At 33.6% G+C, this 72,089-nt stretch overlaps 4 protein-coding genes, 1 long non-coding RNA gene and 1 pseudogene across 8 annotated transcripts; all 6 read right to left on the bottom strand.

Annotated features, from left to right (window-relative positions):
• Positions 1-4,343: 4,343 nt before the first annotated feature.
• Positions 4,344-6,030, bottom strand: LOC145044931 (protein TOPLESS-RELATED PROTEIN 2-like). The gene is made up of 6 exons (XM_078993286.1): positions 5,950-6,030; positions 5,202-5,311; positions 4,924-5,107; positions 4,709-4,837; positions 4,546-4,635; positions 4,344-4,440 (listed from the first exon to the last, which is right to left on the bottom strand). Exons 1-6 carry the CDS (start codon positions 5,962-5,964, stop codon positions 4,378-4,380), a joined length of 591 nt encoding a protein of 196 aa, XP_078849412.1. The 5' UTR covers positions 5,965-6,030; the 3' UTR covers positions 4,344-4,377.
• A 542-nt stretch (positions 6,031-6,572) lies between these two features.
• On the bottom strand, positions 6,573-7,577 carry LOC145045741 (receptor-like protein kinase HERK 1 pseudogene; annotated as a pseudogene).
• A 19,024-nt stretch (positions 7,578-26,601) lies between these two features.
• Positions 26,602-33,321, bottom strand: LOC145048788 (DNA (cytosine-5)-methyltransferase CMT2-like). 2 transcript variants are annotated; one of them, XM_078997396.1, is made up of 21 exons: positions 32,056-33,321; positions 31,786-31,820; positions 31,576-31,678; positions 31,022-31,126; positions 30,804-30,923; positions 30,631-30,712; positions 30,302-30,516; positions 30,145-30,210; positions 29,682-29,924; positions 29,413-29,471; positions 29,245-29,311; positions 28,820-29,149; positions 28,622-28,690; positions 28,439-28,525; positions 28,247-28,334; positions 28,026-28,123; positions 27,836-27,940; positions 27,527-27,570; positions 27,355-27,424; positions 27,011-27,114; positions 26,602-26,887 (listed from the first exon to the last, which is right to left on the bottom strand). In XM_078997396.1, the coding sequence occupies exons 1-21, from the start codon at positions 32,980-32,982 to the stop codon at positions 26,716-26,718; spliced, it is 3,189 nt and encodes a 1,062-aa protein (XP_078853522.1). In that variant the 5' UTR covers positions 32,983-33,321; the 3' UTR covers positions 26,602-26,715. The 2 variants fall into 2 exon arrangements, with proteins under 2 accessions (XP_078853522.1, XP_078853521.1); XM_078997395.1 differs by having other exon boundaries at positions 28,026-28,147; positions 32,056-33,320.
• A 3,829-nt stretch (positions 33,322-37,150) lies between these two features.
• On the bottom strand, positions 37,151-38,877 carry LOC144997410 (protein HIGH ARSENIC CONTENT 1, mitochondrial-like). The gene is made up of 6 exons (XM_078957318.1): positions 38,794-38,877; positions 38,626-38,706; positions 38,110-38,183; positions 37,841-37,911; positions 37,673-37,726; positions 37,151-37,510 (listed from the first exon to the last, which is right to left on the bottom strand). The coding sequence occupies exons 1-6, from the start codon at positions 38,808-38,810 to the stop codon at positions 37,394-37,396; spliced, it is 414 nt and encodes a 137-aa protein (XP_078813444.1). The 5' UTR covers positions 38,811-38,877; the 3' UTR covers positions 37,151-37,393.
• Positions 38,878-39,606: 729 nt separating this feature from the next.
• LOC144997660 (uncharacterized) lies at positions 39,607-40,635 on the bottom strand. Its single transcript, XR_013659894.1, has 2 exons — positions 40,510-40,635; positions 39,607-40,029 (listed from the first exon to the last, which is right to left on the bottom strand). It is a non-coding gene; the product is annotated as an uncharacterized LOC144997660 (long non-coding RNA).
• A 575-nt stretch (positions 40,636-41,210) lies between these two features.
• On the bottom strand, positions 41,211-46,181 carry LOC145048945 (cyclin-T1-3-like). 3 transcript variants are annotated; one of them, XM_078997598.1, is made up of 9 exons: positions 46,023-46,181; positions 45,828-45,916; positions 45,633-45,721; positions 44,805-45,113; positions 43,880-43,961; positions 43,653-43,787; positions 43,395-43,570; positions 43,123-43,274; positions 41,211-42,050 (listed from the first exon to the last, which is right to left on the bottom strand). In XM_078997598.1, exons 4-9 carry the CDS (start codon positions 45,032-45,034, stop codon positions 41,380-41,382), a joined length of 1,446 nt encoding a protein of 481 aa, XP_078853724.1. In that variant the 5' UTR covers positions 45,035-45,113; positions 45,633-45,721; positions 45,828-45,916; positions 46,023-46,181; the 3' UTR covers positions 41,211-41,379. The 3 variants fall into 3 exon arrangements, with proteins under 3 accessions (XP_078853724.1, XP_078853723.1, XP_078853722.1); XM_078997597.1 differs by lacking the exon at positions 45,633-45,721 and having other exon boundaries at positions 45,743-45,916; XM_078997596.1 differs by lacking the exons at positions 45,633-45,721; positions 45,828-45,916 and having other exon boundaries at positions 46,023-46,180.
• Positions 46,182-72,089: the final 25,908 nt, after the last annotated feature.

The following is a 72,089-nucleotide window of genomic DNA, read 5'->3' as shown; positions in this document are numbered from 1 at the left end:
GGTTCTGAGAACATATTAGATTCGATTATTATTGTGTTTCACTTTGCATGTTTTGACTTCCAAAATAGCTAGGTTATTCTTTTCGAATGACTAAGTTATTTAAACACTCCACAGTCATTCATATGTTGGAAGTAGGTATGAATCAAGACTGTCATGAATCGGGTTTGTAGATGGCTAAATGGGTTTAGTCATAGCAATGGTTGCTACAACATTCATGAGTGCTCATAAGTTATGAGTATTGGAATAAACCCACGCTCACTTGTATCACTTCATGGAATTTATCTCGAGTGATCGTGAGACGGTAATATCATATAAATCTTCAAACCTAGAGATATGAGTTGTTACCTATGAGTTGGTTGTGCATTGATTGCACGTAAACGCATCAGTAACTTGATGTTATAAAACGTGCCTTTGTGTACAATTCAACAAGTAGTAGAACAAGCATATGAGTCGAAGTTTATCTGTTCCTTCTAGAAATAGAAGCGATATATGGGCCCCTCGATGATTTTGTTGTGACCTATGTACCGGCCGGTCAGAACTGAATTGATGTGTTCGATTGAGTTCTTTGTCAAACAAATCGAAAATCGGGAAACAAACTGCTGGACAATAAGTACGACGTTGTTCCATGTATTTGTTCAGCTGATATCATGAGAACAGAGGATTATATGATCCCTTATCTAATGGACAAGTCATTGACAAGGTCAGAGTTCATCTACAAGGTCAGAGTTCGACAGAAGCTTTTGAGAGCTACGATTGCCAGTTGGTTCCTGAAGTCATACGCAATAATAGTTTTAGACTTATCCAAGTGGGAGATTGTTGGATTAATGTCTAAGTCCATAACTATAATTGGTAAGACTTGACCCGACCCGGCATGGTCCATTTGGGTTGCATACCATCATGCACTTGGATAGACTATAATGAGAGAAATAAGACACTTATGGTTATTAATATATTATAAGTTCTAGTATATTAATAATAAGAATAATAAGATTATTTAATTAGTATTGATCAAGAATTAATCTAGGATTAATTAAGTGATCAAAAGAAGACTGATTAAATATATGGGTTGATTGTGTAAATCATCCATACTTATATAGCGGGCTAATGCTCCATGGATAATCAAGTTGGGCTAAAACCCATAGGATGGTCCATGGATGCTCCATGGTGTATTTGAACCCATGGATCCAAGGAAATGGAAAGCCATGACAATTAAGGATTTACCCTAATTGTAACACTATATAATGATATTATTCTTGACAAAAATCGGCCACTAGAATCACATTAGAAAGTGAAGAAGAGGGCTAGCCGATTTCATGAAGTGTAGAACTCTCTCAAGTTATTCTAAGTGTTTTGATGATTGTGATTCCATTTGAGGCTTCCACACTATTGGGGCTAGGCACTCAAGCTTCATGAAGACTTTCTACATCAAAGAGGTATGTATTCTATCTTGTTACACTCATTGTTTTGTATGCTAGATTAGTATAATACCTTGGATATTCTTATTTGCATGTATAATAGAGAAAATATAGATCCAAGGTATTTAGGGTTGCATGTACACTTAGGAGTGTTAGAATGCTCAAAACCCAACAGATATTTCTACCTAAATTAATACCTCTAATATTCCATAAAAGAATGAAGCAAACGTGGTGGATAATATCACTCATTAATCTTGCAGCATGTATGAGTAAAATTAGAGCTTATTTATCCTCCTCAGTTAATCCTGTCAATAGTGGACAAAGAAGAAAGATTTATATTAAAAAATAAGTTATATTGTAGTGAAAATGAAGGTAAAGTAAGAATACGACCTATGCAGTAAGTCAGATATGAGCATGAGCATAACGATTGAGCTTTTTTTTTAGACCCAAACTCCTTGCTTACACATTGCACTAGTACCTTTTGTATAAGTATGTCAAAAAGTTAACCATATTTCCCCTCTAAACTGTATGAAACATACTTAGGATCTTCTTTAGCAAGTACCTACTTATACTCCTCAATGGAGATATACTTAACAATAGAAACTTCTGATTCCTGAAAGAAAAAAAATGACCACATGCTTAGATTTTAATAACAACTTTATAAAGTTTTGGTTCCCAAATTAGAAAAAATGATCGGATTATCCATCACATCACCTTAAAAGTAAAATGCTCCAAAGGATTTGGGGATACTGATGTTATAAGGTAAACATCGTCAAATTCATTATTAATGTAACTTATTTATGTCTTACAAATCAAAGGCATTCATCAAAAACACTACCTTTACAAGTTTGATGTACAAGAGAAGGTGCCAAATTCAGATCAAATAAGTTGAAACCCATGTCATCATCACTCTATTCCTTTCATTCTTCTTGCCTTAATATCATTTACCAAAAATCCAAGTCACATAAAAATATATATTAATATACTTGACATCCTACAACTAATATATATCCATATAATGATCAATTAAGAAGTTTGCAATGAATGATTTGGTTTATATGCCATCTATATGTATGATTTAAAAACAGTTAAATTAAAAAATTAGCAACATGGTTTCAATTATTAGTAAATTACAACATCTTACTTTCAATCACTCGTTTAAATAAATGTGAAGAAATATCATAAAATGGTTTCTTTAACCTAGTAAAAATGGGCCCATCGTCAAATCATCAATTATTTTATATATTCTTTTAATCATCTATAAATAAAAAACACACTATTAAAGGGTTTCTAAGGTATCCGATGTTGCTCCCCCTCTATGAGCTTGAAGGTTCAAATCTCGCAGTGGACATAGGTGAAATTAAAAAGTAAAGTAGATTTATCTTTTTAAAATAATAATAATAAATAATAAATAAAAATAAACCCACTAAAAGTTTTTAAAATACACAATATTAAATATAATTATTATGAATATATATAATTATAAACTTTGAACGTAAAATAATTTATGTAGATATCTTTGTAAATTTAATAAATAAATTAAATGGTTAATATATGAATAGATTTATAAATCTACAATAAAGTTATTTAAAAACATGAGATCTAGTCATATAACCATACTCTAGAAGAAGGCATATAAATATTCATTATAATAGTACAATATATCAGTTAAAAATGGGCTACCAATTAAACATTAGATATGGAACAATAAGAGCTTTCTCAATTCACACAAAAATACACATCCCTCTAATAAACTTCTAATGCCAAGATAACTAAAGAAAACTTCCATTAGTTTTTGTTTCCTTTTACTTAATGAGAAAAGACCTAATCTAAACAAATATATAAGGTTGTTGACTTATTTCTTTTATACTTAATACATAAAGATTGTTAATATGTTTCATGGATTGAGACAGCTCATTCAGTCCAAAAAATAAATAGTATTTGTTACTACAATACTTGACGTGAGACAGATAGAATTCATCTATTCACCATTTTACGCATACAATTTGACTTTGCAAGGGATTAACAAACAAACAAACGATCATGTAATTTGTAAAATTTTATATAATTTATTAAATTACAACAATGAAAACATGTCAGATAGTCACATAAAGAAATCATTGATGTTTTTTTTTTTTTCTAAAGCTGAGAAGAAAATTCCTCAAGTGGGGGCACATGGAAAGCAAAACCAGGGGTAAAGTCATGAGTGCCTCATCTCCACTTAATTTCTGGAAAACCATTCCAAGTGCATACCCTAAAGTTTTTGAAACCGAAACAGCCACAACGTTTTCCACCTGACAATACATGAAAACAGTTAATTTGGTTGGATGGAATGGAATCAAGCATTCCATTCCAGATTCCATCATACCAAAAACCATCTAATTGTTATTACTTGAATGTAACTTGCATACCTTTCTTTAACATTGCCACAAAATCTATAATGATCAGGAAACCGTTGTCCCCCTAGCAACTTGGAAGGAAAATTTTCCTTCCGTTTTCTTTAATTTCCTTGCATTATAAAACTCAGGAACACCAATTTTTTATATTTTCTTCTCACTTCCATCTATTTCCCTTCTTTTCATTCGTTAAGTTGAACTCGGGAACAGGATGTAAATTCAATCAAAACCTAAACATCAAAGTTCAAACCTTTTTCTCATTCCTAGTAAGGGAAATTAGACGGAACAAAATTACCTCATCAACCCTAACATTATAAATTTGAATAGTAGAATCATCCTTCTCTATATAGCATTGATATTTTCCCACTCACACATGAGATTTAACTTGAGCAATGAGCATATAAGACTTCGTTACTCACTTTTCCCAAAATGAAATGTTATAATCAATTATCTACAATTCTAGAGAACACTAATATTACAAATACAATTCAAAATATTTAAATCATATAAAATCTAGAAAACTTACATTTACAACTTATCTTAAAAACCGAAAGACATGCTTCAACTTAGACGATGCTTCTTGATTTCTTCTTCCAGTTCCATGCACCAGTAATGTCCCACATACATAGCTGTAATACACTCAAACATACAAATGTGGAATTATAAAAAAGCAGTAAAGGAAACTATTATCTTACAACAAGCAGAAAATTAAGTGTACATCATCTACAACTTGCCTGAGCATCAGCTCCGGATGAAACCAGTGAAGTCCATGAAAAGGAAAGCCCCGTAATTTGTTTCATGTGACCTCTGAGTTCTCTTTTGACCTAATAAAACCATCATGGATATGATAAGAAGATACACTTGCTACAAGACAATCTGATAAGTTGTAAAGGTTACCTGAAAAAACTCTAGGCTGTAAATTTGTATAACTGAATCTTCCCTTCCTATAGCAATGATGTTGTTGTCACGAGGATGGAAAGCCAAGCAGGTGGCTGCAGGCGGAGGGGGCATGAAACTTATCATAGTCTGAAGTTTAAAAAAATCGATCAACTATTTGAAATTGACACATTCCCTATTGATATTTTTAACTTTGAGCTCAAAAGATACATTACATGGAAAGTTGTCATTTGGAACATGGAGAGTTTCCTACCAGAGGCAGACACTAAGAAGCCATCATGCTTTGGCAAAGCAATGCATGCTGCTGACTCTTCATCAGGTTTATTCCCACTTACGTCATTACACATGACAGCTCCCTTTGTTGGTTGCCAGACTTTTGGGGCGATAGATGCAGTTTGACTTAATCGTGTATAATTAAGGAGCAATCAAAAGTCATATTTAAATGTTGAAATATGTTAATCAGAAATGTTCATCAATTATTACTCCAACAAACCTTCCCAGATGGATTGCGTTTATATGTTTCCATTTCCAGACCTTATGAATGCCACTTGAAGAAAGTGCTAGTAAATCTAACCCAGAATTTGTATAGATCAACTGCACAACCTGAAGCAGCAGCCCATTTGTAGATTAAATAAAGTATCACCATACCTGGCAATAATTACTGATAAAGCTAGATTGACATAAATGGCAATGTTGGACTTTTTACCCATTTCAACGAATTTAATTGATTACTAATAGGGATTACACCCCTTATGAACTTAACCTACTTTGCAATGATAATTAGTTGGGAAAATGACTTAAAAGCCCAACGAAGTTTCCAAACCATTCAAAAAACCACAATTATGTTTTGTCTGTTCAAAAAAACTCAACAAACTTAACTTTTTGTCTAAAAAGTCCAACAAAGTTCCAAACCGTTCAGAAAATTCCAATTTTGTTTTGTTTAACTTCGTTGGGTTTCTTTTGAACAGTCAAAACATGATTGGGGTATTTTAAACGTTTTGGAAACTTCGTTGGTCTAACAAGTCATTGTTCTGATACGGTAATAAGCCACGTCATCTGTTTCTCTTATTCGACTTTCAGGAAAGTGTAACTTAATTGGGCTTTTTAGACAAAATGTTAAGTTTGTTGGGTTTTTTTGAACAGACAAAACATGATTGAGGTTTTTTGAACGGTTTGAAAACTTCGTTGGGCTTTTAAGTCATTTTCCCATAATTAGCCAAACATGGCTATTTGAAACAAACCTTGTGGGAATCCATTGGCAAGCGTAGAGCTTTGATGTGAAAGGAATCAACTATATCAGGGAGCTCCCAGCTTTCTTTATTAGCCTGCAATGTACACATATATAGTCAATTGAAGTTATGGATCCAGTACTATTAATACAACTAATAATCAATTGCATTATGGTCTTATACCAATTATCACATAAGGAGAACAATGACCATTATGTTATATGTGAAGTTATCAATATGAAACACTTTATCAATTTAGTTGATGATTTCTTCATATAAATCAGCAAGCGGTTTTGCAATAATGCAAAATCAAAAACTATGGTCAATTCTTAAGAGATTGGCTAGTTAATTTTCTTTTGTAACATAAGAAATGTTATTATAAAACACCAACAAATTAAAAGATATAGCATGCATATATCATGTATCTAATACAAGAAACTATACCATTAGTTGAAGAAACAGCTTACATGCATACATACTATTTCAAAACCATATTCCCAAATTTCTGAAAATAATAATCTTATTATTAGTTGTTGGAAAAAAATTTAAACAGATAAATGTATTATTTTATACCACATTTCTATGTTGAACACATATTTTCTTGTTTTCATTTTTCTTTAAACTTAAAAAGTATTCTAGTAGTGAACCTTACAGCAGATGAAATACCTCACTTGAACTTTCTATTAGAGTAACACAATTAGATCAATATAATCAATAAAAAATATATTTAGTACATAACTTACTTGATATCCAAGAGCAGTATAAAGCATTCTCACAACATCATTTACTGATGGACATTCTTCACGGTCTCTCTTCAAGCATCGATAAGCTATTGTTATAAAAGCCCACAACGAATTTAGGGTTATTTCATCCCTTATATTACCAAAAATAATTGTATCTACTTTGTTTAGTTCGTAACATTCTCGTGCCAATCCTGGTAAAGGGCGATCATCCTTGTTGCTAATACACAACCTTCCACACAACACTTCAAACAACACCACACCTAATGAGTATACATCAGACTCTTTTGTTAAAAACCCGGTTTCCGCATATAGTGGATCACAATATCCAACCGTGCCTACAACTGAGGTGTAAAGAAATGTGAAGTTATTAGTGGGAGCAAATTTGGAAAGGCCAAAATCAGAGATTTTGGCGTTCCAATTTTCGTCTAATAGGATGTTGGAACTTTTAACATCACGGTGCAATACTCTAAGTTGGGTTTCAGAACCATGAAGGTATGCTAATCCACGAGCCATCCCAATGCATATCTTTAACCGTTGTGTCCAATTTAGATCATTGTTGTTGAGATGAAAGTCTAGACTTCTATTAGATAGGTACTCATACACAAGGATTTTCTCATTACTCTCATCACAAAATCCCAAAAGATGGACCAAGTTTTCATGTTTGTAAAGAGAAAGCATTGTGATTTCCTTCCAAAACTCTGGGTTTCCTTGCCCAAATGCACGGTCTAAGCGCTTAGAAACAACCATGGACTGCCCCTCAGAATGGAGGATTTCTCCCTTATACACCTTCCCAAATCCTCCTCTTCCGATACAATTCTCAAGAGCAAAGTTGTTGGTGGCGGATTTTATGGATTCTAACGTTATTTTGAGGTGTTCAACCTCTCTTATATTAGACATCGATTTGGAGATAAATAGGAAAGATAATCAACAGCTCCAAAGACAAGAGCTTGAAGTAGCTGATAATGGATCAATTTTATGGCTTACAAGGCAAGAAATATCTGAAACAAGTTTACAAGTAGAGGTCAATGATCTCTCACACACAATAGATCAAACACCAGTCAATGAGCAATTGCAACAGAAATTGTGCATGTGGAGCAATTTGAAACCATTACAATTCAAATCAACTTGGTGTGTGGTTTGACTTTTGCATTTGAGATATGACAACAAAAATTAGTCTGAACTTTTATGTAACAAGAAATATATCGGCTCCGCCTAGTCACGCCTTGTTGTTGCCGTTGTAGCGAAATTCGCCGTTGCCGCGTTGACTTAGAAAGAGAGACCATTCACTGAGAACGAAAGAAAGAGACCTGCTATAGAATTGACAGTTGTTGCCGTTTTATTTCTTCCTTTTTTTTTTTTGGGTTTTGACTTTTTTTGCTTTAACTTATTCTTATTATAATTTATACAAAATTTCACAAATGGTCCAAATGTTTTTCGGATTTCCTAATATAATCGTTATGAAACTTTCTTTTGCATGGATAGTCTATTTGGAACAAATATTGCACGTAAACAGTCTTTATCATGGATGTCCGTTAGATAGATCCGTTAAATTGAATTTTTTTTTGATAAGAGTCATTCTATCATTTTATGAAATTTGTCTAAGGACCAATTGTGAAATATTACAATGTTAGTCTATCATTTTCTTTTTACATTTTCGGCCCTCTTTATTACTTTTATTTTTTAACTCAAATTTCTTTAAAAAAAATCCTTATTTTTTTCACTACTTTGTTATTATATATTTTTTAAAAGTTAGAATTTTAGAAATTAATTGTTTTACATGAAATCTTTTTGTGAAATATATTTATTTTTACATGAAATGTAACATTTATATAAATAAAAATGAAAACTTATAAATTGTAATCATCACGAAAATATATATTATTTAAAATATAAATATTTTTGTTTTCTATTTTCCATCTAAAAAAACTGAAGTATAAAAACAACGTTTAATTACTTTTAAATTTTTACATGATGTAATTTTTAAAATTTATCTTCATTTATCTTCTACAAATATATTTATTTTTATAAAAAAAATATGATGTGTTTATTTAACAAATATGTAATTATAAAAATAATAGTATGATGCTACTTTATTTAAAAATATAAGTATGCAATTTTGAGTTAAAATAATTAACATATGAATAATAAAAAATTAATTCCGTTTAATTCATTTTATTTAATGTGTTTTGTAACGGATTTATTTTTATATTAATTTCGTTTAACTTATTTTATAAAAATATATAAAATATTTTCTTATCTTCCATTAAATAAAATGAATTAAATGAAATTAATATCATATATATTTTGAAATGTTTATGTCTAATTAAGAAATATATTCAAATTTTGATCAAACTAAACATTCTTTTTAATTAAAAATTAAAATTTTGTATCGAACCAATATAAAATTTACCGTCCATATATAATAAAATCAAAACCGAAATTTATTTTATCTTTAACTCAAAATATCATACTTATATTTTTATTTAATTAGCAGTATGCTATTATTTCTATAATAATATATTTTTTTAAATTAACACAGCATATATTCATAAAAATAAATATATTTGTATAACATAAATAAAGATAAATCTTAAAAATTAAATCATGTAAAAATTTAAAATTAATAAAATAATGGTTTTATAGTTTAAATTGTTTTAGATAAAAATAGAAACCGGAAATATTTAATTTTGCATTTTAGTTGAATATTTTAGATAATGTTTAGTCAACAAAAAATATTTATATATTAAATAAAATATATTTGCATGATGATTAAAATTTATAAGTTTTATTTTTTATTTATAAAAATATTACATTTCGTATAAAAGTAAATTTATTTCATAAAAATAAATATATTTCATAAAAAGATTTCATGTAAAACAATGTTGTAAAAAAAACTAATTTCTAAAATTCTAAGAGTAAATTACACGAATGGTCCCTATGGTTTGGGGTAATTTGCACGTTTGGTCCCTAACTTATTTTTTTAACTCGGAAGGTCCCTACTGTTTGTTTTTGTTACGCACTTGGTCCCTACTGTTTGTTTTTGTTACACGTTTGGTCCCTATCTTAGCTAAAAAGACTTGTATTTAAATAAGTAAAAATGGTAGGGTAGGTAAGATAGGGTGAAGAGTGTGAGATTGGGGGTGTGTTTATTTAAATAAATCAAAAAAATCAAGGGTAAAATAGTCTTTTTAGGTAAGTCAGGGACCAAGCGCGTAACAAAAACAAAAAGTAGGGACCTTCCGAGTTAAAAAAATAAGTTAGGGACTAAACATGTAAATTATCGTAAACCATAGGGACTATTCGTGTAATTTACTCAAATTCTAACTTTTAAAAAATATATAACAATAAAGCTATGAAAAAATTAAGAAAATTTTTTAAAAGAAATTTGAATTAAAAAATAAAAGTCAAAAGTAGAGCCAGAAATATAAAAAGAAAAAAAAATAGGAGACTAAATTTTAATATTTCATAAATGGTTCTTTTGTAAAATTTCACAAATGCTACTTAGTCAAGTTTCACATAATTGCAGAAATGACCTTTATCACAAAAAAAAAAAAAAAAATCAATTTAACAGATCCATCTGACGGACATCAACAATAAAGACTTTTTACATGCAAGATTTGCTTTAGTTGGACTATCATGCAAAAATATATATATATATATATATATATATATATATATATATATATATATATATATATATATATATATATATATATATATATATATATATATATATATATATAAAAGAACGATATTAGGGAAAACCCGAGAAACATTAGGACCCATTGTAATCTTTTAGTATTCTCTATTTTTGAAAAAGAATATTATTTCATCATGATTTTATATCAAGAAAAATGTTACAAAAGTCATTAAGTTTGTAATTTTTTTAACGGTTTTACTCCAACGTCATTGTTTTGTGTGAATCAAATTAAGAAGTTTTTTTTTCACTTTTTGCACTTATCAATATCACCTTCATTTTTAGTATGTCATTCTCTACTTAGGATCTGAGAAACTGAGAACAAAGGGGTTGGTTAGATCGACTCGAACTCTCCATACGACCCCATACCCATAATCAAGGCCAAAGCCATTACAAAAAAGTTGCATCCATTTTAGTGTATAGATTGTTGCATATTAAAATGTTGGAAGATAATATGTAAAATGTTGGAAGCCTTTAAATATCAATATTATTATTATTATTATTATTATTATTATTATTATTATTATTATTATTATTATTATTTGAAATCATCAACATCATTATTAATATTTTTATATAACATGTATAAATATATTTTGAAAGGCATAAATATGTTTTTAAATATATCAATATGTTTGTATATGGTTAAAAACATATTTATACATTAGGTAGATGTAAAAATATGTTTTTAAATATATAATATGTTTGTAAAGATATAAATATATTTTTAAAATGTATAAATATGTTTTAAATGTCTACATATGTTGATATACCTTTACGAGTGTACTTACACATTTAATATGTATGTATATGTTTACAAAGGCATAAATACTTTTTTTTTTGTATAAATATATTTTTAAAGGTATAAAAACATATTTATAACTTTAATATATATATATATATATATATATATATATATATATAGAGAGAGAGAGAGAGAGAGAGAGAAAGAAAGAAAGAAATAAAGAGAGAAAGTTATGTTCAAATGTTTAAACTAAGTATTGTGTTATTGTTTTAGATAAATCAAATCATTTAATAAATAAGATAAAGGTATTATAGTAATCTTGTTATTAGTTAATTATGGTAAAATAGATATATAATTGGATATTAGTTGTATTCCTAGATTCAAAACCCTAAATTGAAGCCAGTATTGTTTTTTCCTTCTTCACTTCTCAAATCTGATCGATACCTCCCAAAATTGCACCTCCTCTTCTTCGCGTCTCCTCCTTCCGGTCGATAGAAGCCAAATGATTGCAGCTCCCTTCTCTATTCTCCAATCGATCGATGAAATTAACAGCTCTTTAATCTTGTTGATTGATCAGGCGTAATGGTCTCCCTTTTCCTCCTCTATTTCTGATTCGAATAGAGGAGCCGGAGACGATGACTCTAAAATCTCTGGTAGATGGAAAGACGAAGGATAACCTATTTTCTCGACTTCAACATCTGATGCAACTCCTGGATCGATTTATCCCGTCCTACAGGTTGCGTAATAATTATATTATTTCTTCTCCTCCTCCATATGAATCATCGTTCACCATGACAGAAAACTTATTCTGCGAATGTTGAATCGTTCAGGTCTGACGAGGAATTACAGGATTGTGATGGTGGTTTTGTACCCGATTGTGAAACAGAGCATCTATATGTATTACGACATGACCGATGCCCTGAGTATTTTCATAGATCAGTTTAGAGAGATTGAGATTTCAGATTCCGTCAAGGTTTACGAGTTTTTGAGACGAGTAAGAAAGCAGTTCGACGAGCTTGACAACTTTTACGATTATTGCAAATCTATCGGCCTTGCAAAGACTCTCTTCAGCTGTTCTAAATGCCATTACTTCTTCTTATATGATGTGACAACCCGAAATTTATTTCGTCATTTTTAACCTCATCTCCCGTTAATAAAACCCGTTTTATTAATTGTCCGTTAACCTTTTGGACTAGGTTAATTAAATTGGGACTTATTATGACTTCGTAAGGGTTGAAACAAGTTAGAAACACCCTCAATAATTCCTTGAAAATTTTTAGTTTCAATCAAGTCAAAAATATGACCATTTAATCGGGTACGACCAAAAGCCCGGTTTAACGTCAGTATCGGGTAGATTTCCACCGAGCCACAAACTCAAACCCCTATATAAAGGTGAGTGGACTCCATTTGAGACTTTTCACTCTCTCTCTACAAGTTGTGTTCGATCCAAAAACCGCCCATTTCGAGCCCCAAACTAGTAAGTGGTCTACCCTAACTTGTTGTTTAGCTCATTTAACATGCAAATTCGCGTTTAAGACATCCAATAGGGGCTAAATCATGTGTTTATGGCCCAAGAACACTCTTGGACCGTGAAGACCCATAAGTGGGGTTTTGAAGCCCCCAAACCCTTCTAAATGACTCCTAGGGCTTAGATATGACTTGTGGACTTACACCTTCAAGCTTAGAACACTAAAACCTTGCATTTTGGAGAGTAAACTTCAGTTTATGGCCCAAGAACACTCTTGGACCGTAAACCCCTCTTCAAGGGTCGTGAACACCTTTTAAGGTGTTAGAATTGCCCTCAAACACCTCCTATGACTTGGGAAAATGTCTAGAAGCAACCACCATTGAAGTAAAGGCATTAAACATCAAAGAAACCAAGGACATAGGAGTTTACGGCCGTAAACCCCCCTAGGATTGGTCCATGGGCCGTAGACTCCTAAAAAGAGGCCAAATGATGCCCTAACTTCCCTATATGGCTTGGAAAAATGCATATAACTTTATACCCTTCCATTTAAGACCTTAATACACATAAGGAAAGGGCACGTAAGAGTTTACGGCCGTAAACTCCTAGTTTACTACCGTAAACTCCTCAAATGGTTCTTATGTTGTTCGAATTCCATTCCTATGCCTTAAAACTAAATCTAGCATCACCCCTCAAGAGTTTATGACCATTAAGCATCCTAGAACACCCCCACCATGAGTTTATGGCCGTAAACTCATGGGGAGTTGGTCATTTGGTCCGAAAACTCCATAAGTAGTTTACTCTTGAAGAGCAAACTCCATATAGAAGTCATACACACCCTTAGATGCTACCCGGGGCACTCCTAGCACTTGACCAAAGTGTTTTCCACACATTAGGATGCGTTTACATGTTTAATTAGTATTATAATTACTAATTTTATGTAAACATATGTCATCATATGTTAATAGGTCACTAAGTGTGTTCAAGTCTTTACTTGACACCGAGCACCCAACCGACACCTCCGCCCGATCCACTTACAACAGGTGAGTTCATACCCGTGAATTAACCTTTTAAATGTTTTTACATGCTTTTAGGGGGGAGGGGGGAATACAAGTTAAACTGATGGGTTTTTGGTCATAAGACATCCTATGTGCTCATACAAACCCTAATGCTTGGATCTAGGTTTCTCTATTGTACATGCTTTGAATCCAAGACTATAAACCCTAATTCTAGCATTCAAGTAATCATATTAATATGTAATTGGGTTTAAGATCACACCTTGATTGTTATGTAGCAATAACAATCCCAAATCTCCTTGTAATGACTATGGAATGCTTAGAGTCACAAGTGTCACTCCTCTAATGGCTTACAAACACCAAGAGCAAATGGAGAAGGTATAAAGAGAGAGGAGAGAGGTTAGAATTCGTCCTTAGGACTCCTTGGGAACAAGTACACGAATTCTAAGGCCTTAGGGTCTTTATATAGGTGTAGAGATAGGGTTTCAGTCATTATCCTTATCTAGTTGCTTATCCACAAAGCAACCATAAGATAAGCCTTGAAAACCCTTATCCTTTATCCTTTGGACGATTTCAAGGATCCTTATCTCCTTGAATTCGTTCAACCCATATTTAGGATAACCATTACCATATTTTGTAACTATCACATAATTATAATTCAGCCCCTCTAGTTTAATTAATTACACTTGATCACAAAATTAATTCCTAATTAATTATTGACCAATATTAATTAAGAAAATATGATTTCTCCTTTAATATATTATTCTTATAACATATTAATAAATCATAATAACCTCTCTCTCTTTATTTATTTCTCCAATCAAGTTGCTTTGGTGAAGGCAACCCAAAAGGACCATGCACCATCGGGTCAAGTACATACCAAAATAGTTATGGACTTAGACACTAATCCAACAGTCTCCCACTTGGATAAGTCTAATAACTATTATGCGTATGACTTCAGATCATGATCTGCAATCGTAGCTTTCCAAAGCCGCTGTCAGCTCTGATCCTATCAGATACGCGTGTCCTTAGATAAGGGATCATATATTCCTCCATTCTAGATATCGTATGAGATATGATTTCAAATCATTCTCTTTGTACTACTTCTCGATTTCCGATTTATGACGACAGACTAATTGAACAAATCAAATTAGCCCTAGCCCGGCCGAGCATTTACGTTTGTCATCACTAAACCATCGAGGGGCCCAAAGATATCGCTTTTATCCTTCTTTGGATAAAAGGAACGGATAAACTTTGATACAATGCTTGCTTGCACTCACTAACCAAATCACACACAACAATATGTTTTATAACACCAAGTTACTAGTGCTTTTTCATATTATCAATGTGCAACCGATTAGCAAGATACAACTAACACATCTCGGTTTCAAGAATATAAGATGTTATCGTCTCACCAATCACTCGTGATACAATTCATGGAGTGATCCAAGTGAGCGTGGGTTTAATCCAATGCTCAAATCATATTCATAAGCACTCATGAACGTTGCAGCAAACATTTGCTTATGTCTAATACTCTTCTTAGACAATCCACACACCAATTCACGATAGTCTTCATTCATATCTACTTCCAACATATGAACGACTATGGCCCGTTCGAATAATTCGATTATTCTTAATAAATTCAATTATTCTGGAAGTCAAAACATGCAAGGTGAAACACAAGAATAATACTAATCCCATATGGCCTCAACCCTTTGAGCATAAATAAAACACCTTTTATTTATCACCATATCGATTACTCATTATTTGTCGTTTCGGGTAATCAACTTCTTACTTGAATTCCAACACTTGTCCCATGCTCCTAGCATGCACACAATGTTTACCTATGGTTCTTACTTTTGTGAAATAGACAAATTGAACACATTTCCAATCATTCTCATTTTACAACTCCAAATCCTTTTTCATAAGTGTAAGAATATCAAATTCTTGCTACTTATAGAATATGCTAGATTCTAACATTCTATACAATGATTCTTTCGTAATATCACTAACCAAAGTCACAAAGACTATTTCCAATGAAATTACAAAGTCTTTTATCGGAGATTGTTACAATACAATTCCTTATATATGATGTCTCTCACTCAAAGTACATTCTTTAAACATCCTTTTGCATAAAAGTTTCTAATCTAGACATAGATTTTCAATATTCAATTCCTAATATGGACACGCTTCCATATTTTCCATATGACAACTCATTCTTAATAGAATCTTTTCTATTTGTAATGATGTCGATATGGTCCATCCAATATGGAAACATTTCCATATTTTCCAATACTATACTTCCAACTACTCACAAGCGACCAATCCTCGTCGAACTTTGGATTGTCCTTTGATAGTTGTTTAATTATTTTAGTCAAAACCGATTCTAGTCCCTTTTCCTTCTAAATGCGCTAGACATTTGGAAAATTTAAGAATGGTCAAACATTAAATCATTTTCAATCGATCCTATACCCGAAGCGTAAGGGACACGACGCATAATGTTTTATTTGCTATGTTCTCAAAATTCGAATTGTGAAGTGGAATGTCGTAATCATAATCAAAATTTTAAGAACACACTATGTACCTTTGACTAAATCTATTAACGTTTCACAACCTAATCCTTTAGATTTGAAATGAAGCATAATATTCTCTCCCTTAATTATAGAAAAACAACTATACAACTCTTACGACTTTGCAAGGTATAACTCTTGTTTTCTATAATTAATATTGCCAACTTGCAAAACTTTCCATAATAATCATACAATCATAACTTTTATGCTCCCACTATCATGATGATTACTATAAAACATAACACTTATGCTCCCACTATCTTCGACATGTATTCATAAACATCTTAACTTTTAGAAACACAATACCTATTGAATTTCTTAAGTCTATGTTTCTAATACTTAGTGCTTTGATAATCTTTTATCAAGGCTTCTTGAACTTATACACCTTTGCCTTAGATAGTTCATATGTGTGTCTTAACAATTAAGACTAATTGCCAAACCTCACAATTCAAATTATGGAAAGGGATACCGTAACCATGATCGAATTCGAGAATGCAATTTTACAATCACTATCTTCTTAAAATCTTTCTTAGTGAAAGCATTTCCTCACAATCATTTTCATGAAGGAGGAAATCTTATGACACTTAGATTTAAATGGTTTATTTGTTCCTATCCATGTGAATTTGTTAAAACCAAAGTTTACGACAAATTCAAACTCATATGGACCGAGCCTTTTTTAATCTTGATTTCTTGCCTTATGGTAGCACAGCTGCCCACCACGTCTTCCAAGTAGTTAAGCATCTCACCCTTTTCCTATCAATGTAACTTTCATTGATCAAGGTGCTTTGCCTTTTATGCGTTCAAAATCAGTACTCATAGGACTCCCATGCATAATTAACTCAATTGAAACAGCACATAATCAAAATATTGTCAACACGATAGGTTGTAAAACTCAACTCGTGTGCTAGTGATGATCGATAAGGTTTATTTGATTTGTTCTTGAAACTTTTCAAGACCATTAAGACTCCCACTGACTCCTTGACATATAAGATTCTCTTGTCAATAAACATTTGTTGACAACCAAATATTCAAGAGTTAGTGTAGCTTTTATCAAAACACTTCATAAATTGGTTCAAGTTGGTCTTTGTCTTATTCAACACATCACAACTTTCCACATTTTATGAATGTTATAAACCTTTAATACTTTTCACTCATTGTCACAATCTTAACTTTAAGACTTGTTATTGGAACGAAGTATGATAGACTTCTTGATCTAACCATTTCTTCAATCCTTGATTCCTCTTCTTAAACATACAATTGTACTAAGACTCACTTAGAGGATCAATTGAGATATGGTTCTTAATCATTAAGACTTATCATAAAGCATAAAAGCTACTCTCCCTTCTTCTTAGAGTGGAGAAACTCTTATCTTTCTGCCTACTTGATTCTTCTTATTCGTTCTACTATTGATCTAAACCCTTTCATCAATTCAGAATCACACTTAATCTTGTAAGTGTAATCATTTTTACTAAGCCTTTAGTAAATCATGACGAATATCTTTGTTACTCTTATGGTGAACTTGATCAACACACAACTTTGTGTACTCGATCTCCTAGTCCTTCACTTGACACTTTGTCAACGAATTTGTCTAATTTCCAAATATGAAATTTCTCATTCATCATGCAACCAAGTTGCGTGATTCCAAATTTCAGTCCAATTGAAACTTTAGGCGATGAGAAACTCTCCCTATTTGGTAAATTCTCGATATTCCCATAAATAACATAACTAAGAATCATATCCATTCGTTGTAGAAATATGCAAACATCAATTTTCATAACAATTTCATTGCAAGGAAGTAAACAAATAAATAAATAAGTCAAACAAAATTTATTTTATTAATAAAAGCAGCGGAAAAACATTTGTCCTTACAATGCAAAATCTATTGAAAAACTATGTAAAAGGAAATTTTCTAACAACTTTATCATAACTATCTAAGCTCAAAATTCAATCTTCAAGTCCATGCGATCAAGATCCATCTCTTCTGATTAGATTCATCTTGCTCTCTTATCAAGCTTCCTTTCTTTTCACCGATCCTGCAAAACATTCAAATGCAATCTTATCACATCATATATTAAGAATCAATGAACAGGAACTTAACGGAGTTAGATAGTGGATTTTACCTGAAGCGTAGTCATACTTTTGACTCTCCCATCTCTTAGATCTCTTAGGTAAATAGGGAAACTTCGTCTCCAATGCCCCTTCTCTTGGCAATAAAAGCAAATTGACTCTATTGGAACAACACATGGAACTACTTCAGACATCACCTTTCTCTTATGATCAAACTTTTCGATCATTGCATGTCTTTCATTGCCATTGTCTATATCCATAGAGGTCTTGAAGGCAGATTCACCAATCAACTTTGCTTTTCTATTGCGCCAAACCATTGTTGATTCAGCAGAAATAAGCATATAAGTGAGATCAATAAGGGTTACGTCGTGGTTCATCATATAGTACTCTCTTACGAACTCACTATACGAGTTAGGAAGTGACTGAAGAACACAATCAACAGCCATCTCTTCACCGACAACGGATCCCATCATCCTTAACCTATCAATGTGTGACTTCATCCCTAAGACGTGTGCACACACCGACTTTCCTTCTTTATGTTTACTTGCCAACGGGGCTTGAGTGATATTGAACCTTTCAATTTTACAATCTTGTGGGTTAGGGAGAATAATTGGAGGAGGAGGAGGAAGTGAAGCATGATTTCTTGTTCCTCGATCGAATCGTGGAATATCATCTTCATGTGGAATGCTTGTTCCACGGGATTTGAGAAGACCATAGTTGTCGAACTTTGACATCTACAGAACGGGAGAAAAACAAATTCAAGTTAGTTGATAGATTGAGTCCTTAGTAAATCACCCAAATGAAATACTAAGGCTAGGACCCAACACAATATTCTACAACTCGGGAGAGGGATGCCGTAACCCTAATTGCAGAATATTTGAAGGTAAGTGAATGACGATTCACTAATTTCCACCACGAAAAACGAAAAAGAAATTTAAGTTTTAAATCTATGAAAATTCCTAGATCCTTTGAGATTCATTGAACTTTCAATGGCATGTTTAAATCTCGATATGCCCCTCTTGTTTGTGACTGGGATGCCGAGGATCACAAAGCGGGTGTGAATAACCATGCAAACTTACACGGTGCCCTCACATGTTACAATCACCTATTTGATGTGCCGGTAAACCACACACGCTCCACCGAACTATGACAAACATTGAGTCACCCTTTGCTACCTTTGCTTAGAACCATTTAGTGTGCCGGTAAACCACACACGCTCCACTAACGTCTTCGCAAGGGCACAAAGTGTAATTCCATGGAATTGCATCAATTCACTTTTGCCTAAGTAACTAAGATTGGGAATTAGAAAAACATTTAGTTACTTTGTATTTCATTATACTTATAATGGAAGGTTTCGTCCTATCCTACCCGTTCGGCTAACGACCCTCCACTAGTCAAGAGTGCGGTGGGTAAGAGTGGATACCCATTCAATCGTCATATTATAGGCAATTTCCTTAAACACCCCTTATAGACCAGCTTCGTGAATGAGGCTTACTAACGGTAAGACTGACTTTTACTCATACATATATATAATGTTACACTTTTAATGTTATATATAGTATAGGGTGCATTTTACACTTTTAAAATATTAGGTGATCAAATTTAACAATTATACTTTTAATTCAATTAAATTTTAAACCTAAACTTTTATGGATTTATTAAACTTCCTTTAATTATACACCTTAATTGATTAATAAAACCATAAGGGTGTGATTTGAACTTTTCAAAACATTACTAGGGTTTTAGAATTTAACATTCCTAATTAAACTTTTAATCAACTTTTAAATTCCAAAACTTGAGAGCAAGTTTTGAAACATTTCAAAACAATTTAGTTTTAATCTATCTTAAAATTTCGAATTTATGAAATTTAAATTAAAATTTTAAATATTAAAACTCTCCATTTAATAATTATCTTGAATTAGACTATTAATTTAATTATTAAATCATAAGGGATTATCTAAATAATGAGGATAATTACCATTTAGACATTTAAGTTATCCTAATCCCTTAAATATCTATATCGATTTCGAAAATATGGATGGATAATGCAAGATCTTGAATTACCATATATAACAATTAGAGGATAATTACAAGATATGGGATAATCCAAATCCCTAAAAATTAGGACCTTATCTTGGGGAGGAGGCAAATTTCGAAAAACAAGGGATTATAACAAACCCTAGATTTCAAAATTTAAGGGTTTAAGGAAAGGATTTGAAGATCTTATTCAAACTCTTGCAAATTAGGGTTTGCAAACCCTAATCTCAAAAAAAAACCTAGCCTCTTAGGGTTTATTCGCAATAAACCCTAATATATCAAGTTCATACAATTGAAACCAAACCAATGGCTCTGATACCACTGATGGGTTTTTGGTCATAAGACATCCTATGTGCTCATACAAACCCTAATGCTTGGATCTAGGTTTCTCTATTGTACATGCTTTGAATCCAAGACTATAAACCCTAATTCTAGCATTCAAGTAATAATATTAATATGTAATTAGGTTTAAGATCATACCTTGATTGTTATGTAGCAATAACAATCCCAAATCTCCTTGTAATGACTATGGAATGCTTAGAGTCACAAGTGTCACTCCTCTAATGGCTTACAAACACCAAGAGCAAATGGAGAAGGTATAAAGAGAGAGGAGAGAGGTTAGAATTCGTCCTTAGGGCTCCTTGGGAACAAGTACACGAATTCTAAGGCCTTAGGGTCTTTATATAGGTGTAGAGATAGGGTTTCAGTCATTATCCTTATCTAGTTGCTTATCCACAAAGCAACCATAAGATAAGCCTTGAAAACCCTTATCCTTTATCCTTTGGACGATTTCAAGGATCCTTATCTCCTTGAATTCGTTCAACCCATATTTAGGATAACCATTACCATATTTTGTAACTATCACATAATTACAATTCAGTCCCTCTAGTTTAATTAATTACACTTGATCACAAAATTAATTCCTAATTAATTATTGAACAATATTAATTAAGCAAATATGATTTCTCCTTTAATATATTATTCTTATAACATATTAATAAATCATAATAACCTCTCTCTCTTTATTTATTTCTCCAATCAAGTTGCTTTGGTGAAGGCAACCCAAAAGGACCATGCACCATCGGGTCAAGTACATACCAAAATAGTTATGGACTTAGACACTAATCCAACAAAAACATGCTAGTTATCATATCAATCATATGTGATTATAACCCGCATGCACAAGGATTTATCACACTTTCAGATGTTTTACCAAGTATAATACTATAGATGGTTTTTCCAAAACGTCTTTACTTGTTTAAACCTTTTCTCAAATTATCTCTCGTACTGTATGTTTACTTCTAAACCGGTTACAGCAGTGTTTTAAACAAAGGTTTTCTTTACTTATATTGTGTTATCAAATTATATTCAAAATGTGTTTATGAACGGTTTTCAAAGCTTGTTTTACATAACGATATCAAGTCATAATTTCTTATTTTTAAAGGTTTTATCAAAAGTTTTCTTCTGTACTTCTATGCTTCTACTTCGTTAGATGCATGTATGTACTTGTATAGTTATATAAATAATGTTTAAAGGACTTAGGAAGGCTAGTTCGCCCTATTTCCTTTTCCTCGTTTGGATGTGGTCTGGTGGGTATCGGTTATCCATTCGAAGGTCGTTTAAACATTAGTTATATATCATGTATACATATACGGACATAAAGGGATCCATCGACCAGTTCATTTCCCTTAGGTAGCAATGGCATCCTTCCATTCATCATTTATAGATCAGAGACCCTAGTAACTATTATAGGAATAGTTAGGAGGTTCTATTTACTCTTTCTAGTATGAGAATTCCAATGGAGTCAGTTCATTCGCGAGTCTATATCATTACTCCAGCGCCTCTAATAGAATTCAGAGTACGAGATGCATCCTCAGGACACGGATCTCCCCGTCGTCAAGTTGGTAACCAGAGTCTCATGGAGGGAGAGCGGGCATTGTGTGTATAGATCTATACGGGACTGACACTCCCGCACCCTGACTGCTAGCTACAGTCCTCGGCCTACCAAGCCAAGGGGTGACAAATGTCACATTTATTCCGATGCTTGCGGGGCGTCAAGTACTCTAGTATCAATCAGTATGGTTACGAGTATCTCCATGTTTACCTTATGATTCATGGCCTTAAGGTAACGGGAATTTAACACTGTATTCTTGAAACAACACTCTTAGGATTACTCTTTGTTTTAGACCTTGCTAGCTGTACCATTCATTTGATACTATCTGGGGTCTGTGTTTCTTTGTTTTAGACCTTGTTAGCTGTATCGTTCATTTTATACTGTCTGGGGTCTATGTTTCTTTGTTTTAGACCTTGCTAGCTATATCGTTCATTTTATACTGTCTGGGGTCTGTGTTTCTTTGTTTTAGACCTTGCTAGCTGTATCGTTCATTTGATACTATCTGGGGTCTGTGTTTCATTGTTTTAGAACTTGCTAGCCGTATCGTTCATTTGATACCGTCTGGGGTCTGTGTTTCCTTTTGTTAGACTGAGCCAAGCATATCATTCATTCAATACTCTCCTGGAGTCTATGATTTCTTTTGCCTTAGTCAGCAGTATTTCTGCTGAGGCATATGTTATTCTCCCCTAGTATTTTACTAGTGATATTCTCCTACTCTCTTTAAAGTCAAATAGCGTATTTTAGTAATGATAGTATTTCAGGGAAAATTTCTCTTTAAAACATAGCACTATCGAGTCTTGGTAGAGGACTGTTTCTAATTAGAAAATATAGGATTTTCTGGAAAGGACGCTAATACACCGTAGATTCTAAACTACTACTTTTTATAAAGTTATTTTGAATAAAATGCTTACTTACACAAATGACTCTAAATACTTATGAACTCACCAGCATTCATAAAAATGTTGATACTCGCTTTCAAAATAACTTGTATTCTCAGGTCAGCAATAGACAGGTACACCCAGGAGCTTTTTTGAAGCCAGCCTAGAACCGAGCTGCATCTATACTAGTTTTTTGTATTACTTTGATGTCTCTATGAAATGTAACTTATATAGAACTATTACTATTAATGCAATGGTTGTTGTACTTTGATTACTATACTACATATGTTGTGATATTTGACATGACATCATCCACCCCAGAACGTTTCCGCCATTCCGGTTTTGAGGTGTGACATATGATAAAAATCAATTTGTTTATGTAGATGATTAAATGGATGATATTGGTGCGATTCCAATTCTTTTGGAATGGAATCACAAATTCCAATTCTGTTAGAATGGAATCATGAATTCTAATTCTGTTGGAATGGAGTATGGATATGAATTCCAATTCTGCTGGAATGGAATCATCAATTCTAATTCTATTGTAATTCTTAACAATTGTTACATGTATTCTATAAGAAATAATGTATTTTTTGTTTTTATTCTTCAATTGATTATTCAAGAATTTGTTGTTTTACAAGAAGTTTTTAAAGTCATGATCAAGAAATAGGTTCAAGAATATTTTTATATTTATAGTTCAATAATATTTTTATTTTTAAATATACTTATAAACATATTCTGTTAGAATCTTCGAATTAAAAGAATTAAAATTCGTAAAATCGGGTTTTAAAATTAATAGAATCTATGATCCCTTAAAATATGCAATTTTTCCTTTATTAAATGTATATTAATTGACTAAAATACCATTGTAATTAAATTAAATTATATTTTTCAATTATTTTTAATTCAATAATATGTATTAATCACTTTCTTAAAATAAATAAAATTGATTGGCTTACATTTATGCATACAATAACACAATAATTAGTTTGAAAAGAATAATATATATATATATATATATATATATATATATATATATATATATATATATATATATATATATATATATATATATATATATATATATATATATATATATAAAACGTATTTATATATTTACAAAGGTATAAAAACAATCGACATTTAATGTATAAATACGTTTGTAAAACATATATCACTTCATCTCATAAAGGGAAAACTTTTCAATTCTCGTTTTGTTTGCAAACACCTAATTTTTTGAAACTATTATTTTTTTTCGTTATAAGTTCTATCAAATATGACATTTTTTTACATTGCAATCGATATATGTTAATTTATTTAAGCTAAATGTAAGGAAATTCCGAGTGGTCTTCTTTGGGAATAGACAACATCCATAACGATGCAATGTCAATTAGTATTTTAATTGTAAGATATCACTTTACAATTAACTTCTATATGATAAATTCTTAAAACTCTTTCAAAAATAGGTCTATTGTCAATTCATCAACTATTTTATATATGCTTTTAATTATTAAAGGGTTTCTAACCGAGCCTATTCGATGTTGTTCTCACTTCTTAAGTTTGAGGGTTCAAATCTAGCATTGAACATAGGTGAAAATTAAAAGTAAAGTAGTTTATCGTTTTAAAATAATAATAATAATAATAATAATAATAAATAAATAAAAATAAAAATAAACCCACTAAAAGTTTTTAGCATACTCACATAATATTAAATATAACTATTATGAATATATATATATATATATATATATATATATATATATATATATATATATATATATATATATATATATAAATTATAAACTTTTAACGTAAAATAATTAATGTAGATATATTTGTACATTTAATAAATAAAATAAATGTTTAATATATGGAATAGATTTATAAATCTACAATAAAGTTATTTAAAAACCTGAGATCCCACCTAATAGCTTTGCAATGCTTTCTAGAGTTGAAAGAACTGGAATACAATCCTCAATTAGTCAATTTGCAAGCGACTAGCCAGTGGTAAAACATTTTTATATATGAATTAGTCCTATAACCATACTCTAGAGTATATAAATAAATCTTCCTTAATAAATGAACATTTTTTTTGCTACATGTCAATCTCTCATGAGTTTTGACACTTGTCATTTTGTGGTATTTTTGAAATAAATATTATCCACTTATTAATTTTTAATTTGTTTCAATTTTTAAAATTAAAATCATATATTTATATATATGTAAAGTATTAAATATCATATATATGATATTAAATTGTAATAAATACATTTCTTTATTTCTTATTTTAAAGTTTTACATTAAAAAATATTTAAAAAAAATATATATGTTTTGTTTACACTTTAATTTTTAATATTTTTTAAAATTAACCCGTATAATACACGGGGTTCACACCTAATATTCATTAAAATATAAAGTACAAAATATCAATTAAAAATGGGCTATGGAACAATAGGAGCTTTCTCAATTCACATAAAAATACACATCTCTCTAGTAAACTTTAAATGCCAAGATAACCAAAGAAAACTTAGGTCCTGTTTGATATACGTCTGACCCGGCCCGGTCAGACGTTTTTGCTGACTCGGTCAGCTATTCTTGTTTGGGAAACAGATTTTGCATGTCTGACTCGGTAAAGCTAGATCTGGACGTGAAAGATATGAGATATCTACTGACTGAGAAAGTTCCTAAAAGTGCCCTTGCTTTTCCTTGCCCTGCGTTCAAGTTTCAGCGCCTCCATATGGATCTTCTCTCTTCAACGATCAATCATCAGAACCTTTTCTCCCCACCGATCGGCGATTTCAGCCACTGCACCTGTACCGATCGAAGATATCTTCTCATCAGGTACGACTTCCCTCTTCTCAGATGCTTTTTTTTAGTTGTTTCCCTTCCGATTTCTTGATGTTTATGTTCCGGTTTTTATAACAGACCTTTCCTTTTCCGATTTTTGTTGTTTGTGTTCGGATTTTTTGTTGTTGTTCTTGCTGATTTGTTGTTTATTTTGATTTTTCCTTGTTCTTCTTCTGATGTAGATTTTTAAATCTAATGAACTATTTCGTATAACCATCTCAATCCATTGTAAACACAAACGGGGCCTTACCCATGGCTCCCTATCCTCACTCTAAATGGACTAAACTTCCATTAGTTTTTGTTTTAAGGCTTGTAGTTGTCACCGAGTTTTGATAAATTGCCGTCTTAAGTCATATATGTATTAATTATATACAAACTTGCTGCTTTATGGCACGCCTTACAAACAATGTGACTCGGCATAGCTCGAAAAAACTTGAAACTTGACATTACCGCCGTGACGCCTTACGTTATTTAGAACCTTGTTTTTACTTAATGAGAAAACACCTAATCTAAACAAATATATAAGGTTGTTGACTTGTTTTCTTTTATATTTAATACATAAAGATTGTTAATATGCTTCATAGACTGAGACAGCTCATTAAGTGCAAAAAATAAATAGTACTGTTTGTTACTACAATACTTAACGCGAGTCAGACAGAATTTATCTATCAACATTTTCCGCATACGACTTGACTTTGCAATGGATTAACAAACAAACGATCATGCAATTTGTAAAATTTTATATAATTTATTAAATTACAACAATGAAAACGTGTCAGATACTCATATAAAGAAATCATTGATGTTTTTTTTTTTTTTCTAAAGCTGAGAAGAAAACTCCTCAAGTGGGGGTGATGGTACTTGGAAAGCAAAACCAGGGGGTAAAGTCATGAGTGCCTCATCTCCACTTAATTTCCTGAAAGCCATTCCAAGTGCATACCCTAACGTCTTTGAAACAGAAACAGCCACAGCATTTCCCACCTGACAATACCTGAAATTTTTTCCAGTTAATTTGGTTGGATGGAATGGAATCAAGCATTCCATTCCATCCCACTCCAGATTCCATCATACCAAATACTATCTAATTCTTATTGCTTGAATCTGCCTTGAATACCTTTCTTTAACATTGCCACAAAATCTATAATGATCAGGAAAACCTTGCAGCCTTGCACACTCTCTTACAGTCAGAACTCTGTCCTGCTCTGGATGTAATGCTTTCTGTACAATTTTATAAGCTTAATAAACCAATTCAAAGTACGCATTTTTACATTTTTTTTTTTCCTTAGCAACTTACTTTCATTTAGTTGTGTATTATCACATCCAATTTTCCTTTCTTTATATTATTACAACATTGTAGTTAAAAACTGCTTCATATCTTAGATGAGATTGCTGTGATTGGGTAGATTTTTCAATGAAAGTAAGTTGCTATTTCTTGCATTTAACATGTTTGTTTTTTACCTGGCTGTGAAGATTTGGGATTGTTAAGACAGTTGGCACGTTTTCATCCCACCATAATCTTGCAAATGGCCTAACAAATTTTCCAAAGCTTCAAGATGTTAGTAAAAGTTTAAAAAAAAAAATTAAAAAGATGTTATGATAATTGATAAGGTAGCCCATGAGAACATCAAACCTTCTAGATCTTCCTTTTTCAAAGGTGAATACATAATCTGGTATCTACATTGAGAAAAAGAACAGAAAATATAAGCATGAAATTTGCATAACTTGATCTGGTAAGTTACATATACATAATACATGTTCCTTTTGAATTAATGCAGAAAAAACAATTTATTGAAGAAAGTCGGTAAAAGGAGGTTTTCATCATAATTTCCAATGGAAACTCCAAAGACCTTTAACAATTTATAAAGTAAGGAAATTACAATTTTATTAATTATTACTAACCCTAAAATTTTGGTGTTTTGGTTTTAGTTTTTATACTTACCAATGGCTTCCCAGATGGAAGCAACACTTGTTCCATTTTTTTATTGAGGCGAACCACATTATCAGAGCTCACAATTATTCCAGGGAAGTCTCTGAAACTTGCTCCCTATAAAAATCTTGAAAAAATAAAATTAGGAAACAAGAAAGGATAAGAAAATATTTAAAACTGAAAACGTAAAAAGTAAATTAACCTTTCTGTGTGGAACATAACACACTCGATGAAAATCATCTTCAGATAATTTATATGTTCGATGATCTGTGAGAACAGAGCTTTTGCAATCTGTATCCCCTTTTGAATCATAACCATTAAACTCTTCATGAAGGAGGATTATATATTATATAATTAGATAATAAAGTCTTTTTTTTCTTTGTCTATAATATGTCAAAATATAGGGTGATTGCAAAGCATTACCATCTTTTGTTAACCTTATATACTTTTGGAACTCTGTTTGTGGAGGCATTTCATATGGGATTTCTTCACGTTCTTCATGGCTTGTAACCTGTGTAATGTATTAGTTTTTAAATTAAATTAAATAATATTATTCAAGGTTAAGTAAAAGAAAAAGATAATTAAAGTATAATGTAGTAGATAGAGAGAGAGTACAGGTGGCAGATCAGAGATGGCATCACGAAGAACAATGGCTTCTTGAAGCTCTCTAGGTTGCCCTTCATCATAAGCAACTGTATGTTGCTGCATTTAAAAGAGTTTTAAAATTAGAATAATGATTATTTTAATCAAAAATGGATAAAAGTTTGACATATTTTAATGATGTAAATCAAATAGCACCTCAAACTCAGCTGGAGGAAAGTATCTGACAATAACTTCATGTGTAGGAAGTGGAAATTGAGGTAGTCTCTGCAAGTGCAAACAATAATCATATGAGTAAAGTTACAGAAATGCAACAATGGCTAAAAAGGTAAAAAGTAAGAGTAACTTTTAGTAAAATATTTTTAAAAAGGTAAAATGAGTAAAGAAGATATATACCTGAGTTGGAAGAGCACCCCATATAAAAACACGTAACCTAAATTGTGGAAGACCATAAGAGCCAGCAGCCATAAGCCCGAGTCTTGCTTGATAATTCATATGAATTAAACGACTTAAAGCATATCTTCCTAAAGAACCTTTATCAAATCTTAAGATATCAGCAACATTTTCCATCAACACATATTTAGGTTTTAAGAATTTTACTATGTCAAAAAAGACAACTATTTGCTGATTTCTTTCATCAGTCAGTGGATTATCCGTGTTTCTAAACCGATTATAGCCACTGATCCCTTGACATGGAGGACCTCCACATATAACATCCACATCACCCTGAAATAAAGGAATTTTTTTTTACCATTTATGAAGATAAGATATCAATGAAAAAAAAAAATAGTAATTAATGTAAGTTATAAGTTATAACTCACTGGAAGTGGCAATATCTTGGACTCGTATCCATGTCTGACAAAATCTTGTATGTGGTCTTGGCAATCACTGTGGGAGGTAAAAATAAAATATAAGCAAGTGAAAAATGAAAATAGTTGTGGTATGAGTTTTATTATTATAAATAAATAAATACAAGGAAAAAAAAAAACCTTAATCCTTCAATTAGCTCCCATGTATCATCAGTTGGACCATAGCCCTTCCATCTCACCTATAGGAAAAGAAATGAGAGTGTGATGTTATTTACGGAAATGCCATTGTTCCCTATTTTACGAATTAACATTTAACCCTAAATAAAGCAAGTCTAACATAACATAATGATAAAACTATCACATAAACGAAGTTTTCAAAGACATTGTGATTAGTGAAAATATAACTTTAGTAAACCAAATATATATATTTTTAAAAATTTTTAATGTACCTTAAACTTTAACCCATCCTGGCCTGTACTACTGGGATCTCCATAACATATATCAACAAGACTTGAAACTTCATACTCTCCAGGAGCAACATCATCATCCTCTACAGAAGATTCATTGATTCTGGATTTTTTATCATCATCAGATTTAGTTTTTATATCATGATCATTAAACACGTATTTTTTGCATAGTTTTTCCCATTCCTTCAATAATTGCAGGAAATCTTCAGCCGTTATATGTCGAACCTATAAAAAGATGTATGTAAGTATGTAACAATAAACAAAGAAGCAAATCTATAGTAGTGTTTTGTACAATGGAATCAGAGAAGGAATGGAATGCTTCATTCCATTGAAATGAAAAAGAAAAGTTGTTTGTTTTGCCTCATGGAATGTAATGAGTCATTCCATTCCTTTGTTATTCCATTTAGACCCTATGATTTATTAATACACAACTTAAAGCTCTCACTTGTGTTTCTGGATGATTTTGTTTCAAGCTGTCACACGCGGACTTCTGATAATCAATTGCCCATTTCTGAAGATAAGGAGAGAAGGGTAAATGAGTAAATTGGACATATATTTTACATGTGCTTCATACAAGAGATTTTGAGGGGCATAATATTTACTGTTACAAGTTTAACACCAGAAAGTTTGGCACCAAGACACAGTCCAGTAGACATTCCACCACAACCAGCATACAGATCTAATAATGCCAGCTCAGCTTTGTGCATGTCACTTTTAACTATGTCTAATGGAGTTGTACTTATGCCCATATTGTTAGCATCAAGACTACTTGGTGTGGTCAAAGTCAAACCACATCTTGCTACTGAATTATCTTTTGCTGCAGCATTTATGGCAAAAATAACAGTTATATATATATATATATATATATATATATATATGTGTGTGTGTGTGTGTGTGTGTGTGTGTGATAAAAGGTGAGAAATGATTTTACCAGTAAGCAAGGAGTGGAATGTTGAATATTTTACAGAATACTCCATGTCACAATAATAGTCAAATGGATGAATAGAGGTTAACTGAAAAGAAATAAGAATTTTATGTTGGGAAATTATAAATATTTCAAGAGGATTATATATGAAAGATAAAGGTAAAAAAAAAAGAACATACCCCAGGAGCTTTTTCTATTATTTTGACTTTAGAAAGTATACAGTCTAATAAGTTGTCATTCATTAAAGTGGAGGCGAATAAACGCTTCTTGTCTAGAATAGCAGCAGCTTCTTTCATAACCTGAGTGATAATAAGGTGGAAGGAAAAAAGGAAAAGAAAAAAGAGCTGAAGATCAAATTCTAATAAATATACAAATAGAAAAGGTTGCAGAAACTAACCGTATCTTCAGCTCTGAAAAACCACTGCACTCTAAAGTAATTTTTATCATCAGATGTTTTGAAAAACTCCACAATCCTGCCAACATGTTTTTGCTTTCCCTCACCCTGAAAAAATTTACTCACATAAATGACCTTCTTCCCCTGTAGTGAAGAATAGAAGTGGCAAGGCTAACATATAATGATCCAAACAATTGGTCATACGATTGACCTTGTTATCAAGGAACCTGTTCACAATTAGTCAAACTAACCTCTTTTCTTTGAGGCAGATTTTGATTAGTAATTTAAGTATAAACCTTGTATTAATGGTTATTTTTAAAACTTTTATATAAGGAATATGTAATTAAAGTGTATGTTCATCTTATATAGATATGGTCATGTTCTCTTTTTATGCAACATATTTATGGTTGGATGCAAATGATATTTTTCCATATCTGCATTGTCAAGGAATTGTCATTTGATGCTTCAAAATTTAACAAAGACTTTCAATTTCCTTTCAGAACTACAAATTACCAGCTAACAGAATAAGTTAGTAATAATGTGGAATTGTGGAGTACCTTTATATGTGCACAATCTCCAAGATTGAAAATGCATCCATCAACACTAGCTTGAATGTAATGACATAAGACATCTATATGCACTTCATCATCTCCACCAATACTGCATAATTAATCATTCTCAATGTGAAATAATTCAAAGTGGAATGGCATAACAACAAAGGCATGAAAGTAACTATGAAAGATGCAAGAAATAAGAGTCCCACTCACTTTAGTATCGAGCTCTGTCCCTTGAGTCTTTGACCCTGTAAAATTTAGAATGCTCATGAATTGAAAACTGCAAGATAATAATTTTGGAAATAATAATCAAGAATGAAGCAGTTTGGGCACCAAAAAACAGAGACAGATAGATTTGTCATGGATTTCTGCTTAAGTTTGCCAATGACAGTAGTCAAAAAAACTAAAATATGCATTGGAACATGTGTATACCCAAAAAAACTAAATAAATGCATCACAATCACTAGTTTCCTTAAATTGTACCTTCAATTTATAGCGCCAGCCCCACTTTTCTTGAGCTTCATCTTCAGGAACTGGGTCTCCAACAAAAAAAGATTCTGTTTTTAGCTTTCTCTGTTTCTTACTAGTAGTAGATCGAGTTTCAGAACTTAGTTGTAGTGCCATATTGTGCCCTGAAACATGCAACTTGGTCGATCTAGATTTAGTTTTAGTTACTTGGCTCCCAACGCTTAACGTGGTTGAAGATACTCGAGGTGATCTCCTTAGCTCAACTCCTTCTCGTGGAACACTTCTATTTTTAGAAGCGGTTTTCCTAGTGATGATAGATGCGTCGATAGTCAACGGCACCGGTGAATTATCGTCATTGTTGACAAAATCACTGCCAAGTGTTTGCAATGTCAGAGGCAACGCGTCCGATTCCGTGCCGTTGCTTTCTCCTGGAAAACTTCTATTTTGAGAAGCGCTTTGGGGGGTAATAATAGATGCGTCAATCGTCATCGGAACCGGCGAGTCATCGTCGGTCTTGGCAAAATCACTGCCAAGTCCGTTTGATAGCAGAGGCAACGTGTCCGATTCGGCGCCGTTGCATTCCCCTGGAATGCTTCCATTTTCAGAAGCGCTTTTGGGAGTAATAATAGATCCGTCAATGGTCAACGGCACCGGAGAAATATCAGCATTGTAGACAAAATCACTGCTTACGTTCAATGTCGGAGGCAAAGGATCCGATTCGGTACCGTCGACCTCCATTCCAATCGAACTTCTCATGCGCTTCTCCGACGTCGAGCTGCTCCCGGGTGAAAGTTTAGGTGAGCACTTGTCTGATTTTTCGCAATTTGTATCCGGACTCATCCTTTTAGTTCCTATCAAGACTGTCTCCGGCATCGAACTGGAATGCTCGGTTAAGCCTTTAACCGATCCACAACCATCATTATCCGCCGGATTTAAAATCATCTTCGGAGACCTTATAAATGTATTCTCAGTAAAAAAAAATGTTGAGCATTTCTCAGATTCAGCACCGCCGTCGATGTCCACAGTAGCTCAAGACGGTCTCCGGCGAGAGTTATTTGACTTCCGAGTGGAGTCAATCAGCAATGCACATTCTGATAGCTGATTAGCACTACTAGCAATGCCATCAGCTTCAGATTCTGCAATCTTCTGAAGATTTTCTGAGAGACAGACTAGGGTTTTTGCAGTGGCATATGATCTATGGAGGATTTATGTTTTATGAGGTGGAGCTGGAATGTAATTGAGTGGGACGTCAGTGCAAGTGTGCAACAAGCGATCGGTTCGAACCACTAGGTCGGGCCATTTCTAGATCGGTATAAAAAAAATTTGGGTAAATTACACCGTAAAAAATAAAAAGACGTTTAGCCCTTATTTATAAAATTTAACTTGAATCCTTCCTAATTTGATTAAAAGTGCATGTTTGGGAAATGACTATCTTGGTTTTTTCTTCTGTTTATTTTCATTTATTTTTCAGGTTTATAATTTATTTTATTAATTATAATTCTTTAAAAAATCAAGTGGTCCTTATATCACCCTTGGAAAAACCCATCCGACAAGCACCACCCAATACCACCGACAACCACCACCCAATATTTCCAACAACCACTTGTAATCAGCTCCTCGGACAATCCCATATCCATAATCATGGTGTTCAAAAAGATCAGCAATTTAAGCTTTTATGTCTAAAAAACAAACCTTTGAACAGAGTTGCAAATAAACAATGATTTGCTGATAAACACATATGTGCATGTATTTGTGTTCAAGTTTGTTTCTAGGATAATGAACATTGATTTGAAGTTTTCCAAATCTACATAAGTACTTGAAGGATTTCGTTCTAAAGGGTTCGATTTCCAGATGGGTATAGTTCTTGAAGGCGCATTTGCAGATTTACATATCCATATTTGTAGGGATGAGCAAATGGACCGGGGAACCGGCCGGAACCAGCACTGGAACCGGAACCCGATAGAACCGGTCGAGACGGGACTGGGACGTTATTTTTGTGGATTTTTGGAACCGGGAACCGGAACCGGTAGAACCGGCAAAAACCAGAACTGTATGATGCTATTTTTCAAGGACCGGTTCCAACATTTGAAGACACGACAAGAACCGGTAGGAACCGGGAACCAGTAGAACCGGAACCGATAGAACCGTCGGGCCGGTTCGGTTCTTGATTTTGGCCGAAGCCGGTTCCTAGTTCCGGCCGGTTCGGTGCCTTTTGCTCATCCCTACATATTGGTGTGAATATTCAATCTGCAACTCACTGAAACCTGTGAAATTCAAGAAAGAGATGTTGTTATAAAAGCATATAGGCGGCGGCTGAGGAGCTTGATCTTAAAACCTAAGAGATCGATGACATTTGTGACGAAACCCTAGTTGACGTCAATGGCGGCAAAGACCCTAGCTGATGTCGATGGTGGTGCATAAACCCTACTTGCCTCTAGTTTTCCCAGCGAGAGGGTAGCGAATCTGCATCCTCCCAAAGCTTCTACCTTGCCATTTCGATATGCACTCCAACAAGAGGCTAGATCCTTTGACAGTACTGATGATGGAGCGGTGACAAGTGGTGTTCGAAGAGTTTGATTATCGTTTGTTGTACAAGGAGGGTGGCAATGTGAATGAGGTGGTGGTTTGTGGCTATTTTTCAGCTAAAACTCAACCGATTTTCCTTTACAGAGTTTAATTTAGCTAAAACTCAACCGATTTTCCTTAAGTTTTTACGATACATAGTCCATGTGCGCGGTTGATTTTTATATTTTTATAAAATTCATACATCCTTCAAATGAAGTCGGATTTTTACGAAATTTATATTTCGAAGATCGGGAAGACGTGTACCTTCGAAATATGTTATTATTTATCCAAAATAACATAATTTTTCTCACACTCATTTTTATAGATTACGAACGATTTGATTGATTTTTCTTATCTATCTTAATACGAAATCTTGTATTTTTATCATAGATTGATAGATATTACGTATTAAGTCTAGTATACTTGTTGTTTGTCACTTTTAGTTATTAGCGATCGGTGACAATTTGCGGAATTGTCACAATGAAACATAAAGGTTGGAATTTGAAGACTCACAATGGTCCAGAAGGTGTGCTAGAAAGTAAAGGAGGGGTTTGCTTTTTGGATCTTCACACAATGGATGTTGTTTCTTTTTTTTTCTCACCAAAAATCGATACAAAAACTCAAAAATGGTGCCTGTGGGTGCCTTTAGGTCGAAAAGGGTGTGATGGAGGCTGATGGTATGCAAACCCTAGCATCACATCCCTTAAATAGGGCTTAAATCCTGAAAATTAGGGTTTTGCGACTTGGTCGTCTCCATGTTGTAGGGACTTAAATGAATGTGCATTTCATTTGGCCTTGACCATGTCGTGGGGCATCCTTTGCCATGTCGTGGTCACCACAAAATTCATTATTTAAGAATTGAATTTCCAAAACTCAAAAGTGTTCTTTACTTGGAACTCGGTGTTACTTAACCACACACACTCCATAAATAGACAATAAGGAATAGTGTGTATTTTGCATTAGTTAGCAACTATTCACATTTTCTTAAAATAACTAAGATGACAATTTTGTTTAGTACATATATATGTTATACTTTTAACGAGACATTGTCCTATCAAACCCTTTCAGTTAACGACAATCAACCACGTAAAGAAGCGGTGAATGAAAAGGACATTTATTCAACGGTCATTTTGTAGGTCTTTTTCTTATAGCATGGTCTCATGAATAAGACCTACTCTTGATTCGACTAACAATGTATAATCAAACATCAAACATGTAAGAATACATGTTGCTTGATTGTTATACATATACTATCCATATTGTATATATAAATCTAAACTTTTAGTGAACACCAATGACTAAATGAAATAAAATACGAAATGAAAGATTTTTTAATATATATATATATATATATATATATATATATATATATATATATATATATATATATATATATATATATATATATATATATATATATATATATATAGAGAGAGAGAGAGAGAGAGATCTTACAGATATGGGTTTTTTTATAGGTCAAAGATGTTGATGTTGGATCCAAGAACTTATTGAAAGCCAATAATATTAACATCATGAGTCACTATTGAATCAAACAACCCATATCAAATAGTTAATCTTCAAAAAAAACTTTATAAATATCAAAGGTAAGGGGTATAACCTTTTAAAGGAAGCCCATGTCATAATTCTTAGAGATTTTAAGCAAGAAAACACAAAATTTTGAGCAACCTACCCATAGGGGTGCAAATGAGTCAAGTTACTCGCGAGCTACTCGAGATCGGATCGTTAAAAGCTCGACTCGAAACCAATTTTAAACGAGCTCGAGCCGAGCTCGAGCTTAATATTAAGCTTGTTTATTAAACGAGCTCGAGCTCAAGCCTATGTCACAAAGCTCGATTAGGCTCGCGAGCCTAAACAAGCCTTTATATCATATTATTTATTATTATTTATATATATTAAAATAAAAACATATTAGGGGAATTATGAATTTCGGTAAGTAGTAAACGAGCTCGAGCCGAGCTTAAGCTTATTTAGGCACGCCCGATAAAAACGAGTCGAGCCTGAGCCCGAGCCGAGCTTGTATAACTCTTTACGAGCTCGAGCCGAGCTCAGTATAAGAAAGCTCGAATCGAGCCGAGCTCGAGCTCGAGCCTTATATAACTTAAACGAGCCCGAGCCGAGCTTGACCAGGCTCGGGCTCGGCTCGGCTCGTTTGCACCCCTACCTACCCATAACCTAAATTGAAACATGCAATTAAAACCAAACTATCTTAGATCCTAAGAGTTTAAGCAACAAAACACAAAATTTGTGAACGAAAGAGGTTCAATGAGAACCAATACTATGTACATGAAGTGTTGTTCTTGTTAACTCCATTAAGTAAAAAAGAAACAAAACAAAAAAGTTTATTTTATTGCTTCTCATTAATGTTCTAATGTTAACTTTCAGAAGATGCAAAAAATAAGAAATTCCACTATATAATGTTATAACAAAAAATGGGTCCCTTTTTAGACCATAAGCATCTAAGTGTTGCCACTTTAATAATTTTTGTTCATCCACACAAGATATAATACTTTTACATAGTACAAGCTTATGAAACATATATTTTGTAAATTTCTTAAGAAAAAAATAAACTCCTAATTTTTTATAACATTTTGAGACCTTACTTTACATACACATGTCTCATATTTTATTCATTAAAAAAAGAAAAGAAAAAAATAGACATACACACATGACATTATTTTTCAAGTACTCTTTTTAGAAAAATATTAGTAAAAACATGCATTGATGCATACAATAATACCCTAAACCAAATTTAGGTTTATAGACTATCTCAACGCCTAAACTTGCAAGCAGTTTTTAACTCCTCTGGTTGTGCTGAGTCCTGAACAAACCCGTTGTCGACCCATGCTGAGTATCCACCAGCCATATTCTTCACATTCTTGTAGCCCTACACGCATATAAATATGTCATATATACAAATATCATTAGAGAAGAAAGATAATACATATAACATATATATACAATCAGCATATATAAAATATATAATCATAATGCTTGAGGAGCCAATCAATTGAAAATGGTAAATGGAAAGAAAGGTTTAATAACATACTGCAATAAGAAGGTCCACAGAAGCTTTAAGAGATCTCCCTCCACTGTTGCAAGCCTTTAACATATACAAGATAAAAAGAAAATGTTGTGTTTGTTTTATAAAATTGAAAAAATTTATGTATTCATTTTCAAACGAAAAATGTACTACTTATTATTCTGAGAAAAATACCACAACGAGTGAATCTTCCTTGTCACAAAGAGCTGAGACCTGAGCTACGAATTCAGGATTTTTAACCCTTCCTGTATATTGCAAGAATGCTTTAATGAATTACATAAATGAACATATATATAAAAAGCAATAACATAGAAAAAGTTCGTCAAAATCGTTTGTTCCTGTAAAAAAGAACTTTAAGGGCTGATTTAGTATAAAAATAAGTGTCACATAACTAAATATAGATTAATGAAGCATGTACATGATGTGGTGTAATTAATACGTACCTTCTTGTGTGATGAACATGTAAGGGATATTTATTGCACTGTCCACGTGACTCTTGTTGAATTCTTCATTGGTCCTGTTAGTTTTAAAGTTTTAGTACAATTAAAAGTTAAACATGATAATGAAACAATTTGTATGTTAATTTAATAAGCTTGAAAATCATATTCAAGAAGATGTTCATGAAACTTTTGTTATTATATGTTAACGTATTCTTAATAATATTGTGTGTCACAAAAATGTATTTCAAAATTGTAATTTCTAATTATGATAAAATATTTTCATCTCAACGGTTAATTTGTACCTTATGTTTTCTTTACCCAAAAATATATCTTCATCTTATGTTGTAATTGTTTTTTACAAAAGGAGGTAAGTTCACTTTGTCATATATGCTAAACAATTTGTTTAACGATCTTTGAAGATCACAGAACTTATTAACATAACATAATAGTTTTGAGGTAATTAAATATCATAACTTATATAATAATGAACCAAAAGGTTTTAGGTGTTTTTCCACTTACCTGACATCAAGATAACGATGACCAGAATCGATGAGGAGTTTTCTAGCTACATGTACATCCACTGTAACCACATCTTCAACACTGATAAACCATAAACACATAAACAATCGTACATTAAACAAAACACAAAATAAGAAGAAGGATGTGAAATAGGAATTAGGACCCAACCTCTTGGGCGCATCCATGGAAATCAACCCTCGATAGAACTATAAAAATGTGTCTGATGCTTTCATCAATTTGTACCAACATAAGTTGACTTTTATAGCATCAAATTGACATTATTAAAAGATTTAATTTCTATTATTAATTATCGACATAGAGTTGACAAATAGTTTTTATTCATAACTTAATTCATAAGGCGTCACCTTGTGATGTGTTCCTATATTCAGAAAATAATTGGTTGAAACTTTTGTTATCTATTCATTAAAGTATTATAAATTCCTACAAAAAAAACTAATAGATCGAACACCCAACATATAACCCTGTTTAAAATAATTTGGATTCATTTTGATGGAGCTCATGTTTTAAAGGTCATATAACCAAAGTCGTAACTAATAATCAGTCTCTTTATTTGGAAAACGTACTTTTAACAAAACCTGGTTAATTAAACAACCAACTTTATTTGTTTCTCTAGCAAAAATTTCCATTTTTTGGTTCTAAATAACCCTTATAGTTTCATTTTATATATTTTATACCCAAACATATAAAGTTTTGTCATTGCCCCCCCCCCCCCTCCCCCCGCCCGAATCAAATGTTAAAGCTTCGCCCCTGTTGTTTAGCTATGCAAGTTTTTTCGTGTTTTGTCATTTTGCATGAGACAACTTTTAAATCAGTTTAGTCCCGCAACAAACCCTCCATTTCTCAAGCCGATAAGAGGGGAAACCTGGCTATAACAAGTTCATTATTATCAGATAGAATCTGTTTAAAATATAATGAGTTGAGGGTTAAGAGGATATATACGAATAGATTACAGGGTAATAATGCTCAAAAGAGAATCTTTTATTTGACAGACATATTTTTGATGATCAACATTAACCTACCAATTATTCTAGAAGGATTCATTGCTACATTCACATTACAATCACTTGGATCCATGAGTTTAGTAACTTTCTCCCAATCTCCTTTTGACTTAATGAAAGGCTGAAAGGCTGAACCAGAAGAGGTATGAGAAAACTGATGATTATTTACTGATCTAGAAGAAGATATAATGGTTGTCTTGAATGTAACTAAATTGTCAACAGTATTTAGGACAATCGTTTTGGGCTTGAAGCACAAGAGGAAGTCACTCTCATCATCCTCCATAGCAGGTTCATTAAGATCAAATAATGGTTGTTGTTCTCGTGAATCCATTTGTCAAATACACAAAACTTTGAATCTTGGAAATAAATGGAAACAAAATAAGCTCTGCAACCAAATTTAAGAAAAAAGAAACTCCAATGAGACGTTAAATGAATTAAAACCTCAAACAATAATGGAACTGCATACAACAGCATAATAGTAATAAACGTACAATAAACAGCATTATTGATGAAGCTTTTTAAATGCCGTATATCATATATGAATAAATGCAACCAATACAAAGCTTGATTCATAAATTCGGAAAGAGAGTAAACACTCATGATAACATTGTGTATATGGATATCATGAGGCGAACTACCCTAGCACACTCAATCATATATCACACTAACGAACAATTGAATTCAATTCAAGTGTGAAAATAGACATAAAATAGAAAAAGTAACAGAAACAATTGAAAAGAATTAATCATCTTAGTGAAATGAAGGGGAGGCATAATTGATGAACGTTTAAGTGATTATGGAGAATTCATGGAAAGGTCAAGTTGATTAATCATCAAAGTGATACACCATGGAAAGATAAACGTACCCACCTCGGGAATTATGTCTGAATCTGATAAATGTGTATTTGAATCTGATGAATTGGGGCGAGTCTTGAACTACGAACGGGTAGACTTTTGGTTCACTGTTTTCGCAGTCCAAGTCAACCCGAGCTCTCTTTTAGACATTAGCTCAACTAGATTCTAACTATTCATAGTAAATTACACTAATGGTCCCTTTGGTTTGGGATAGTATATGCCTTTATTCCTTCTTTTAAAAAAATTGGATCCTTTTGGTTTTGTTTCAGGGACCTTTCATTAAGTGACGCATACTGGAAGCTGATATCTCAACTTAGTTGTTCAGTTGATATTGGTTTGGAATTGACGCTATTAAATATTAGTGTATGAACCATTTAATATTCTCCTTTTCTGAATTTAGTTTGCCAAACTTGTTGGGTTAATCGGATTCAAATCTAGGGGTTTTTTTTAGGAAAGTTGTCTTTTATTAATTCCCAGTTTTAGAGTCAAAATCGTTTGATCCTTGAATTCAGTTACTTTCACATGTGATTTCTCATCATAGCTGGAAGTTGACATTTCATTTGTCGTATACACAAACAGATTTCCACGAAGATTCAATGGAAAAGACCTCAAATCTTTGAATCTTTCAGATAAATGCAAACAATGATACAAATGCATACATCACCATAAGGTACCAATATGAACAACCTTTACTATTATGACTATGAGATGATGAAACGGGAAGATATAAATTATATTTCATAATTAAAAGATACCATTCCCCATTACCAAAAAAACCATACACAAAACCAAAACTTATAAATACCACATTCTAATTTAAATACAAACAAACAAAAAAACCAAATAAACATAAACATAATTACCTTTACCTAAACACCCTTCTAGTTTCTTCTCCGTTTGTCCGGTGGTGGGGTCCCACTCCCACCGCCCTTTCTTTTCCGGCCACTCTCCGGCACCCTATGCCGCCTATCACCACCATCATCATCATCCAACACCCCCACCTCCCCTTCCTCCACCGCCTCAAAATCCTCAACCTCATCACACCAATTCCGATTCCGTTTCTTTGTCTTAGATTCCCCATCCAATTCTATTCCATCTTCCAATTCCCTCTCGATCAAATCATCATCATCCATGGATTCCGCCCTCCGATTCACATCACCGCCGCGTTCTTTCCTTCGTTTCTCAAAAGCCGCCCTGACTTTATCTTTATCGATCTTTTTCCCCGCTTCCTTAGGCGACCGGAATCTACATTCCGGGTTTTGATCGGATTCGTGATTCCGATCGTCGTTTTCGACATCGGAATCGATGTCTTTATTATGATCGGTACTTCCATCGTCATTGCTTTGATTCAAGGATGTTCTTGGATGATCGGTTTTGGAAGTGGTGGTGGGGCCCACATGAGAGTTGCTGTCATTTGTGTTGTGTTCTTCATGTGCATTTGGAGTAACTCCACCACCACCACCGCCACCTGTACTTCCGTCAAGGACTTCACTAGTTTGGGAAGGTGGGACCCGATTTTGTTCGTATAGTTCTAGCATTTGGTTACTTACTTCTGCAATGATTAAATAAAACTAGTTAATATTTTATAAATGAGAAACTAACAGTTTATGTAATCAAAGAAAGGCTTAATAGAAAATACAGAAAAATGAGGCTTATCGTCTTAAGGCCTAACTTTTTGCAATTTGTGCTCATTTAAAAGACTAAAAAACGACTTGATAGATAAAGTCATAAAAACAAGACTTTTCATTAAGTTCTAACTTTTACACATTTGTCCTCATTAAAAAATTGAAAGTTGGAAAATGAGATTTTTTGCCAACATTAAATCCTGTTTGTTCAATTTAAGTTATAAAATTTTCAAATTTGTCCTCATTTACGAATATTACAATGCAAAAAAAATTCCACATTTAACTTTACAGTTCAATAAGCTACTTTTAGTGTTGAAATTTAGGGTTAATATCATTTTAAAAAAAAGTTATCTATTGGGTTTTTTTCAAAATTAAACCTCAACTTTATTTTTTTCCTGAAAAAGACCTTGCATTCTTTTCATTTTTCCTGAAATAACCCTCCACTTTTTATCTTTTTTCTGAAAGACCCTCAACCTTTTAACTTTTTTCAAAAAAACCATCACATTTGACAAGTTTTTTCGTTTAAAAAAAAAGGGCCAAATCAAAAAAAAAAATGGAAAAATACAAGGTTTTTTTCAGGAAAAAAATAAAATTGAGGTTTAATCCAGAAAAACACAACATATTAAGTCTCTTATGATATTAACCCAAAAATTTAAGCACAGAAGATGATATTTCGAATATTGAAAAATAATAGATTCAAGAAAATATGTTCTAGACCATTTCAGTACAGATAAGCTGTAGTTTTGGGTCAATTTTGAAAAATAATTCACTTAAACTGTAAATAATATAATCAAATTACAAAACTACAAAATAATAATAATAACAATAACAAGTTAAGGGTCCAAAAGTACCACGATTTAATCACTGCAGAAAACAGTTAACTGGATAATAATGAAAGCACATTGTGGTTTTCTGTAGTCACACTAAAACCAACTAACAATGAAAAAATGGAAATTTTTTATACAGTAAAAAATAATTTTAGAAAAAAAAAAAACTAACCTTCAAGCTGACGTGGAGTAACATTGAACTCCTGCCACCAAACCTTATCACCATCTGAAGGCAATTTGACTTTAAGAAACTTAGCAGCAAGAAAAATAGCCCCTGCTGCAATGTGGTGGGGCTTAAATTGCAAGCACAGGGATGTCCTAAGCCTGCAGTTGCATTGCACCCCCTTTTTTTTTAATGTCAAAAAGACAAAAAAGTCCCTCCACCACACCCTCAACTCACTTTATTTTCTATATATAACATATAAAGGAATACAACAGCATTACCCATCATTGACAAAATTCCATGCCACCTGTGCAAGGGCCTGTTGGGAAACTTTAAACTTCTTTATTGCCTCCACAAGTGGCTTATATGGATGATGCACATTGAAGTCAAAAGCAAGTGTTGCAAGAACTACACGTTCTCCTATTAATATTATTTCCTTTTCTTCTTCATACACCTCCTGCATCAACAACAACAAGGGCATTTACGTCTTTTTCCAGCCCTACTTATGCCAGAACAGAAATACCAATCAATGTATTTACCTTTTGTTTGATTCTTTGAAGTGCTTCAGGGTCTTTTTTGTGATTGATTTCATAGGAGACAAGGATAACATCTCTTAGAGGATGAGGAGTTTCTTCAACTTTTCCTGCAAGAAACATGCAGACTGTTGCAATTGTCTGCATTCTAGATATATTAGTTTATATGTCCTTATTTTATTACAAAATTAAAAAATGGATTCCCCAAAATAGTGTAAAATGACATAACTAACCCTCCTGTCATTCTTCGCATGAGACTGGTGAAGGAAGAAACGATGACAAAAGATAATGGCTGTGGCAATAGTTACTTGGGGCCTGCATGGACATATATATGACATCCAATTTATTATCTTCAGAAAAACTATTGAGGGCATTTACGTCTTTTGCACAGACAAAGACAAGTTCCACAACAAAGTATAATTATTCTTTCTAAGAGTGTCCAAAACTTAAATTAAATAGTTTTTTAAGTTATTTTCCATAATAAGTAACTATAATTATTTTATGATTTCGTGGTGCTTAATTTTTGTGAAACTTTTACTTTTGTAAACAATAGGTTAAGTGAAATAAACTTTTGTTTAACTGTTTGAAACACATATAACAGATATTTCACACGACATGAAATATGCTTAATTGCTTATATGCATTTTTTAGCGATATTACTTTATCTGGTTAAAGTTCATTTTTATAAAACAACAGTTTGTCGTTGTTTATCAATTTATTTATAGTGTAAATAACAAGCAACATGTTTAAATGACACATTCCAAACCAAACATGATAATGGAATGTAATGATCCATTCCATTCTTTTGTGATTCCATTCCATCATACCACACAAACCTTTCATGCAACAACATCTTTTAAACCTTTTCTTTGAACATATTTTATTTGAACATGTCATGTTACCCAATGACAAACGAAGAGAATAATGGAACATCAACAAATTCAATACAACAAACTAAAAATACACACACAAAAAAGAAACCTATGCAGGAGTAATCTCTATGACACCTCCTATTATTGGATATCAAACACCAAAATTGATGATGCAATTATGCAACAATGCAAAAGGGAAGCGTTTTTATGTGATATTGGAAATCATGTGAATAAATAAACATAAAAGAAAAGGAAACAATGATCATAGAGACATAAAAGGACTTACACTTGAAGCCTCATACCCAAATCCTGCAGAAATGTGCAATAAGATTTGCGAAGATAAGTCTCCTTCTTCAAATCAATTCCATCTGATCTTGATGGTGAGTTTTCTTCTATTTCTTTCCTAGAAAAATACCAGCGACCACCATTTTCCTCCACCTTATTATCACACTGTTTGTGGGGTCCACCTTCATGCATTCTAGAATGCATCAGATCACTGGACATCATAGTTGCCATTTGTGTCCCCTGTGATATCTTCCAATTAATCTGGAGTTTTCTCTAGCTAACAGGATACATAGCAATCGCCATCACCTACCTGTATTGGAAGCAACTTCAATACAAAACAAAAAGAAAACCATATGACAAGAATAATCTAAATACAGTAACATCAATTTCATTAAAACCAAATATCTACTAACATGATCAATGTATATCACTGTAAGATGCATAAGATAACTTTTGTGTAACACTTGCATCATCCAAGAGATTTTAATGGGCTTAGTTTTGGATTATTTTACTATTCTGGAGGTAGGGAACTATGAAAACTTGAAAATAATGAATATTATTACTATAGCTACACAAATCCCGATATAGTATACATTGATAAGTTCATGAGTTTCAAATTATCATGAGTAAGGAAAAATGTTCAGTTGTTCGCCTACATTCATCTTTCACATTCCCTTTTCAATAAGGTGAGTTGTTAAAAGGTATTGCACTCATCTTATACAAAACTCAAAACAACATTGAAACCCGGGTAGGTATGTGACTTATGCAAATTGATGTTCGGAAAAGCAAAGTCCTTTAGAAAGTGACTGTAAATTGTTAATCTACTAACCTAAAATCATTCCATGGAAGCTAATAGAAATCCTTCCACGGAACAAGAAGAGTTCAAACTCAATTCCACTAGTTAGCGGGAAGAAACCCCTACAAATAAAACGTACTTACATAATTACAGACGAGAGAAACAAAACTATGTCTCGATTTAGAGAGCCCAACAAATAGGGTTTCATGAATATCATCGGATGCTCACGATATTTTTTATTGTTACAGAATTTGAATTACAACATCAAGATCGCGTAAATCATCTAACTTTCAGCACTTTAATCATCTCTAACATTCCTAATCACATGATAACAAAGAAAAAAATGATCCAAAAAAAGAAATATTAGGGCACATAAAGAAAGAACATTGAAAATAAGATAATGTGACGATGATTGTAACTAACCGGAGACCAATAGAGAACTATCTCAGCAAGGTTCCGGCGGGACCGGCGTTTCCCTCGTCCTCTTGTACTCTCGGCTGCTCTACGTCTTCCCCGATTTGCAGAGGCGATGAGGTGAGAAAGTCGATTTCAATCGTGTTTCAAGAAAGAAAAGGGAGGGTTTATGATCAAGAAATAGTTAAATACATAAATAGACCCTCTACTATTTCTTAATCTGCAGTTTTGTAGTTAGTTAAATACATAAATAGTCCCTCTACTATTTCTAAATATACAGTTTATGGTAACCAATGTAAGAGCATTTCCAATTCATTTTTATTCTTCATTTTTTCCTTCATTTCTTCCCCTATTTCTCTCCAACCCTACCTCATTTATTCCCTCATTTTGGGGGAAATGAATAGTATAACACCAAATATAGTGTTATATTATTTATTTCCCCAAAAATGAGGATAAACTTTGAGTTGTTGGTTTTAGTCCCTAATTTTATATATTTACACATTTCTAGTTTTTTTCTCTATTAATTATTATTTAAATGAAATATTTAATACTTATATTATTATGTTATATATTAAATTATATTAATTAATTATAAATATAAAGTTTGTTTTTTTTCAAATTCATATTAAAATTTAAATACATATTGAAATTTTAAAACACAATAACGTATTTTACAAAAGCTTATAATTACGTATTATAAATAATCTTATTTACTTAATATTATTGTAATGAAAAAAAATATAGATTATATATTTGTTAAAACTAAAATAATAGAAGGGGTGTGTTTGACAATTTATATAAATTATAAGAATGAAATATACTTTTTGGGGGTAAAAATGGGGTAAAAAATGAAGTAGGGTTGGAGATGAAACTTATCGTGTTTGTTTTAAAATGTCTTTTTTTTTAATCAAACTTATCGTGTTTGTTTTAAAATGTCTTTTTTTTTAATCGACAATCTAATATACTCCTAAGCTAACGACACATATTCCACATATGTCCACGATGAGACTTGAACCCTTTACCTCAAAGAGGGAGGGCACCACCTCATACCGCTGGGTTACAAGCCATTTGGTTTTAAAATGTCATTCAATTATTTTTTTATACATTAAGGGAATGAAGTCCTAATTTACCATTTTAAAAGGTCCTTATTTTACTTGATACCGGGTATTCAGGTAAAATGTGGTGATGTATGCTTGATAAATAGGCTTAACACTTAAAAGGTTTGATACAGGCCAAATTATTCTTTCAAGCATTTTGTCGAACACCTTCTATGCAATTCTTATATCTCTTTTTTTCTAACACCTTTATGCATTTCTTACTTCCCCCATTGACGGTTAAACCTTTACGGCAAACCCATTAACAAGAACAACTTAATTTTAGCAGTAATTATATATGAACAAGAGGAGAAAAGAAGAATGATTAAAGGGGAAACTAATTATGTTCTTGACAACCTATTCAACTAAATACATGATATCAGTTCAGTTTTCATCAAATTCATTCTCGATCTTTGTTTTCATTCGATTTCAAGCCCTCGGGGATAGAAATTTGTACAGAATCTCACAAAATCGGGTTTTCATCAATTCCATTCTCGATCTTTGTTTTCTCTTCCATCGGAACCACCTGCAACTTGACCATGTTTTAATATCGGTCTCTCTCACTGCTCTGATCTTCATTGCCATCCAACCACCATCGTTAGAATCAGATCACTTATCAACATCGACACCCATCATCTTCCTTCAAGCAACAACCCACCAGATCAATGCCTTCGATATTCACTTTCGCTCCGATATCCTGCTACAGGTGGTGAGCTCCAGCAAAGAACCAAACAAAAAAACAAGTCATCTCTAGGAGCATTGACCTACAGTTGTTGATCTATTTTTTGTGTTCGCTCTCCGATACATTCAATTCCAAACAAAAACAAAAAGAGAAATCGGACCCATTTCATCAAATGGTTTGCAATATTATATTTGGGATGGACTATTTCTTTTAGTCTTCTAAAAAACTAGCTCTTTTGGAGAGGGGAAACCTGTTACAGTGGGAGGAGGTTGGAGGTGATAACATTACAATTAAAATAAAAACCTGTTATAATGGGTCAAGTGACGTTTTTAACAGGTCAAACGATATTGTATGCCCTTAATGTACAAAAAAAAAAGTTTGGTAACCTTTTAAAATAAACACGAAAGGTTCAAAGGGCTAATATGACATTTGCCCTTGTAAAAAATAACAAATAGAATCTCACCCACCCTCTCCACCGTAAATCAAAACGCACACACATAAACAAAAAAAACTCAGAACTTGCAACAACCATCTTCTTTATATGTTGAGGCAGTTCCTGGATGGACCTCCAACCAAATAAGTGCATCCCAACACAAACTCTTCAAGCTCTTGATGACCAGAAACCCAACAACAATAGCCAAATGTTAAAGTGTCACTAAATCAATATGTAACACCCAGTTCCCATAATGGATCAAGTGATGATATAAAGGATACAAAGGCATGGTTTTTAAGGAAAACCATATATCACAACGTGATCCAGGGAGTTCCACGAGGAAACATACCAAATGAAGAAAGCGTGTTTCTGATAGGCACCACGACATGGTTAAAAGTCTACGGTCAACAGTCAAAGGTTCATAATCGGGCGTCATGACGTGGCCAAGCTTTTGCCAAGTCGTGGGGACTACAGGACAAAACAGTCGTGAGGCCAACTCCCGCCACGTAATGGAGGTCAATCCCCCATGTTGTGGGAGTTGATCCGGCCAGCTTAATTCATTAAGCTCTTAATCCCTTACCCCACCCATTCATACTTTCCATAAGGTTTTCTTACTCCTAAAGGATCATAAAATAGATGCTTTATAGACATGCATGTCCTATGCAAGTCTTGAGCTCAAACTAGGACATAAATGGTGAAAAAAATGTCAAAACCTCATATATATATATATATATATATATATATATATATATATATACGTGTGTGTATGGGTTTAAAACGCTACCAAACTTTAAATCTAACATTTCTAGCTACAAAGGGACTCTAGGGATTTATAAAGTTGTCAACTTTATGGAATCCCAACACTTTAACCAGCCTAAACATGGAGAAAAGTACATGAAATTCTAGATCTAAGCACATAGAATAATAAAGCTTGGGGCTCGAATACTCACAAAGGTCTAGAGTATGTGGTAGAATATGATGATGAGGCTTGCAAGTTGGACCTATACACCAAAAGACATTCCTTTTTCTTTAAGACACCAAAAACACTCTAAAATTTCACAAATGTCAAGAAGAGGCTATGGTTTTCTTAATAGTGAAAGGAAAATGATGGATGCAAGGTGTATAAACCCTAGCCGTCACTTTCCTTAAATATAAGCACAAACCATGGAAATTAGGGTTTATCATAAATTTTTCGCCACATCATGGACAATAAGTTGCCACGTCATAACGCAAACTCATCTGCACACTTTCATCGACTAATGCCACGTCCTGGGAGCTACATCACCATGTCGTGGACCTCAAAAATCCATTTTTTTAACTTGAATGTCGTTATAATAAAAGAAGTATATACCTGGATCTTGGAGTTACAATTCTCCCCCACTTGAACTTGAATTGTCTGCGCATGCGCCTCTTCTAACCAATGACACTACTTTACTTTGTATTATATTTCACTCATCTTGTAAATAAATTGCTAGAGGATTTTTTTTTTTTTTTTGAAGTTGGTGGGATCCACTTCACATCTGTTCATCAGGTAGCCACGCAAACCCACAATTGCCTTATTCTCCATTTCTATTTTTTCTTCTATAACATGACCTATCAAGATGTGGGTGTAAGGGGTTCGGGTAGAGCTAAAGGATTCCCATGTTCTCCAGTTAAATCGATTGCTAAAGGAGATATCATATTGCTATAGAAATTTTATATATTTTATTATAAATTGAATGCCATTTTTTGTAATTATTGTAACATACACGTTTTGAAAATCGTGTTTTGTAATGAATAAAATTGTGAAATATTATGTAAAATTGAGTGTTGAGTCATAACAGATGGTTTTTACTAGAAATGAAGTAAAAATATGCTTAGAATCACTCAGAAATTATTGGAAGTCTTATAAGATTCCAATTAAAAGCCAAATAGTGAAATTTAGCGAAAATATAAAATTTTAAATAGGTAAAATTTTATTATTTTATGTTGTAGAGAATCTTGTTAGAAACTTGTAGGCGAAAACCTCGTCAAAATCCGAGTTCAAACGAAGAAGTTATAACCAACCGAAGATCCGCAACAAAACCGACACGGCACCGAATGACGTAAAAAGTGAGTTTTTGATAAACTACTTTTTAGACTTAGTAATCTAAATGAAAGTTGTAGTATTCGTTAAACCGGGAAATTTGATAAAAAGAACGCCAAAATCTGACTTCGTATGAGGAAGTTATGATTTTTCGAAGTTTCAACTTAGCAGTAGACAGCTGAAAACTCAAATTTTAGATCGACCGATATTTTACCAATACATCCTAAACTAGAATCAAAGGTCTCGTCATTTGTAGTACAACGGTAAAAAGTCTGACGAAAACGGATGTCGGATGAAGAAGTTATGAATTTTTAACGGATTTTCCTGTCCCGATCTGTTAAAAATAATAATATTAAAAATAAAGTCAAAATTAGCCGACGAAGTCTAAACGAAAGTTGTAGAGCGTAATTTTAGCTACGCGTGAATATAAAGAACGTCAAAATCGGAGCTCATATGCGAAAGTTATGGATTTTAGAAGTTCGGGGCCCGAAAACCGAGAATTTTCGCATAAACAGTGTTCGGACACGTCACTCGCACGAAGCAGCTTCGTCACCCTCGCAAGATCGTGCCTCGTGTCCGACACGCATCGCAGTCCGGTTTGCTCAGATCTTCGGCCCAATGCGCATCCGACGCGCCTCGCCCCGTGTCATACTTCGGAGCCTCGCACCCGGTCCCCTGCATGCGCGCCACCTGCTTTGCTCCGCTCCTGCCGCGTGCCCTTCGCTGCTGCTGCCACCGAGCCCTTCCCTGTTGACTTGCCCTTTCCCCCTCGCGTGTCTCTCTCCCTCACTGCCATCTGTCTTGCTGAGTGACCCTCGCATCTTTTCCCCTTTAAATAGAAGGCATGCGAGATTTTCCGGCTAATTTTGGATTTTTGCCATTTTTCACCCCTAAATCCATATTTTCACTATTTTGACTTTCCCCGAAGCCCCAGTATCAATTTTAGCACCCGAAACACGTCCCGATACCCCCGAGAAGCCCGCAAATTTTATCTTTTCGGTTTTGAAGCCCTACCTTCGCAGAGCCCGGTTTTCAATTAAGCTTCTGGTTTTCAACATAGAAAGACATATTTAAAGCCGAAGTGCTGTCTAAATTACTATTTTAACCCCCGGTTAACTTAAGGTAAGTTCAATATATAGGAACAATTGTATGTTATGTATTATATGTGCTATATGCTTTTCAGTATTATTATTCTGAGTTATTTTCTCGTGTTATTCGCTATGTTTATAGCAATTGTAATACCTTTGACCATGTGATCAGTGAAAGGACTTAAATTCACATTGGTACTGGTACGTAGCCTCTGGCCATGTAGAGCATGTCTCCGTAAGAGAATGACTTATATTCTATGGCATTGGCAAATGGTTATACAGGACTATAAGCCGGAAATCTAACAAGATGTTAATCAAAAATTGCATGTCTTCTATGCCATTTGGGCCAAATCTTTATTGATGTATATCAAGAATTGAAAAGTATATCTTTGAATAAAGTCTTTGATTGATATGAACGCTTGTCACATGATCTCACATACATCTTGTTGTTCCTCTTTGATTTTGCCACATTGAAGTATATATATGGCATAACATTATATTGTATCTATTTTTGAACTCACTAAGCGTCACCGCTTACCCTATCAATGTTTAACAATTGCAGGTGATAAGTAACTAGTATGTTTACATACTATTGAAAGATGTAGAATATTTTGTAATAGTACTTTTGTACTACAGTTTATGTTTGTATAAATTACAATATCTGGGTAGTTATGTAATATATATAACACTTTGTAATATAAAGTTTGTATCCAATAGTTTGTAATTCTCTTTATCAATGTAAAATATTGCTTTTATGAATATGCAAATAGCATGTTTTGGAGTAATAATATTGTGAAGTATGAAAGTTTGGGTCTTTCAAAAATACGAAAGTTGGGGTATTTCAAGTTAATAGTTACATAATGACATGGTTTAAGTTTAATTAAATTAAGAGTATAGTTTAATTATTAGATTAAACCGCCAAGTATTTTAAATGTGTAAAATAAACCCTTATACTATTATAATATTAAAAGTTAATATTTATATATATGTATAAGATTAAAAGTTCGTCTTACCGCTAGTAGGCCTCATTCACGAAGTCGGTCTATAAGGAGGGTATAAGGTTACTGCATATAAAATGGCAGTTTAATGGGTGTCCACTCTCACTCACCGCTTCCTTGACTGGTGGAGGGTCGTTAGCCGAACGAGTAGGAAATGACTATAATTGTCCTTTCATTAAAAGTATAATGATAAATACTAAGTAACTAAACACTTATAAATTCTCAATCTTTGTTACTTAGGAAAATGTGAAATGGTGCTAACCCATGAAATTACACTTTGCACCTTTGTTAAGTCTTTAGTGGAGCGTGTGTGGTTAACCGACACACTAACATGGGATTGAAAATGTATGGCAAAGGGCGACTTAAGTTTTATCATAGATCGGTGGAGCGCGTGTGGCTAACCAACACATCGATTGGGTGATAAAATTAAGGGTACTAATTCAATTTGCATGGTCATTCACACCTTGTTTGTGATCCTCGACATCCCAGTCACAAACTTGAGAGGGCACAATCAAGATTTAAACATGCCATTGAAAGTTCAATGAATCTCAAAAGATCTAGGAGTTTCAAATCCAATTAAAACTTAATAATTTATTTTGTTTTTCATGGTGGAAATTGGTAAATCGTCATTTACCTACCTTCAAATATTTTGTAGCTTGGATTATGGCATCCTTCTTTCAAGTTATAAAATAGTTTGTTGGGTCCTAGCCTTAATATTTCATATTGGGAGTTATATTAAGGACTTTAAATCAACTAAACTTGAATTTATCCCGTTATAGATGTCTAGTTTAGACAACTATGATCTTCCCAAATCTTTAGGAGCTAGCTTTCCTAATGAAGATGATATCCCACATGATAATCAAGGTGAAAGATTAATCCCTTGTTGAGCATTAGTGGGACTGGAAATCATACTTCACTTCCTCCACCTCCTCCAATTATTCTCCCTATCCCACAAGTTCTTTAAAAGTTCAAGGTCACTCAATCCCTATTGGCAAGCCGGGAGAGTCGGGTGTCGAAGTCTCGAGGTAGCTGGTTGTTGACTTGGTTCTTTAGTCAGACCCTGATGACAGATCAAGACATGAATCTTAATGACCTTACCTGTTTGTTTGATGCGACTAAATCAGCAATGATTTGGGGCACTAGAAATTTGATTGGAAGATCAACTTCCCAAACTTCTATGGACATTGAGAATAGTAACATTAGAAGTCCAAAAAAGCTTTCTCTTCCCAATGGAAAGGGATCGGCCATGGTCAAGTCGTTTAACCTAATGGTAAAGAGAAAGGGTAAGTATGAGATAGTCTCATATACCATTTCCAAAGAGTCCATATGTTTCTTTTGCCAAAAGAATGGGCATTGGTTGCGAAGCTGCCAGATTTACCTGAAAGATATGGTAAAGTCAAAAGTTTGACTCTACTTCAAGTTAAGTCCATTATCTAATTATATAAAGTATCTTTTGGAGATTCTTAATACATAATGTGATCTAATTACATTTTGATGTTTTAGAGAATCAAAGGAAGGTTAAAGAAAGAGTATGTTGATTCTGATCGTGAAGATGGTTCGATGATCAAAATTTTTATCAACCGCTTATGAGTTACAATAGATTGTTTAGGAATAGATATCAACATAGTTTTCATATGTATTTACATTGTAAGGATAAGATCTTTCCGCAAGTTTTAAAAATAAAAGAAAGAAAAAAAGAGGTTTTGATTTATTTATTTATTTTAAGTATGCTTGTAATGGCATTTGTGAAAAATTGTTGTTTATATGTTTCCATTGATAACAATATTGGAAAAATGGATTTGATATCTCATTTGTGGTAGTGTCATAATTTACCAAATAAGGAAAGATTCTCATCACCCAAGTTTCAGTTGAATAGAAACTTGGAATCATGCAAGTTGTATTGTGTGATGAATGAGAATTTTAAATCTCGGGGAAAATAAGACTAATTCCTTGTTCATATGTACATGTGAGTCGAGTGAAGAACTAAAATATCGAGTACATTAGGTTGCGCGTTGGTGAGGTCCACCACAAAGGTTGATATTATTCGTTATGATTTAGTAAAGTTTAGTAAATATGGTTATAAGTACAAGTTTAAGTATAACTCTGGATCATTAAAAAAGTTTCAATGACAGACAGAATGAATAAGAAGAATCAAATTAGGCAGAAAGATAAAAGTTTCTTCAATCTGAAGAGATGGGAGAGTACTTGAGTATCTTGTTTTATGATTGTCTTAGTGATTATAAACCATATCACAATTGATCCTTTAAGGACACCTTAGTGCATTTGTTTGGCTAAGGAAAGGAATCATGAATTGTTGAAATGGTTAAATCAAAAGATAAATCATACTTCGTTTTAAAATCAAGTCTTAGAGTCATACTCTAAGATTGTAACTTGAGTGATATAATTAAAAAAAAGTTTATAACACTTATCAACTGTAGAGTAACATGTCTCTTACTCTTGTACATTTGGGATTGATAGGTTGTGATGTTTTGGATAAGACAAAGACCAACAAAGACCAATTGTGTGAAGTGTTAGTCTTGATAATTCTCACCAACTCTTGAATGTTTGTTTTTTCAAGGAATGGTTCTTGAGAAAGAGAATCTTATATGTCAAGAGACAGTGGGAGTCTTAAGGATCTTGAAAGAATTTTAAGAACTGATCAAGAGTATTGTTAATCACTAGCCAACGACTTGAGGTTTGTAACCTATCGTGTTGACATTTTCTTGTTTCCGTGCCCATTTCAGTTAAAGTTGACTTTGCATATGAGTTCTCAATTGTTTGCATAAAACTTGGAAGCAATGGTAGACCCTTGTGCTACCAGGAGGCACGGAATTAAGATTGAACAAGTTTAATCCATATGAATTTGTATTTGTCACTAACCTTGTCTTGTGATTAAGGTTATGACAGATTCACATGGATATGAACACTTACACCATTAAAAATATGAGTGTCATAAGGTTTCTCACCAATTCATGCAAATGATGGTGAGGAAACTCTTTCACTAAGTAGATTTTAAGTAGATAGTAATTGTGATATTTGCATTCTCAAAGTCGTTAGTGGAGCATGTGTGGTTAACCGGCACACTAATGGACTTATGAAAATGGAAAAAGATCTAAACATTATGATTACGACATCCCTCTTCACAATGTTTTAGACACACATGTGAGATGTCTAAGGAAAGGTGTATGTTTTAAATAAAGTCTTATCAAAGAATTCTCATATCATAAATCTGAACTTTGGTAAGAAAGTCAATAAAGTATTGATTTCTAGAAGTCCAATTAATTTATGGGTACATGTCAAAGCTAGTGGGAGCATAAGAGTTGTGCTAGCAAGATAATAATCATTATGCTAGTGGGAACATGATTATTATGTTAAATGTTGCAAGTTAGCAATGTTAATTATTGTCACACCCTGAAAACCGAAGGCGGAAACATTTACGGGGTTGACTCCACGTTGAGTATCAAATCCAATGCACATAGTAAGTAAAGTAAAACAACCATTACATTACATATGAAAAGTTTTATAGTTGTTTCAAAAGTAAAGTTTGTACAGTTGTGATACATAGTATATATAAACAAAATGAAACGGATCTTCACGTACTCCGTCTTCTGACCAAAAAGGGATCTTCGGGTACCTGTTCTAACGCTGACCTGAGAACACAAGCGATTTAAAAATCAGCATAAAGCTGGTGAGTTCATAAGCGGTTTTTGTTTGTGAAAATGTTTCCAGTTTCCTTTCTGTTTCTGAAGTGTTATGTATACCAAGAAAATCCCGTATTTTCTTAAAAGTTGGTTATTGTTTCACAAATGTAAAGTATGGTAAATTTGTACACTGAAAACATGTCTACTCATGTGAAAATGTATAGTTGGTTATCCGACTTGTTAAACTGTTCTGTTTACTTATCATGTATTCCCAGGAAAGTCCCATACTTTCCTTATTGTATATTACCAATTGTAAAAGATGTAATGTTATCAGTTTGTTACTCTTTATAGTTATGTAAATGTTACCCAGGAAAGCCCCATGCTTTCCTGCATGTTGGTTTCCAATGTGAGTGATCTAAAAGATGTAAAAGATGTAAATGTGGTTAGGTTCCATGTTTTCCCCAGGAAAGTCCCATACTTTCCTGAATGTTGATTACTGTACGTGAAAGATGTAAAAGATGTATAAGTGGTTTATTATTACTATAAGTAAATCTCTGTTATCCTAATTGCGAGTTCCATAACCATACGATAGACTAAAACCTGTGGCAATAAGTAGTCCACATGTGGCAATAAGCAGTCCACATACTTATGACTTTCGTCACCCTTAAACCATTTCGGTCCGGCTGTAGCTAGCAGCCAGGTGTAGGGTAGTCAGCCCCGTATAGATCTATACACTCAAGTCACGCTCTCTAAATACCAGAGATTCTGGTTATAGGTGTAGTCCTCCACTCGCGTATCTCGGTGGAGTGTTCGCCGAGGACGTGTCTCTAATCATACAGGATTAACAAATTTACTAGTAATAATATGATAGTCCTCCACTCGCGAATATATGTGGAGTGTTACCGAGGACAAAATAGTGTATAGGTATTATATTCAAATGTCTAATGTCATGCTTTTAACTTATAAAATGTGGAAAACCATTTGTGAAATATAGGTAAAACATAACAGTTTAAAGACATATTTCACAATATATGTTACGTGATCTGCATGTTCGAATGGTTATCAGTTGTGGTAATCAGTATTAAAAGCATATGGAATATGAAACACACATTTGAAAACATGTTTTGAGTACAAGAATTCCCTTGTACTTTGCTTGTGTTCCCCCTGAAAACAGTGAAAACGGTGAAAAAGGGTAGGGGTATGAACTCACCGGACTCGGAAATGCGTAAGTTTCGGATACTAGACGTTGGTTTGGGGTTTGATTACTCGCGATGTCCCTATGTAAAATGAAATAATGTCCATATATATTCAATTAGGGATACATTCACTAATTATATGGAACATTACACTCCAACGAGGTTAAACATCTCAAAACGAGCGTTTGGAGTGACCCGGGTGACATCTTCGGACGTGTAATGGCACTAGGGACTTGGGACTTGAGTTTACTCCCCAAGAGTAAACATTTTAAGGAGTTTACAGCCATAAAACACACACATACATGAGTTTACGGTCGTAAACTCATGTGGGTGTGGTTTTTAGTGTTTAATGGCTTAAATGGACATGGGGATTGTTGGAATGGATTTCTAAAATGCCTTGGAATGGATTAAATGAAATTATAACACTTAAAAGGGAGTTTACGGCCACCCACTTGGAGTTTACGGCCGTAAAATCACTCATGGCCAAGAAAAATTGATTTAAGCTACAAAGGATAATCACATGTGATTCTAACTAATTTTCTAAGGCTTGGTATGAAGTTAGAACACCATTAAACCCATTTTTAGGAGTTTACGGCCTAGAGGCATGTTCTATGGCTGTAAACTCTCCTATACCCATAAAAAGTTAGTTTTTGATGCTTAAAACAATCACATGTGATTCTAGAAATTTATGCAAGTCATTTGAGTGTATTTGATGCATCATTAACAAGGTTTTATGAGTTTACGGCCAAGGGTATGTTCCTAGGCTGTAAACTCCTATAAATGATATTTTTGATATGTTTCAAACCCTTAAACTATTTTTAGATGCATCTAGATTTTACCACAAGGCCGTTGGTTGAGTTTCAAGGCATTTGGACATGTTTAAAGGCTCTTAATCCCCATTTAAGAGGAGTTTACGGCCTAAGAATGAGTCTTGGCCGTAAACTCTCTTTTGTCCCATATAATTCATGTTTAATGTGTTTCAAGTCCCAATTAGCAAGCCTTAAGGTCATATCTAAGTCCCAACTATGATTTGGAAGGGTAATTTGGCTCAAAAACCCCATTTTTAGGAGTTTACGACCCAAGCATGATCCTTGGCCGTAAACTCATGTTCTTGGTCCCAAAACATAATTTAAACATCAATTTGAAGGCTAAAGAGGTTGAATAACAAGTTAGGGGTGTTACCTCTTTGATTGGAAGCCTTAAATCTTTGTTTTGGACCTTTGATTATGGATGAGGAGAGAGGTTGGGAGTGTTCTATGAGAAAATGGCCAAAGGCTTCAAATGGAGTCCTAAAACACTTTATATATTGTCTAAGTTTTGGACACGGTGGAATTCTACCCGATACCGGCGTTAGACGAGGCTTTTGGTCGTACCTGATTGAGTTGTCGTAACTCGATACGGTAAATTCTAGAAATATTCCGATCACTAAATTTAGGTGTTAAAATGATTTCTAAATGTATTAAGACACCCATTAAGTCATTTTAAATACGTACTATTTAATGACTTAAATAAACGGAAGATCGGAAATCGAATTTGGAAACGACGATTGGTTGCGTGAATTGTACTACAAAAGAGTTACAAGAAATGATACGGAAATTTTGGGTTGTTACAATTATAGAATACAAAGTTTCAATTTGCTTTGAAAAGTTGTTTTACTATCATTAAGGGAGAGGATTTTATACCTCATTTCAATTCTACAAGCTTAGATTGAGATTTTAATCATATTTAGTCAAGAATATATATATATATATATATATATATATATATATATATATATATATATATATATATATATATATATATATATTATGTTGGAATGGTTCAACATAAGGAAATTCTATATATGTTGCGTTCTCAAAATTCGTTTATGACTACGACATCTCTCTTCGTAGTTCAAATTTTGAGAACATGCAAATAAAAAAAATTTATAGCATAAATCGTGTCCCATATGCTTTGGGTATAGGGTCGATCACATGTGCTATAATATTCATCCATTCTAAATTTTACAAATGCCTGGGAGCATTGAGAGAGGAAAAGGTCTAGTATTGGATATGACTAAAATGATTAAGCAATTGTCGAGGACAATCTAAGGTTTACCAAAGAATTGTTGCTCATGGACAGTTGGAAGTATAGAGTAAGGACCATATTGACAGGTTATAAAAAGGGGCAACTCTTGTTCAGAAGTGATAGTCAAAATGGTAATATGGAAATGTTTCCATTGGTGGAAATTATTCTTTGAATCTGTGTAAGGTTAGAAAAACTTAATGCAAAGAAGGATGTTCAAAGGAATGTACTTTGAATGTGAGACTTCATTTCCATGGAATTGCTCTCCATTGGAATACTTTGTATTGTCTTTTGCCAAGTCTATGTTACTTTTGTGCATATTCATTATAAGAGGATCATTGCATATAAATTTAGAATCTAACAGATTACAGTAAATGGCAAGAGTTTTGTATTCTTACATTTACAATAAGGATTGGGATTGTGAAATGAGCATCGTTGAAATATTGTCAATCGATCTATTTCACAAAGTAAGTATCATATACAAACATAGTATGCATGCTTGGAGCATTGCAAGACAATTGTTTTAATTCAAGTATTAAGTTGATTAATCGAAACATAAATAATGAGTAATCAATATGGTGCTTATATAAAAGGTGTTTTTTATTTACTCTCAAAGTGTTGGGGCCATATAGAATTAGTATTATTCTTGTGTTTCACTTTGCATGTTTTGACTTCCAGAATAACTAGGTTATTCAAACATCCACAGTCGGTCATACATTGGAAGTAGGTATGAAGCAAGACTGTCATGAATGGGTCTGTAGTTTGTTTAGGTGGCTAGACTTAGCTGCAGTGTTCATGAGTTCTCCTGGAATAAGATTTGAGTATTGGATTAAACCCACGCTCATTTGAATCACTTCATGGATTTTATCATGAGTGAATCATGAGACGATAATATCTTATATTCTTCAAACCTAGAGATATGAGTTGTTGACTATGAGTTGATTTTACATTGATTGTATGAAAATGCATCAGTAACTTGATGTTATAAAACGTGCCTTTGTGTATGATTCAAAAGGTAGTTAGTACAAGTATATAAGTCGAAGTTTATCCATTCATTTTACCTCATAAGGATAAAAGCGATATCTGTGGGGCCCTCGATGATTTAGTGATGACACCCCTAAGTGCTTGGCCAAGCCTGGACTGATTTGATTTGTTCAATTAGTCAGTTATCATAAATCAAAAATCGGGAAACAACAAATGGATTGAGAGAATGATTATAATTCATGTCTTAGTCCATATGATATCTAGAATGGAGGAATACGTGATCACTTATCTAATGGATGCGTCATTTCATTTGTTCAGAGTTCAACAACGGCTTTAAGAGCTACGATTGCTAGTCGGGCTATGAAGTCGTACTTGCAATAATAGTTTTAGACTTATCCAAGTGGGAGACTGTTGGATTAGATGTCTAAACCCATAACTATTATTGGCATGTACTTGATCCGAGAGTAGCATGGTCCATTTGGGTTGCATATCATCAAGTCAATTTGTTAGCATGGACTTATGAGAGAAGATGTTATATATGATTTATTAATATATTATAAGATATAATATATTAATATGAAATCATGTCACAATCAGGAATTTTGTGCCTTGTAACTACAACACTTAAGTCAAACTATGAATCAAAAACATAAGAGCATGTATGATGCTTACTCTATGACAACAAAAGTTTCAATCAAACACCCCATGCAATACAAATAGTTGTTAAACAATTGGAAACCCTAGAAGTTCTTGTTAAGGCTATTTTTGGACTAGGACTTCTTTATTGGGCCCAAAGTACCAATAAGCTTCCAATTTGGCTATCTTGGGCTTAGAACTCTTAAATGGGCTCTAATTGGACCCATTTCCATTTAATTCCATATTTTGGGCCATATTGGGCCTAGAATGAAATAAAACACCTTAATGGACCTCATTGGGCCATAATTAACCTAATTAGCCCTAATGGACCACAAGAATCATAATTGTATTTAATTGGGCCGCGAATTACCCTAAAAGGGCCAAGGGGGCGAAAACCAATAACTTGGACTCCATATTATGGGCTTAAACATAAAAAGCCCAAATCTCCATCTCTCTTATCTAACTCTCGGCCCAAAATACAAACCCAAGAGGAAAGGGTTGACTTCACTTGCCACCTCATTTTTATATGGGGGATATCTAAGCTTTTGCACTCCAAACATCCATGCAATCTCATCCTCCCATGCAAACACTTCTCTTTTTCTTTCTCCCTCTCATTCTCGACCGATTTCAAACACTCACACACACATTTCACTCACTTTTTCTCTCAAGAAAACTCCCTCATACTCCCTCCATAATTTCGAGATCTAAGAAGGATTCAAGGGGAATTCTTACACAAATTCTTCATAAAAGGTAAGATAAAGTTTGGATCCATGATATAAGTTCTTTGTTTTATCAAAATCTCCTTCTAATCCATGTAAAAATCATGATCACTCTCTTAGAGGTCCTCTAAGTTCGAGATCTTCCAAGGAGGGGAACTAAGGCCGAATCCTCTTCTCATTTTCTTCCAAAAACCGAAACCACACCCAAATGTGAGCTTCATACCCCTACTTTTCTGTTTTATAAGTTTTTGTGGGGGAGAATACAAGCAAATGTGTAAGATCTATGAGTTCATGTATGTCTTGTGTGATTTTATGCATGTATGTATGGTTTTTTATGTGTTATGTGATGATTATACTAGCTAATAATACCTAAAAACCGAGATATACAACATGAAGAATGAAATAAACATAGATTATACCATTCTACAACACAAAACCCATTTTTGGGCCCAATATGTCAAAAATACAAAACTAAGGGGCCCAAAATGACAAAACATAATTTCTTGAGGTTGAAACAAGTCCAAACAGTCTTTATGATAATTTTTCTGAATAAAACCACTTTGGAGGGGCTTAAAATGTAAATTTTAAACCTAATTGGCTAAAATTGGGCTTTTCGGCCCAATAAGCCCCAAATTGCGAAAATCCGGAAAATAGAGGGGCTGAAACTGCACATTTACGAAAAACAAGGGATTACTAGTGCAATAAACTATTTCAAGGATCTAAAATGTTTTTAAATTAAAAAGGGACTAAAAATGTAAACATTTTTCCTTTTTGGGCCAAAATTGTAAAAAGTGCGAAGATGGGGGTTTCAACCGAGAAAATGTCATTTTGAGGGACCTAATATGTTTTTTTAAGTAAATTGGTGCTAAAAATGTCTTTCCAATAAGTTTTGATACTAATGTGTCAAGAAAAATAGTTTAAGGACTAAACTGGAAATTTTTTTATACACAAAGGGTTAAAAGTGTAAATTATATCCTAGGAAGGGCTTAAGAAGATAATCTCACATTCTTAAACCAATAGATCCCTTAAAATAAAAGTACGAGTACTACGTCTACCGGAGAAATGTGATAATAAATACACCGTCAATACCAAAAATCGTTACCAAACAAGTCGATTCGATCTCGAATCAATAATCAATCAAAAATCAATATACTACGGCACTACAATACACACGCGGTAATATGCGAGAAGTCAATACATATTCTTTGGGCTCAAAAGTTTCAAATCGTGCTTGTTGGGCCTAGCTAGCCCAATGATATGATCTTTAGGCCCGAACGGAACACGCTTACATGTTATTGGGTCTTATATGACCTAATTCCTTGTAAAAGGACTTTCAATAGCCTTATTGTGCTGTTGGGCCCCAAGGGTCCTTTGGTACTGCTAGCAAAGTCGAGAAGTCAAATGCGAGTTGGACCCAATGCCTTTCGCATTCACGTTAGCCATGAACGACCTATGGAATTAACGGAGGCTTCATACCCTCTTTCCTCCTCGGTCGTGGGGCTATGAGAGGTCAGGGTGGTTGGATTAAGTGAGTAGTACGGACGACGCCTAAGGGATCGTTTGTAAAGTTGTAAACTAGTCATTTTCATTAATGCGTGCCTATAACGACTCACAACCCATAATTAATCCAATGTCACCTGGAACTATAGAATACAACGTCATATCGGAATAATACTAACTAAGCCACGTAAATTGATGTATTAGGAAAACATCGGGTTTTCCTAGGGAATTCAACACTTTCACCTATGAGATGCATACAAAGTCGAACAATTATTCACACTTACAAAAATCAACAAGCATACTTACGGATCTTCACACTTTTTCTTACTTATAATAATCTTTTCAGAAAATATCGGATTTTCTGGTGTTTTTCAAAATAACACAAATCATTACTTTTCAAATATTACTTATGAACTCACCAACATTTCATATGTTGACGTTTTTCCAAAATACTTGTATTCTCAGGTAACAGGTAAATCGAAGAAAATGTATCCAGTGATATCATGATGTTTTGTTTAATTAATATCGAACGGTTTATGTTTTGAAAATGTAATGTTGCAAAACAATGTACTGAATGTAAACACTGATGGTTGTAATATTTCAATGCATGGTGATGAATGATGTTATGATTCATGTATATTCATTGTGATGGTATTCAATTAAGTCACAATAGCCCTCGGACGTTTCCGCCGTCTGGTTCGGGGGTGTGACAAATCATATGAGTTAATTAGTACTGATCAAGAATTAATTTGGAATTGATTTAGTGATCAAAAGAGACTAATTAAATATATGGGGACTAATTATGTTAATTAGTTATATTTATATTGTTGGGCTTATGATCCATGTTGGACCAAGTTTATGTATGGATACATAAAGAGTTGGGCCACATGAACCATGGATTATAACACCCATGGGTATGGATTTGGGTTATACCCATGACCCTTGAAATCCAACATATAATAGATTCTCTTAACCTAAAAAGGCCTACATGATTATTATTGGAGTTCATGGTGTTTTTGGGTGCATGGAATTCTCTCTCAAGTTCATCCTTTATCCATGGTGTGTTGTGATTCCACTTGAGGCTTCCACACTATTGGGGCTAAGCTCTTTAAGGCCAAATACATCAAGACTTCAAGCTCCATCAAAAGGTATGTTATCCTAACTAGTATTTTATATGGTTTATATCAAATGCATGCTAGTTGTAGGTTTAATACCTTGGAAACCATTTTAATGTATAATTAGTGAAAACATAGATCCAAAGTATTTAGGGTTGTATGTGCACCATAGGATGTTGTAATATACTAAAACCCAACAACAAGTAGTTTTGAAAAAGTGTCAACAATTAAGTTGGTGAGTTCATAAGCTTTTTAGAAGAAGAGTTTGGAAACCGATCTTTGTAATGAGTTGTGTGATACCAAGAAAAATCCAATATTTTCCTTACAAAATATATGTATAGTCTTTAATTCCAAGACCGAAAGTGTACAAGTAATATCCATACTTATTGATATAAAAGTGATTTTAAATCAACATAAAACCCTTTTTTGATTTATGAAAATCCCCGTAAACTTTAGGTGTTGTTAACTCCCTATGTGACTCGCTATAACCATACTATGACTAACTGAACCTGCCAGTCTAGCTGTTGCATGCAACTTAGGTGTGGTTTTGTCAAACCCAATATAGATCTATACACAACTATCACGTTCTCCCTACAAGAGACTCTGGTTATAGCTACCAGGAATTTTAACCCGTACTCTAGGAGTACTAAAAACAATGTCTCACAATTTACATTAACAAGTTTACGTGTAGTGTGCGTGAGTGTAAACCTTTTTCTGTGGAAATAAAACCTTCCGAAATATGTTTGTTGTGTTAATGGAAACATAAACTATACCTATTATAGCTTATTAAAAACGTTTTGTAATGGTAGAAATCCTCTTTGTATATGATGTAAACCTTTATAATGAGGTTAAAGACATGTAATATAAGCAACATATATTTATATATGATAATACACACATTGCTCAGCAAGTTACAAGGTGTAAATAAGTTATTAACAATTTGCTAGTTTTATCTTTTCTGTTCATGTTCTTGGAATAATTATAGAAAAATCATACGGAGTCAAAAATGATTCAGTAAAGTCGGAGAGTTTATAAATTGTGTCTAGTTCGTTCACAATTTTTATCATGATTTTTAGTAACCTCTAACTTGTGTGAAAATGTCCATATTCATCGACTAGCCCGAATTTGTAGCTATAGTGATATACAGTTTTGTAAAAATCATCATAAATTGTAGAAAAACTGTATAAATATGTGAAAGTAGTCATTTTAAAGGTATAAACCTGATATATTTTCATGTAAAATAGTTTTGAATGATATTGAGCTTAAGATGGTCAAACCAGTCCGTGAATAGAACTCAACTTTTCTGTGAAAAGCTGATGAATTTGTTTAAGTTATGTTAAGATGATTTAACTTGTATTCTCCCCTAAAACTTGAAGAAAACATGAAAAAGTAGGGGTATGAACTCACCTTGACTGATTTCAGGACATGGATGATGAAGAAAATAAGCTTCCAAGTCAAGAACACTTGGGAGATGCTTGAAGATTTGAAGATCTAGCAACAAGTATGATGATATTTGTGTAAGGAACCCATGATTTTAGTGAAGAGGTGTGAGATAATCTAGTGGAGGATGAAATTTACTTACCAAAAGTGGATGAAGAACTCAAAATCCCTGGATAATCTTGAATTTCTTGGAGAGAAAATGGAGAGATAAAAGTGTTATCTTTTGGTGTAAGAAATGGCTTCTTGGAGGAGAGATAAAGAATTCTCATCCCTTAATCAAGTTAGCTTGCTGGAGAAGGATGTGGGGAGATAAGGAATAGACTAGGGATGATGGGATTGGTGACTTAAAGCATGAATAGTGACTGAGGTGATCATAAAGTGGGTGTGGGAGGTTGCTTGTGTCATAGCTTTATGGAAAAGTCAACACTCCACCTCAAAATCTTATCCAACACTTTTTATTACTAGACTAAGATTTTCCCTCAAAATTGATTAAAATATAAGTATATAGGGTCTCATATGCTAAAATACGAGTTTGGGTGAAAATCCCGCGTTAAAATCACAAAAACGAGCTCAAAACGCTAAAAGGATTGAAAACCGGGTAAAAGCTGCGAATCTGCAAAAATCCGGGTTCAGGGCCGAGGTTCGGTCCTACAGAAGCTTAGAACTGAGAGGACAATTCGGTTGTAGCCATTAGAAAGGAAATTAGATGGGAACCGAGAGGAGAGTTTAGTCTTGAGCAGCTTCGCATGCGAACCTGGGGGAAAAGCGAAATGGAGCAAAGGTAGTCTCGGACCCGAAGGTAGCATCTCAGACCGAAGGGTGTTTTCGGGTTTGGTCTATGCGAGGATCGGTCCCATATGTAGCTTCGGTCTCATACAGGTTCGGTCCTCCTAATTCGGTTCTTAAGGTTGTTTGGTCCAGGAGGCTTCTTAGGGTTTCGCCTCTAAGAGGGTTCGACCCTAAATGGTTGTTTTTCAATTTAACTTCCCGATTTACGCAGTTTCTAACTAAGTTATGGGTCGGGATGCCCCAATTGATTTTAAAAAGTTAAGGGAGGCTATGGGAGAGATTTGGGAGAAATTTCACATGCTTAGAGAGATTTAGGAGAGATTTCACATGTTTGGAGAGATGTGGGAGAGATTTAATATACTTGGAGAGATATGAGAGAGATTTGGGATAGAGAGAGATAGAGCGAGAAAGGTCGAGAGGGACTTTGTTTGTGGCCTTTGCGAGTGTTTAACTTCGAAATGCAAGATTTGTAAACCCCGTTTTGCCTTGTTGTGAGTGTTATACGCCCTCGAAGGGCATGTATTAATGTTTTTATCGAGTAGTTCTATCTCTTACCCTGATTAGGGTTTAGATTTTTTGAACACGTGAAGGTTCAAAATGATACTTTGCATTAAGATAGTGTGTTGTATAATACTAAGCACGGTGTAAACCCTAATATACAAGGGTTAAATGAGTTGACCGGTTTGAATTGTTGACTTTATTTGACTTTGACTTGACCGGGACCAAAAGCATGGGACCAAAAGCATGAAAAAACTCTAAGCTAACATAGATCTAACAAGGAATCATAAAATTTCAAGCTTTATACCTTATAACGCTTGCAAATGGGATAAAAGTTCTAGATCTTCAAGCTCCATGCTCACCAATGCTCCTTTAATGAGTTTATCCTTCACAAAACAAAGAAAAACACATTAAAATGCTCAAGATCTTCACAAAGTAGCTAGGGTTTTGAAATTAATGCTTTGGGGTAAGTGGAGGATGAGCATGAAGAGGCCTCAATGGACTTAAGGTGTTAAAATAGGGTCTCAACCTTAAAATTCAAGGTTTTGGAATTAGCATGAGTACACCATGCGTACTCCTTATGTACGTCCATCATACTCAATGAAGTCCCTGCCATCTTTGATGAGTTATGCGCGACATATACATAGTGTACGCCCCACTTAAGGATCATTTTACAAGATTTTGATACTTTGAGTTGAAAATGAAAATACTTTGAAAACGGATGTTACAACTCTCCCCCACTTAAGTCATACTTCGTCATTAAAGTTTGCAGCGGAAAATAACTTGGGGTAATGCTATCTCATATCCTTCTCGGGTTCCCATGTACACTCGGAAACCTTTTGGTGTTGCCATTACACCTTTACCACTTCCGTTACTTTACTAAAAAAGTCTTAGTCTTCATGTCAAGGGTTGCCACTGGTTGTTAGGTGTGTCAAACCCAACAAACAAAGGGGTACAATAGACTCCAAATACACTGCTTTAATGCACTAAAAAGTAGTACAAGGCAAGCAGGTTCGAACCACAGAGACACGGGACAAAATTCTATACCTTTTTGCACAAGGTACTTTGGTCACAAAGGGGGATTTGTTTGCAAAAATAAATAACTAAATAACAATCTACTTTAAAAGCATGCAAAAAATGAAATAGATTTGTAAACAAATTGATTGAATGGTTCTAGTTCTAGTTCTCAATGTTGTTGTTCAACTTGATTATGACTTGATGTAATTCAAGATTGCTATTCTATGTTGGTACTAAAAGATATTAACACGCTCTAATAACTCTCGCTTGCCAAATTATCTAACCAAAACACACTCTTTGATTAGACCTAGCTTTACTAATTCAACCTAAACACGCTCTTAGATTGTATTGAAAAAATGCATTAAGTTTTGTACAAGCTTCCCAACAATGTTCATTTCTTCTCATACGCTCAGAAGTGTGAAAACATGTGATATATGTTTTACAATACGAACACTTATTGCTTGTTACCAATTATTAACTCAATAGAACGATTAGGTGCCCTAAAAGTTAATTAACTACACAAAAATTCAATTCATGAAAGTGGCCAATCAAACACAAATCAAATTCAAGGATTCTAGTTTAAACAAAAACATAATCACTAGAATAGAGTCACAAATCAAGCATCAAATCATATGCCTCAAGTCAAGTAATCAACATGTTTTGAACAAGAACTAGAAACTATGGTTTCTTAGCCACACATGGCTAAGAACAAATCAAACAAGAAAAATGATGGAATTGAAATGTTTAATGCTTACAAAAATGAAATCAAAGTGTTTGCAATGTTAGGTCTTCTCAAAAGCTCTAAGAATTCTCCCAAAATTGCCCACGATCGCCAGAAACTACTCCCAAAAACCTTTATCTTCTCAAATGACGTTCTTCTGCTCTTTTAATTAAAGTTCACGTGCATACCATGAGGCCATGCGTTTTTGGCATGGCCATGCCTTTTGCCCATGTATTTTTGGCATGGCCATTTGTCTTGACCATGTGTTTTTGGCATGGCCCATGCTTTTTGCTAAAATTCCAAAACATCTTCACTGTTGACTCCATCTTCAATCTAGCTTCACCTCAAGTCATGTTGCTCAAATATGAGATGATAAAGGACAAACACGACCCGTGTCAGCATGACAAGAACCGCATTTCAAACGTAGTCCTTTGCTATGATGATAATGCAACAATGATTCGGGTTATGTCTTCATGCTTTCCTCCATGGAATGACTGGTTCATCTTATCTGCATGCTCCAAAGCTCCAAGAATCCAAGCTCCATGCATCCATGCATCCAAGCTCCACGTTCCATGCTCCATAATGCCTGCAAAATAAATTAAAAATAGTGAAGTACCAGGCATTCTTAATGAAATATGCAATTGCCCTAATAATCAACTAAATGCAAGAATTATAAAGTAGAATGCTATAAAAAGATGGAAATAAACATGCAAAATAGGTGCATAAAATGCACCTATCAAACCTCCCTAAGCTTAGACCTTTCTTGACCTCAAGAAAGAACGAAATCAAGAATCTACCTAGAGAAGACGACAGGTGACTAAAAAGAAACTAAGATGAAAAGAATGGAAGGAATGAAAAGGACTAAATGGAATTAAGAGTGCATGCACGCAATAAAAGAAGAACTAATGAAAATAACATATGTACAAAAAGAAATATTTTTTTTTCAAACATTAATGCAATGAACAAAACAAACGAACATATTCAATCCAATTAACCTCATTATGTCATACAGTCGAAGGTGTAACTGTCGGGCCTTGAGATAACTTGACATTAACCCCACAAAGATATATAACAAGTAAAACAAGGTTTTTAGCCATTCCCTAACGCAACTCAACAAAATCAAAAGTTACAGCACTTGTTCACTTTTACAGGTATTGGGTTAGCACATGGAACAAATTATGGTCTTACTCTCGCGAAAACATGTGATGCAAAATATGCTCATTTTCATTTTTTGAAATTATGACAATGACCGACTCCAGCTATTTGTTGACTAACAACAATCTTTTTCTAAAAAATATTTTCTAAAAATTCCCTAATATTTACCCAGATTGGTTACATGTTTCAAACCACTTACACCAGTCAAAGTAGTTTACAGTCAGTCCCAATGTTTACAGCCAAACATTTTTTTTCATTCAAACACATTATTCAATTAAACTATAAACATAAATATATACAAACTATCTAATTATATTTTTCTACAAATAAAGCTCATGGCTTTCTTTGAAATTTGTGTAACGGGCTTCCAACCAACACATCCAAATCAGGTGACCTTAGTGTGCTAGATTTAAAGGGATCCCTCGGGTTTAGTTGCCCGAACCTCAAAGGCCACAAATTAGCTTTATTTGTTATTATTAAGTTCATGACTTTCTATGGAACCTGTGTAGCGAACTTTCAACCCAATCAGTCCCAAACTATTCAACTTTAGGCGATTAGGTGTAAAACACCCCTCGGAGTTTACTTGTTCGAATCCCAAAGGTCACAAATTAACTTAATAATATTTTTAATTTTTATTTTTTATTTTAAATTTTTTTTTCTTGTTCGCCATGTTTATTTCCTTATATTTTAATCTTGACTCTTTTAGAGGGAATGATGTAAACGCGCAAAGACCCGTAAGTATAGTTGGAAACAATGTCCCCAAGCAGGGTACTTAGAAGGGAATATGTAGAAAATACTTTTTAGAGCGCTGGAGGATTCGAGTCACTGAAATTTTATATTCATTTTATGACTCTTTGAAATTGGAGTTTGGATATGAATGAGCAATAACTCATAAGACCGATCGTGTGTTCCAAGGGCTAAACTATATCTGTCTTTATGATCCGGTGTTGATAACCTTATCATTTTTTTGTTTTGCGCGAGTAGCTTCGGGAGACGTGTTCATGTGAGATTGGGTTGCTTCAAGCTTTTAACTGAAAAATGAACAAGTTCTAATCTCAAGCCACGACAAATTTACCACTTCAACTTATTTAAGAAGATTAGGTTCCTTTAGATTGATTTTTTTTGATGAAATGCATGTGGAGACTAACTAGAACCTAATGTACAAAGACCCCTCCCCAAGCTTAAGATTTAGCATCGTCCTCGATGCTCGGAGAGGGTAGGGCAATCTACTAGCTGCGAGGGGCCCAACGCTGCATGAACTGCATGGCTTGTTGTATCGTTTGTGTCAATTGTTGAACGTCAGCGCGAATGTCAGCAACAGCTTGATCAAGGTGATCAGAACGCCTCATGTATATGTCGTGGTACTGGGTCACCCGCCAGGTGTAGAAATGACGTGCAGTCTCTACTGGGGCAGCAGAAGTAGACCCCCTTGCAGTTGGAGCAATGGAGTAAGCGGGAGGAATAGGGATGTCGTCTTCATGGTTGACGACTGGCCGCTCAGGAGCTCTCGGGATGGGCGCGGGGGCGCGGGGGATGGAATTTGCAGAAGTTTTCTTTGGTAGACACCACTGAATCTGAGTGATGTCCTGCTGGAGTTGGAGAGAGCTGAAATCCCCAGCAGGAACTCGGAGGTATGGCTCACCTTGCACCAGCCATGTGATACTACCATCACCTTCTTTACGGAAGAAATATGAGGCTATAAGGACATTGGATGTGATGGTATTAGTGCCTTGTGTGATTTTCTCGAGGTCCGGGCGCTTGCTCTCAAAAAGCACGGCACAAGCAAGGCGGGTGGCAAGATAGGAGATAATCCTGCCACAATGAATAGGGCCACAATCGCTGGTAGAGACCTTAAGAAGTTTGGAAGCAAGGAAGGCGCCAAAATGAGGTCTCTTCAAGCCGGTGACCATGCACCAAAGAATTTCTAACTCCATCTTATCGGCTCTGCTAACGTCTTCTTGGGGGAAGGCAAGGTTAGCAATAATTCGGAGAGCCACCCTTAAGACTGGATGGATGATATGAGATGCTTTGGCGGATCGAGCCTCATACACATCAAGTCCTGTGATTTCCTTCCAAAAGGCTTTGACCTGGGCTTTAAAAAGATTATTTTTCTCTCGCATGTAGCCTAATTTAGGACAATATGTATTGAATTTAGGAATCCCAACAAACCCACTAAGATCGTCTAGACTCGGTTTAAATTGCAAACGCATGAGACAGAATGAGAGACATTTGGCATTGTCA

This window comes from Lactuca saligna, chromosome 5, assembly GCF_052625555.1.
Source record: "Lactuca saligna cultivar CGN05327 chromosome 5, ASM5262555v1, whole genome shotgun sequence".
NCBI lineage: Eukaryota > Viridiplantae > Streptophyta > Magnoliopsida > Asterales > Asteraceae > Lactuca > Lactuca saligna.
Note: the sequence above shows the minus strand (reverse complement) of the source record. Positions and strands in the feature narration are given on the sequence as shown.

Excerpts from the sequence above, each read along its gene's own strand:
- LOC145044931 (XM_078993286.1), bottom strand. Across the intron at positions 5,108-5,201 it reads AACGCAATCCATCTGGGAAG|TCAAACTGCATCTATCGCCC; the intron begins GTTTGTTGGAGT and ends TACACGATTAAG. Across the intron at positions 4,441-4,545 it reads CATCCGGAGCTGATGCTCAG|CTATGTATGTGGGACATTAC; the intron begins GCAAGTTGTAGA and ends AGTGTATTACAG.
- LOC144997410 (XM_078957318.1), bottom strand. Across the intron at positions 37,727-37,840 it reads AGGAAGATTCACTCGTTGTG|GCTTGCAACAGTGGAGGGAG; the intron begins GTATTTTTCTCA and ends TATATGTTAAAG. Across the intron at positions 37,511-37,672 it reads CTGTGGACCTTCTTATTGCA|GGCTACAAGAATGTGAAGAA; the intron begins GTATGTTATTAA and ends ATATGCGTGTAG.
- LOC145048788 (XM_078997395.1), bottom strand. The coding sequence starts at position 32,982 with ATGATTTTAAATCCGGCGGATAATGATGGTTGTGGATCGGTTAAAGGC. Across the intron at positions 30,713-30,803 it reads TAATAGAAAAAGCTCCTGGG|TTAACCTCTATTCATCCATT; the intron begins GTATGTTCTTTT and ends ATTTCTTTTCAG. Across the intron at positions 29,312-29,412 it reads GAGCTAATTGAAGGATTAAG|TGATTGCCAAGACCACATAC; the intron begins GTTTTTTTTTTT and ends TACCTCCCACAG.
- LOC145048945 (XM_078997597.1), bottom strand. The coding sequence starts at position 45,034 with ATGGCAACTATGATGTCCAGTGATCTGATGCATTCTAGAATGCATGAA. Across the intron at positions 43,571-43,652 it reads TTCAAAGAATCAAACAAAAG|GAGGTGTATGAAGAAGAAAA; the intron begins GTAAATACATTG and ends TTGTTGATGCAG. Across the intron at positions 42,051-43,122 it reads TACTCCACGTCAGCTTGAAG|AAGTAAGTAACCAAATGCTA; the intron begins GTTAGTTTTTTT and ends TAATCATTGCAG.